Source organism: Solea solea, chromosome 13 (genome assembly GCF_958295425.1).
Source record: "Solea solea chromosome 13, fSolSol10.1, whole genome shotgun sequence".
Taxonomy (NCBI): Eukaryota; Metazoa; Chordata; class Actinopteri; order Pleuronectiformes; family Soleidae; genus Solea; species Solea solea.
Genome location: NC_081146.1, coordinates 14720788 through 14791707, shown reverse-complemented (window position 1 = coordinate 14791707; position 70920 = coordinate 14720788). Strand labels below are relative to the sequence as shown.

The window sequence follows — 70920 nt, the reverse complement described above, 5'->3', positions numbered from 1 at the left end:
CCTCTTGAAAATGAAACCTTGTGTCTCATTGGTATAACCTGTATAAATAAAGTTTAAAGTGTAATATAAAATGAAAAGAGAGCAACAAAGGCAGGAGTGACAGTTGAATAAGAGCAGAGAAGTAGAAAGAAGAAGAGTCAAAGTGAAATAGTGGTGGATTAGGGGGAAAAGAAGACACTGACACAGAGACAGAGAAAGACCAAACAAATGATAGCAGGGAAAATTGGAGCTAAAGCCTCGAGCTGAGACACAGGGAGACCGAATGTGGAACTGACCCCATTCCCGATGTGGCTTCATCGATGTGACAAGCATTAACACCGCAGCTCTCGTCTCTGGCCTCGCCATCCCATCCTCTTCGTTGCTGTCTCTTCAGTGCCATTCACAATCACAGCCTTCCACTAACACGCAGGACCAACACACCAGGCTGCTCACACTGCCATCCCCTTCTTGGGACCCACTGTCACAAAGATAAAGAAGAAAAAGAAGTCAGTAAGAATCACTCAGCCTTAGAGGATTTTTCTTTTTACAGTTTCCTCGCTCTGCGGTGAGGCTGTGGGTTTGTCTCAGGCGGCTGTCCAACTCATCGAGGTCAGGATGCGATATTTACAGGTCAGGACAAATACGGAGGAGGAAAAAAGTGACACACATCACACACGTGTGAGTTTAGTTTGCAGAAAGGTATAAACACTAGCACAGCAGTCCAACCCCAATTTTGAGGAAATTACTGGAGAATACACTGACAGAGTACATGTTGCATGCTGAAGAAATTATGATATTAAGAATTTTTTTTTGGTTCAGATAAGGTTCAGACAAACTCTAAATGCTTACTTTGATACACAGGAGTCACAACGTGTTTGAGATAAAACCCAATTGTGATGCTCACCCGTGCAACCAGCTCAAAAAAGAGTAAAGGTCCAATTTATTTCTCCACTTCACTGTAATTTCAACCATCACTCAGCAAGAGATATTTTCCCGCCTTTTTCTTTCCTACCACTTTGTTGCAGGAAAAATGGGACATACTCTGTTTGGTGACAGGAGTTTGTAATTTCTCTGCACCAAGTATCTGTCTTTGTGTGACAACCAAAAGAAAGTGCACCACGCGATCACAGTCAGAGAGGATTCAGATAAAGAAAGTGAATACTTTAAACAGACACACAGGGAGGCTGACAGATGGAGAATGAGAGAAAATGACTGGGAAAAAAATGACACAGTCATGCACAGATGCTGGAGAAAAAAACCCCCAACACTTTCCTTGCCTTGTGTTGTCGAAAGTTAGTGCCATTAACAGAGTGACCACACAGACTCCACCATGATATTTTGATTACAGTACGTTGAAAAGGAGATGTGTAATTACTTAATTATAATTAATTATCAGTGTCTAGAAAAGCCCAACTATCTGAAACTACTCTTCTGTGACGCTAACGTTTTGGGTGACATGATGCCGAAAAAACAACAGTCCAGTCGAAACAGTGCCACTATGGCATCCCTTTTCAGTCCTTCAGTTGTCACCACCGTTCAAACGCAGCACCGATATTCACTCTGGTCTTGACCGCTCTGCATCAGCCTTTTTCTTGGCAGTAGCTTTCCCAAAAAACGTCTTTCGTTTACAACCAACACCTGTTGTTGGCTACTTTTCTACCATAATGTTGCTGCAACTGTCTGGTGTCTCGTTGAATTTTAAGAACAGGGGTGGGGGGGCTGATGGCACTTTGAATGATGCATCAAGATCCAATTAATTTATTCAGGCCGTTCAACATGATTGGATGGTATTTTTACAGGCCTGTCTGTTCCACAGGAGACTGACATTTTTCCTTTTTGTGACAAAGCATAAGTGAATTGGTTACAATCGAGTTGTGAAGAGGATTTTAAGTCATACAGTAAAAAAATGCTCCAGATGATCCTCCACCCAACTTTAAGAGAAATCTAACACTGAGCGCATGTGTAGTTTTAGCTGCCTCTAACACAGTTGTAGTTGTTATATACCTCTGTGGTAATGAGTGCTCTGCGGTACTGTGATACACCATAATCTGCCCACTGTTGTGAAATCAAAACTGCGTCATCAAATAAAAATCTGCTCAAAGATTGTAGGTCAACCAGTTGGAATACTTAATGAATCATCCTACCACAACAACATGTTTGAGACTGGCTAAGAACACTGACTCTGACACTAACCATGACCTGAACCATGAATACAGGCTATTACCATCTGGCCGGAAGGTTCAGGGTTCCACAGTTTATTAACCTTAGACTGAAAAACGTACACCAGTCAATCTTGAAACTAAATATGGAACTTTAAGGAGCCTTAAACACCATCTTCTGCTCATCTCATAATGTGAGTAGTTGTACCGTATCGTATCATATCTAACACTGGCAGGTATTATGTGCACCAGATTTCATGTTAAGTTTGTGTAAAAGATTAGGAGGTTGCTTTAAGCTGCAGAGCACAAAGTTGTGAGTTAATTCCTCCACAACAGCACGAGCCCAACAAGCCGTCTTGATGCACTCTGAAACACAGTGTGCCCTTTTTACACAAATGCAGCACAGTCATTGTAGAGTTACAGCGAGTGCACGTGTGCAGGTGTGTACGTGTGCACTCACTGTTCATTATTTCAACAATGTGAAAAGGCTAAATATCATGATTAGTCACAAAACAGGTGCTAAAATACATGGATGAAAAGAAATTGTTCTCTACTGATAAAATATTAAAGGTGCTATTATGTCAGAAATGTTTTATATTAAGACATAAAATGAGCGTGTGTCGTCAGAGATGAAGGAAACATGTTAAATTGAAATACTGGTGGAGAGCCAGTATATTCACATTTTCTACATGCTAAGCCTCGTAAATGCTGAACAGTACATGAACCTAAAAAGCCTCACGACTACACCATAAACCACAGGAGAGGAAAAATAATTTTCGTTTGCAGCGGAGAGACATTATTGACAGCAGCGAAGAGGACGTGGAGGACAGACATGTCAGTGTGGATACTTTTCTCCTACAGGGAGGAAAAACAGGGAGCTTCAGCTAAGGTTTGCTCAATCTCTTTCTCTCCATCTCTCACATAATCTTTGTTGATGGATATTTAATTCTATATAATTATTTTACAGTACATTATAGTTGATTTGTCTTCTCCTCTCATCACGTGATAATTCTCTGCTGCTGCTCGAAAGCAGAGAAAACTTTCAACAAAAAATATTATTAGATGGGTAAAATACAAAAAAAACAGACATAAAGGCTAAATGTCACTGTTTTACATATACCACCTTTAAGTTATGCAGCGACAAATGAGCAAAAATAAACAATTTATTAATAAAAAACTAATTCATTCAGCTCACGTGTTGTAAACAGGCCACTATGATTAGTTTCAAAGAAACTATGGAATTATATTATAATGTCAGTGACCAATCACATGCTCAGCCCCTTCAGGCCCTTTCATCCTGACCCGGCAGCGACGTGCACATGTTTGAAGGGTAGCTACTGTCCAGTGCTGTTGCCTGGACAACTGATCGCCAGATTACTAGTTAGGAAAAGGGGGAAAATAGAGAAGGCAAGGGAGAAACAAAAGAAGGGATGGTATGAGAAAGTGATTAGATCATTGGCTTTCAGTCCCGGTGCTGCAGGTCTTTCATTTCGGTCAGCTGATGAAGGACTGTTTCGGAGAGGACGCAATGAGATGAATGCTATTCACTGGGCATTGGTAAAAAAAAACCTTATTGCTCTTATTTCACTGACCCACTGATTAGTAACACACATATCAAGTTACCTTGCCAGTAAAATAAACAAACAAATTCAATTTGGACTTTGAAAACACAGAGCCAGTCATTTGTATTTGGCTCCCTCTCTTTTAGCTTTATACATCTAGTAAAAATGATTGAGTACAGCCAGTTATTAAGAAGATACATTTGAGTACAGGTCCATGTTTGCTGTTCTACTGAAATACAGCACGGAAATGGACAATGGAAAATCCTCTGTTGTGAACTTTTTGTTTTTGGACACTGGGAGGCATCTGGAGAATGTGGAGAAACCAACGCACACATGGGGAGAGCATACAAACGCCATGCAGAAGGTGTAAATACTCTGTATGTTGGCCCTGTGATAAACTGGAGACCTGTTCAGGGTGTATCCTACCTCTAAACTATTATCAGCTGGTACTGGCGCCAGCTCACCGGGGCACCCTCAAAAATAAGTAGTGTAGATAATGGATGAAAATGATATAGACAGACTTGAACAGGCCTGTACAAGGGTACAGGACTGATGTAATACATCATTATAGCAAATATAGAGCCGCATTTTAAATGAAGACTGGTCTTCTTGAATAACCTTCCTCAAAAAGCATTAAGGAGCCTCTTCTCATCTCTGTTTGAATCTGTTTCCTTGTAGACCCGGCCATCAAACTACAGGCTCTGGAACACTTGAATGTAATGTGTCCAGGAGAAAGAATACTTTCTACTGCTGCTGCATATTAAAAAAATTCTAGCTATTTTCTGTGAGTGTGGCATGTCTTTACTCAACATCAGGGGCTCCACAGAGACACAAATGGCTTCAGGCTGGCAGGAGTGTGGTGAGAATGTGAGCCGCTATCTGACTGACTGATCGTTTTTAATAATCCTCAGCCCCAGTGCACCCATTTGTTCATATTTAACCAGGGAGAAGTTAAAAGTGGACCACGATTGCTGTGTTTTTCTATTAACTTTAAATAAAGACAATTGTAATAATTTGTGGAAACAAGGGGGAGGCGTCTCTCTCTGTGTCACTACCTGAAATGACCTCAACCTCTTGTGCTCTCCCGGTGCTACAATTCACAAAAAAATAACAAGTAGCTACATAAAGAATGTGGTCATTACAGTTGTTATGAGTAGCCAACATTTCTGCTGACTGGAGACTCCACACTGGAGATTTGTTAAGCTCCCTGAAAGGTCTGTATGTGACAAAAATATGCAATACGGTGTATTTGCTTTCAGAAGTGCGAGACGTTTGTCAATTTGGAAAACATGAAATCAATACATCCCATGTTTTCTATTACACTAACTTACTGATATAAGTCACTCTAAATATGGCTCCTATGTCTTGTTAATGACATAATTAACTACATTTAAAAATGTCTCCTGAGCCCTGAGGATACTTTGGTGACTTGTCGTTTTAAAAAAGAACTTTGTCCTATGGCTGCATATAATTATAGATTATTGACTGAGCTTCATTTTAACTGGCTCTGTAGCCGGTTATGTAAAGTTTGCAGGCGTCAGCTGAACAATTACGGATCTATTCCGACCTTGCACAAAGACTCAGTGGCAACTTTCACTGCAAAAGTTTGGTGACTCTTTTGACATTGACATTAGACTTTAATGTTGACTCTTACTCTGTGGTTGGTAAATATTCCCTGACATCTCTGTTTTAGATCCACATTATGTTTGCAATAAAATTGGGATTATGGTTTAGGTTATTTTTTATGTTTAAGGCTTTTTATATGCCCATTTTAACTTTCACAAAATAAACTCTCATTACAATACTGACCCTATGTGATTGTTCATCTCTAATAATTTGGAAACACAAGACCCCTTCTTTCAGCTAATGACATTTATGAATTCATCCACACCTTTGTGGCAGCCTGATGAGATTATTGAAATGTTATTTTCACTATTGTTACTATATCTGTCTTCAATAAATCACCTCCAAGCCTCTGCTGTCAGACTTTTTAACCTAACTGAGCCAAAACACGTTTGGTTAAAACAAACATTCTTTTTATATTTTAATGACCTGCGATAAACTGCATGTCAGAGTCCAAGAAAAGGATGCTAATCCTTTATAATCACTGTTTATTTTTCACTGTTTGTGGGCATCTCATCCACATCCCTAAGCTAGAGAAGATTTGTTCATGATGCTGAAAGCCTGGCAATATTTTTTTGCTATGTTACTTTGCTTGTTTGTTTTTTTTGTCCTTTTATCTTACTATTACCAATATTGGCATTTACAGCTGTGCACTTCAAAAAATCCCTGCAAGTTGCCAAGAGCTGAGTAAATGAATGCCAGTATAAACTTTGCATCACCATCCTTTATATAAAACAGGAAAAAGTCACTGATAGCGAGCTCATCCGAGGTCATCCTGCAAAATGACTTATAACATTAAAGACATTACATATAAAAAACAGTACAATTATATACACACAACGTCAACAAGAAACAGTCAACGGAATCACATACGTTCACATTCATACTGCTCCGGGGCAAATAAAAGCTGTTTGAATTGAGAAAAGGAGATCATCTTTGAGATGCATATTATTTAAAAGCAAGCTCTCCAATTTAATATGTGCTAATACGTTAGTTTTTAAGAGTCAGGTAATTTTGTGACTGGGTAATTAGACCAGACAGATGTCCTGGTAATTTGCCATTAAGTGCTTTGCAAATGAATTGTACACAGTTTTGTTTTCTTGTTTGCCAAAAACTGCTCTCCAATTTTATAGTAGAGTGTGCAATGTTGTGTCCTAAACCTGTCACCAGTTATGAATGTTATGGCAGTGATAAAAGTGGCTTTAGTGTGTTTTAATTCTATTTCGATCACTTGTATATTGTCTTTTCTTGTATAACTACTTTACAATAGTAATTGTAGCGTCTATGGAAAACCATCGCTGCCCATGAGACGTATTCTAACCTTTTGATTATTTAAATGATATCTAACTAGCACCAAAACCACGACTTGGTATCTGAAAGAAACCAGATTTGGTGGCAGTGGAAACGTACAAAGTGTGTAGGATCTTTAAGCACGTTGTTAACTTTGTAATAAACTGAAATAAAAGCCATCATTTTACAACATGAGGATGTTTGCACTCAGTAACCCATAGGTAAAGAATGGTGACATTACGTACATAAGCGCCTGAACAACTAATCTCAAATAATAAACCTCTTATCTGTGATGCTAAACAACACATTTCAACAATGTTTCTTCTGTTCAAAATGGACTTGAAAATCTTGTTCAGTTTTTTTTTGACTAACAGGAACTGACCAGAAATGTAAGCATGTTAGTTATGCAACAAAAAGCCTCTTCCCCACAGCAGGGCCAAGGTCACACAAAAGCTGTTATTTAATTTCACTTAATGTCACATTCACCTTCAAACTGAGGTAGATATAAAAACAGCCACACAGCATGTACTGCACTTGTATTGTAACCCTTTTCCATAGCCCCTCATACATTTGAATGTTAGGAGATAACAGAGAGTGCAAATGGAATGGGACACAACTGCAAAATGTAACTTTACTGATCTGGTTCACTGAGCCGACGATGTGAGATTACAGGGATTGTTACTCCTCTTGCTGTTTATTCTAACAAATGCCAACACTGCTGTTATCACGGTGCTTGGTTCTGAAGCCGAGCCAGTACATTAACTGTAACTATGTGCGGCCTTTCCGGGAAAGGAATACATGTGTCAAAAAAACAACACAAACAAAAAAGAATTGCCTTTGCTTCACTCACTGCAGGTGTTTGTTATTATCTGTGTTTGAGAGGATTAGTAACTGCGTCACACAAGCACCAGTCTTAACCAGGTTTCAAAGAACAACACCATCTTAAGACAAGGTTAGTATACAGACAAAATCACCAACATAATTATCAGCTAATATAATGCATTCCATAAAAGTTGGCAGCGTGTAGGGGTGGGATACAAGAGGAGTGTGTGAGAGGAATGAGGGAGTAGAGGGGAGGTGTAACAAGTTTCCATGAAGACACAGGGAGAAGAGGAGGGTGCCATGATGAGTGCACGGATGATTATATGGTGAACAATCCTGTCACTTGCGACCAGATTGTCTTGTTTGCTCCTTGTGTTCACCTTGTGATTTTTGGATCTCTGCAAGACTTTACCGTTGTGCCCTTTGTGTTTGGATTATTTTCACATTAAAGTCGTATTTTTACCTGCACTTACCCATGAGTGGTTATCCTGCACTTGGGTCCGACATTAGCAAGTGTTAAAATCCATACTGACTCCACATAAAACCCCTACAGGAATGTTATTTGATTCCAATTGTTGTCTGATTCGTGCTGTTTTATGTTGATATATGTTATTGCTCTGTGGTATCATGGACGACTGTGGCACCTTAAACAATTCAATTGCTCTGTTTGAAAACCTCATTTTCCCTCTATCATTCCCTTCATCCACCTCTCCCTCAATCAGTTACAATCAGTTACTATGTCTGTCACACAGAATAAAGAGGGGAAGACAGTTATAGAGGCCTTTAAAGACCGCAAAGTAATTTTGCCTCCAGAAAACCTGCCAGTGTTTGTTTTCTCCCTCCCCTCTCAACATTTTTCTTTCTTCCTGCAGTGCTTTGCTCTCTGTCTGTCTGTCTCTTCATTTCATCGCCTTTGTGTTTATGCTGTCTTTCATGGGCCTCTCTCTTTCTTTCTACATTTCTATCTCACTACCTTGCTCGCCTGTACTCCCTTTCCTTGCATGCCCTCTCTCTTCTCTACCTCAGGTATACACCCGGCTGGCTGCTGCCGAGGGCTGACTCTTTAAAAGACACTGGCTCCTGCCGCTAGCGGAATAACAATATGTGCTACACACACACACACACACACACACACAGGTTCGTGCAGCTACCATTTTAAGGATTCTACATTAACATCCCCCAACCCTAACCATAACAAGTGAATGCCTAACCCTAATCTAATTCTAATCTAAATCTCAGCTGTTTTCCTCCGACATTAGGGTCTAACTCATTAGGATCAGGTTTTGGGCTCCATGAGGACTACGGGTCCTGACAAAGTCAGTGTTTATGCCAGAAAAGGTTCTAAAGAGGTAAAAAAATACACACACACACACTGGTTTTTGTTACACACTAGCATTAATTTCCTAAAAACTAACCCTAACCCTAATCTTAACCATACAACATGTCTCCACCTTGAAAGGAAGTGTTCCAGGAAGACACGTCGCCATACTGTGACGGTGTAAACAGATTCAGGTCCCCACTACATTAGTAATACCTGAACCCAGACACACACACACACCTCCCACATATGAAGCAACATATAGCACATGTAAAGACACACTCATGTCCACTGACACCTCCTTTCTTCCACACAGCCCACACAGAGTAGCTGTTCAGACATAAAGGAAGCCTGTATTCTCCAGGTTGCTCAGCACCTATGACTGAATGACCACCATGTCGACAAGAGGAACCCTGGGAGAGCAAGAGAGGGCACAAGTGTGTAAACACAAAGCATCATTCCCCCGCCACCCCCACATTTGTGTTGCCACAAAGCACCATTATTCTTTACAAATAGCATGTCCTGTATGTGTTGGTTACATCAGAAGAATTTTAAGCAGCTAACTGTAAGCCCTTTAAGGCCCTCATCCCTGCCCGTGCATGTGTGTATGAACACACTCTCACTTACCTTCCCACCACAGATCGCCCCACACTACCCCACACTCTCTCTGTGTTCCTCGGTCTCTGAAGGCTTCTCCTCAAACCTCCCTCTCTACGCTGGACTCTTTGTCGATTCACAGATGGATGTCTCTCCATCAAAGCTAGATTACTGCTCTCAGTGTTGCCAGGCATGGATCTCTTTGCACCTGGGAGTAATGCCCCACGGCAGATTGACTCAAGAGATTATCACATGATTTTCACCGTCTGATTCAATTGTTTTGGCTATCTGTGTCTGAGTGAATTGTTTTTTTTGTTTTTTTTTTCAGATTTCACTGCAGTTATCTGGGTGACTTAATGGCTTTATTTGTAGAACAGTTCTGCTGGCCTGAAGAGAAATCTTATCACTTTATACTCTTGTTATGTTTCCTCCAGCCTTGACAGCCTGTTGCAAGTCACAGGGCACAAAGCAGGGTTTTTATCGTTCTGAAATTTGAATAACATTAGCCTGACACCTAGTGGATAGAATACTGCTGGTCTAAAATAAAACCTGAATTTCTTTTCTTCTTTTATTGATACAGCTGCTATACTCTCTTTGTTTTCAATCTGTGGGAGCAAAGCTTGTTTAGGCTTTATGACTCATTCAAGTGTAGAATCAGTGCAACCTCTGACAAGACAGTGTCCCTCATTCTGGAAAAAACAACAACTTATAAATGGGGGATAGAAAGAAGTATTACAAATAAACGTGTGTGGTTTTTGTTTTATAGCAGGATGAAATGCTCAGCACTACTGCCTGCTGGATACCGTGATGGTTGTCAAATCCAATTGCACAGAACAGATTAAAAAAAAAAGGATCTCATTCTCTATCAGTTTGATTTAATAAAGAAAGCCTTAATTAAGCAAAGGCAGGTGAGAGAGAACCACTATCTGGCTTGAATAAGAATTAGGGCTCACTGTGTGTGTGTGTGTGTGTGTGTGTGTATATATATATATATATATATATATGTGTTATAATGCTCAGATTCTAGGTTCACAGAATAGAAAATAGTAATTTTGATTTCACTGTTCATGTTTTCTTTATTTAACCATTTGACCAAGGAGAGCAGTCAGGTTTTTAGGACTTCAAAGGACATTGCATTGACTTACATGCATTTCCTGAAGACTTACTCGAACCTTAACCTAACTTTAAAACACATCTTCACCTTGTGCAGATTTAGGTCCCCACAACATAAGGAAAACCATGCACACACACACAAACACATGTTCGAGCAGCTCATATCGACTTCTACCAAAACAAAGCCTTATGTCTAACCCTAACTTTACCCTAACCATAATAAAAATCTTAGCCCTGAACTTAACCAGTTCCCCATAAACAAGAATTTGGCTAATTGGGGCCAGGTTTTGGTCTCCATGGGGACTCCTGGTATCAGTGTTTATGGCAGAACAGGCCCTAAAGAGGTAAAAAATACAAACAAACACACACACACACACACACCCACACACGTGCGCGCGCGCACACACACACACACACACACACACTAATAATCAGTTTGATCTAAATCCTCTGCAGGCTCTATTAGACCATGTGCTTGCAAGAAGATAATCATTTGGTGATATGAAGGCACAGCTGCATGAAAATGCTCTGGTGCAAACTGTGTGCCAGAACCGTAACTGCTTATATATGTTGCAGCCTCAAGGCAGACATAATATCATGAGTCACTTTTGTCAAGGTGAAGAATGACAAACAGATAAGACAATGTGCTGAACTTAAAAAGGATGCAATCAGAGTTTTCAATATTAACAGAGCAAAACACAAACAAGTTGAGCTTTTGCACATGTCTACACAGATTGTTGGGATTATTTTAATACACATGTCAATTTTGAACATAAACAAGACAGGGAACCCGTCTTTTTACAATTACTGTACTAGGTTGAGTTTGTACTGATTCAACCACTAGATGGTGCTGTTGAGTTACATGCTGCACAGCAGTTGTGGCGGCCTAGTATACAGTGACCATATTTTTTTTATGCCAACACTGTGTAATCAACAGTCCACAGAGTTAGACAGTAAACATGAGTAATTTATGGTCTCATCTTGTGACTTTGTTGTGTCATCCACACTGAGCTGTGTAGCTATTTCAATGTGATTTGCAGAAATTTATAAACAAGCCTCGTTACAGAAAAAGCCCAATAACCTTTAATGTTTTGATTCTTCGTCGAGCTTTGAAACAAACACAGTATATACTGTAGCCACTGTGTGTGGTGTGTTCAGTAAGCATGTTTTAGAGAGCATCAAACAAATGAGATTGGAAATAACTCAGACAGCAGACGCATGCATCTGTTACTGCAACTTAATCATGATAATTCCTAATACTTGTTACATTTAGGAGGGTTTATTGGCAAAAGGTGAATATGCTACCCATATGTATGTTTATTCAAGTGTATAACTTATTTAAAATGAGATAGAATAAGCCTTTTAAATAAACTTTAGTGAAGGGCCTTGCATTATGAAAATCACCGTCTTTCTACAGCAGAACAGACTTGTGTTTTCGCACTGGAAATTTACTATGCCAATGAAGATTTACTGACCTGCCCACATCAACCCGATGCATAAATCAACAAAGGAGTAGGATGAAATGGCAAAGAGGGAGTGGACAAGAGGAAAGAGTTGTGAGTATTTACATTCTGTCTGGTCATGCAAAGTACACCATCACTCCTTGCGCAGTGTGCCTGAGAAAGGAAGAGATGAGCAGAGGATCACTCTGTTTATTGCAAACTGCAGTCTCACCATTAGATGTGACTAATTCTCACACGTGGACCATTGAAAAATAAAGACATTTATTTTAAGAAAAAAAGGGAAAAAAGAAGAAGCCACAGTCATTTTTCTGTTTTAACTCAGGCTGAAACATATTTACTTGTGGTCACTATATTTAAAATGCAGTTCCTCTTTTGCAGGCATCTTCTCATGTGTGTTTATGTTGCTTCTGCAGCAACCTAATTGCATTTTTGTATGCTTGTGTCTCTGCAGTCAGGCGACAGAGTATGCAGCCAACAAAAAGCACCAAAGTATTGGTGCTGTTTTCACTGCTACAACGTGCCAGACAGAGACAGAGATGACGGAGTGAGCAAGAATGCAAATAAAGACACAAAATGGAGGTCGCATACAGGCAAAAAGAAACAAAGCAGGACTAGGATGCTGGAGAGCGAATAGGTAATAAGATAAGAGTGATGGGGTAAGACAGATACTGAGAAAGCGTCCCAACATGTCACATGTGAGCGCAGTGCCATTGCCAAACTGAGGCTCTATTTTTAGGGGAGGAATGTACACAGAGGCCTCGTGGAAAGGGACCATAACAACAAACAGAATGCAACACACTCCTGAAAACAGACTGCTCCCTTTGGACCACGCAGTCACGCCGCATCAACACAAGAGAAAAGAGGAAGAAAGGAACATGACAAGACATATTTCCGAGATCTGACTCTGAGTATTCAGTATTCGGACCAAAGAAAACATATACAAAGGCAGAGACGAGGAACAGGTAGGTAGGACACGTAGTCGAGCGTGGCTTCATGAGCCCCAAACTTTAGCTCTGTCTGATGTTGGCATGGCGTTGAAAACATTTTAAGAATAGATCAAGCATGAGCTTCACCTTGTTTCATAGTTACATGCTGAGGTGCTATATTAAACTTCTGATATCTGCTGAGACATTGAGCAAAATAATTAGGCTAGGCCCTGTTCACAAAATATCTGCACTGTTGAACATGGTCCATGTCCCAAAAGGTAAAGATCTAAGTACATATAAAAGGTTGAAATAATTGCTATTTGGTGTTTTATACTAGACTTTTGGACTGAGATTTCACTGAAATCTTTCAGTATTTAAATAAATATATGTAATATATGCATATAAATGTGTATCCATGATTATGTGTTTTAACCTTAGCCTCGAAAAAGTAAACCAGATCGTTTATTCTTATAAATATAAATACATATATATATATAAAAAAGCCTGAACAGCAGATGGTTCGACAATAACAGCTTGTTCTCCCCCCCCAGCATGGATCAACCAGCAGTCTTCCACTACAAAGACAAAGAGCAGTCCTCCAACCTGCTCTTGCAGCTCAATGGACTGAGACAGGAAAACATCCTGACAGATGTGTTACTGTGCTCAGAAAACGCAGAGATCCCATGCCATCGTAATGTCCTGGTCTCTAGCAGCCCTTACTTCAGAGCCATGTTCTGCCACAACTTCAGAGAAAGACAGCTGACCAAGGTTGACTTAAAGGACATCTCCTCAACCATTCTGAGAAATATCATTGACTATATTTACACTGGACTCATTAGCATTAGCATTGACATTGTGCTGCCTCTGATGCAGGCAGCATCCATGTTTCAATATGGCCGCCTCTTTGAGGCCTGTTCACATTTCCTTCAGGATCAGATGAGTCCAGATAATTGTTTGAGTATGATAAGACTCTCTGAGATCATGAATTGCAGCAGTTTGCAAAACAAGGCAAAGGAGATGGCTATGCAGAGCTTCTCAGATGTGTCAGTGTCTGAGGATCTGTGTGAGCTCTCCTTACCTGAGCTCATGGGATACCTGGAGGATGATGGACTCTGTGCGGAGGAGGAACAGGTCTTTGAGACACTCGTTGCCTGGATCCACTATGATCCTGTGTCAAGACGTGGCACCATTAGCGACCTTTTCAAGAAAGTTCGCCTTCGGCACATCCACCCAACGTACCTCTTCCAGTTCATAGCCAACGATCCTCTGATCCAGTCCTCCACCCTCTGCACAGAGCTCATCGACTCTGTGAGACGCCTCATGTTCTCCGTCAACACCAAAGGCATCGGCGACACAGCAGTAGACTTCAAACCACTGTGGGTGGCACCAAGGCGATACACCTACAGTGATATGCTGGTGCTGGTGGGAGGGAGAAAGAACAATCAGCAGACCTCACGGGAGGCCCTTGTCTTCGATGAGAACAGCCAGAAATGGCAGCGGCTTGCCAAGCTGCCCATTCGTCTATACCAGGCCTCTCATGTTGCCCTTCACAGTGTCCTGTACGTTATGGGAGGCCTGACGACAAACACAAAGCATAGTCAAGTCAGCACAGCGGTCTACACACTGTCCCTCAAGACCAACCAGTGGCGAACAGTAGAGCCCATGCTGGAGCCCCGCTTTGCCCACCAGAGTGTCTCCTACCTCCACTTCATCTTTGTCCTGGGCGGCCTTGGCCCTGACCGACATGTGACAGACAGTGTAGAGAGGTGAGATTATGTTGCTAATAATCTACATTTGCAGTATTAAACAAAGTAACTTGACAGATTACAACATATGGCAAAACATCTTTTAAGGTACAACAGTATGTTCAACCAGTGGGAGACTGTGGCAGCCATGCCAGAGGCTGTGCTGCACCCAGCAGTGGCTGCTACTAACCAGAGGATCTATATGTTTGGAGGAGAAGATGCCATGCAGAATCCTGTCAGAGCAATACAAGTAAGACATAAATACCTCCTTAATTACTGCTGGTGATTTTTTCATTTGATTGTGGCTTAATTCATTCATTCAATCTTCTTTCTGCAGGTATATCACATTGCTAGGAACATGTGGTGTAAGATGGAGAACAGAACCGTGAAGAATGTGTCTGCTCCAGCTGCTGTTATGGGTGACAAAATCTACATCATTGGAGGTACTTACAATCGGAAAGACAAGACAAACAAGTCTTGAGAAAATAATTTGCATTGTTTAGGTCAGCCACACGTGTTGCTCTTCTCATTTTAAAATCTGCCCTGTCATAGGATACACCAGGAGAGTGATCGCATATGACACCAAGGCCAATCGGTTCATCAAGTGTGCCAACCTGAAGGAGAGGAGAATGCACCATTCTGCAACTGTTCTCAATAACACACTCTATGTCACAGGCGGACGTCTCATCAACAGTCATGACATCATAGAGGACTCGGACAATTTCGAGTGCTACGACGCAAAGACAGACACTTGGACGTCTAAGGGAACTCTGCCCTATAAAGTGTTTGACCACGGTTTCCTGACTCTGACATGTGTCTCACAGACATGGGCCAAGGCATAGCTGAGGCAGATTTGACCGGACTTTATGTTGCAATTGATGTTTAGTCAGTGTTTCAAAGTTTCAGTTACGTAAATGAGTTTGAAAACTGTCAATTAAAATGTTTATGCATGCATTTATGCACAAAAGATATTCCAATTACCTTTATGTAGTTGTTCTGCACACTAATAGCAGTCATTTGTAATACTTTTATATACATTTCTAAATTTAGTTAACCCTTGGTGCTGTGGGAATGATACATAACTCCTTATATGGACATCCTGGGGGTGTGTGTGTTTATAGCTCACATATTCAGGCATTAAAAAAATGTGTATTGTTGTTGAGTCAAGTTATGATTAATGTTTTATTGCATTTTTGGTATTGATATGAAGTAGCAATAATTGTGCAGAAGTCACAAAATAGACTTTTCTTTTCATTCTTAAAAAAGAGTCAAGTGAACTTTGAACTGTGACGCATTTACAAATTTCACAAATTAAATCCAATTTTAAACATTTTGACTACTTTTTGCTCAGGTGTGTTATATAGTTGGTGAAAAAATTGTTTTTGCCTATATGTTGTGCTGAAAAAAAGGATATAAGACACTTTATCTTGCACATTCTTATAGCCTAGTAAATCCTACTGCACAGCCACTTTTAAATTCAGAAAGGCTGAAAGTGCAATTTTCAGCCAGCTTGAAATATGAATCATAAGATGTTTGGTGTCTAGTGGATCACCATCTGTCACAATGTAAAATGATAATTGTGTTATCGTATTGTATAACACTGCCAACCAAATAATTATGTAAACAAAATGCATGAGAATGTTGAAACTTCCACCATCATCTTTGTATGTTTACTCTATGTTGAAATAATAATTAACTCTGATTTTTAATCTGTGGCTCATTGAATGACCTCACTATAGTGTTAATTAATTTGTTGTTTTTTTTCTAGTAATACATTTTAAATATTTACACATGGCCTCTCTGTATCACTCTATCTGGAGAGTATGTCCTAACAGTGACTGTGAATGACATATGAGCAGCACGTGTCGTGTCCTGTACATCTCATCTCATGTCTCATCATGTGTCTCCTGTCCACACCGGCGCTTTGCATGTCCAGGCAGGTCTGGACAGGCAGCATTACACATTTAGAAGATAATGTAAATTAAGGTCAAGTCATCTCCATTGGATATATGAGTTTTAAGGTTCTATGGAAAGCACCGATGCACAGGAAAATGGCAAAGATTCAGCTGTCAAAGCAGAATCTCACAGGTTATTTATTTGATTTCAGAACACCTAGGTTAACTGAGAAGCAAAAGGGACTTGTGAGCTTCCTTTAAAAATGACAACATTCATAACAAGAGATACTAAAATATTACACAGCCTCTTGGGAGAAAATGATCCCTCAAAGTAAATAATGTGATTAGAAACCAATGTCAGCTGTTTCATGTGGAGTAAACATAATGTGACCGGAGAGTATTACACAGGAGACTTGATGTGTATTTCTATGAAACCAGAAATCACTGAGTCAGAGGTTTCAGTCACTCACTGTGGAGTCCAGGGGACAGTGGGCGGAGTGGGAGAGAAAGATGGGGGTGAACGGGTGACGGTGGTGGAAAAACGACTATGTATAGGTGATCTGATGTTATTTTGAGAAACAAACAAGGGTGCAAATGTTACACCGCGTGAGGCATGTTGTGGTCCCGTTGGTTGTTGTGAAAGTTGGCGGATGTGCCGGGGAGGGAGTGAGAAACTGATGAGGACGATTTCACAACAGAGAACCAGAGCGAGAGTGATGAAACTCATCCAGAATGAGCAGCAACAGGTGTGTATGTGTGTGGGACTGTCTGCAAATGCACGTGTGAGTGTGTATGTGGAGCGTTGAGCTGCACTGACCAGCTGTCACAGTTCGTCACAACATCACAACAAAAACAGGGATGACACACAGAGGAGAAACGTAGAGAGATTATTCACTCATGACATTTACCCTCGCTCTAATGTGATGCTTTACGTCTAAAAAAAACATTTACAAACATAGAAAAGAGATTTATATTTTTAAAATTCCTGTGTATATACAAATACTCCTTTATGTCAATTACAACAGAACAAGAGCACTGAGAGTGCTAAGGTCAAAACTAAGGTCAAACTAACATCCTCAATGACAGTCAGTGTTGTGCTAGTTACTGAAAAATAGTAACTAGTTACAGGTATTATTGACTTTGTAAAAAAGTAACTCAGTTACTTAAACCAAAAAGTAATGAGTTACTGAGAAAGTAACTTTTTAGTTACTGTAAAATGTTTTTCTAGTGCTCCCATTAAATAAAAGTTGATTGATTGAGTTCCCCTCTAGCCGTCATTTCAGTTCTGTACTGATGCTGAACAATACAAACTGTTGATTAAAACAATCGTTTCAATTCATTTGCATCCACATCACTGAATCTAATCATCCAAGCAATATGATCCGTTATGCACCAACACAAAGGCCATAAAGTCTTCCATAGGCTGTCCGTCACAGAACAAAACAAAAACGCATTGTTGGACACATTAGTGGGAGGTGTGCATGCTTTAGAGAACAGAGTCTCTTTAAGTGTTTGTTTATACAGGAGAGTAGCATGAAGGAGGAGTTTGGGAAGGTAAAAGCAGCCAAAACGTGTCCAAACACAGTTCACCATATTTCAGTTTCATTGTGTCTAAAAATCGATCCTTTCTTGCGTGTGTGATTGAAGTGGAGACACGAGGAGCGCCCAAGTGGCACAACAATGACGGTTGCCCTAGCAACACATATGTTTTGCTTGCATGCAAGTTCCATTTTATCATTATTATTATTAGTAGTAGTAGTAGTATTAGTATAATTATTATTATTACCTGTGCACGGCACCATGCTGATGATCTGTCTAAAAGCAGGGTCCTCCACTGTTGAGATGGGTAGCATGTTTTCCACTTTATATCTAAGGGGAAGAAACACATGTTTTTATGGACTCTTGGAATAATAGCCTGATATTGCTAAAAGAGATCCAAATAAACAATTAAACATACCGTGCTATTGTTTTATCAAGTTGTGCCTGGCTATGGGTCCGTCTTTCGAACTCCAAACGCTGCTGCTTGGGTGGAGTGGGTGTGTGCTCGCTGCTGTGACTCTCGGTCTCGGATGCTGCGTTAGCTACCTTAGCTGCTAACTTTGTCGAAGCATGCCGCTTATCCAGGTGCTTCAGCTGTTGCTGTTGTTCGCCGTAGAAAGTATTTTTGAACCGGGACACAGTCTACAAGTTATCGAAATGTTGTTTTCACTCTGCTCTCCAGTTGAAAATAATGTGAATACCTCCACAAGGAGAAACTTATCTCCCCCTGACCTGTTCAGTCCTCTTTGTAGCGCGTGTTTAATTACGTGTGGGACACTAGAGGGCGACAAGTGCTTTGTTTTTCAATTCAATTAAACTTTATTGATCGCTGTAAAACGTTGTAAAACCTCACTAAAAAAGATTGGAGTAACGCAGCGTTTGGTAACGGTAACGGAGTCACTGAATTTAAAAAAACAACGTGTTACATTATTAGTTACTGAATAAAGTAACGGCGTTACTAATAACACGTTACTACCCAACACTGGACAGTGCTACAGTAGGTACCATGCTGAAAGCATAAGGTTTGAGTTTTAGTTTTAAATCAGGGGTCTCAAACGCAAATGACCTTGGGCCACTGAACCTCTTATCAGACATTAAAAAATGTCTTTGGGGAAAAAAAGCAACTATTCAGTTGAGGTGATTTATATGATCTAATTCAATCATATTGATAGTATATTCCACCTTGATATCACAATAGATGTGACAATATTTCACAGAATTTTGAAATAAAAGTATTAATTTTGAAAAGGAATGATATATAGTTCACAATTCAAAATGTATTTATGATGTCAAATTAATCTGTAAATAAAAAAAAAAAGCATACAGAAATACTTAATATTGAGTGGAGGACCACATGAAAGGCTGATTATAAGATAGTGGGTTGCTCTAATCTATGGGATACATTATTCTGGAAACATGGCACGCAACTTTGTGGCTATCCATTGATACCGATTCAGTACTGATCAGATATTTCAGCATGAGCAGAAACATAAATTAAGCACTGATCGACCTGCTGGTAGAGCTGCATATAAAGTAAAATGAATACCAAAGTCAGAAGGACTTACCCTCATGAGAAAATTAATGACAATCCATCCAGCAGTTGAGATAACTGTGTGTCAGAGGCTGTCAGCTGTATCACCCACATCTGTATACTAGACTGACACACAGAGAACACTTCCAATTTATTATTCTTTTTTTGTGCATGTGACTCAAAGCTAGGTCATAGCTTCCTTCTGAGTCAGTCTGACCCAACTGAACAAACATTTACAGGGACTTTCCATGTTGTCTTGTAGTTTTGCCAACTCTAGAAATAGATTTACTTAGACATTGGGGACAATAGTGCACACACTGCTGTATATTCTACACACTGTGCAGTTATAAGCACACTGGTAACCGTCAAACAGTTTTTACGCATCATGATTCACGCCTCAAATCACAATACATCTGCTCAAGGTGTTGTAATAAAGTACCATGTGGCATGATGTTGACACATTTTAACATATAGTGTGGTGCTGAGCCCTTTGACCTTTTGTTTATAGTAGAGTTTTGGAAACAAAACTTCAGACATGAAGCAACGGATGCACCTTTACTTTAACAATGCTGGAGCTGTAATCACAAATGCATTCATTTTTAAATTAAAACTCTGAGTCTGAGTCTAATATTAAGTATTTTGGTGTGAGAACCAGTTCTTCATTTGCAAATACTCCGTTAATGTCACAAAAATGTAAACTACAGATGAAAAACAGAAGAGAAGTCACTTTTGTCAACTATCTGAAAAAGTTCTTCTTTCACATCAGCGACCCTGGTCCTGCTATTCTCACAGAATGTGTTTTATCACGGCTACGACTAGATGAGCGAAAACACTGGCCTGCTAGATTTGCACTCCCTGTACACCATGTGCTGCAGCTGTTGACATGTTTTGCAGTTTGTATGGTGTGTCATGAATTATGAGAACCCAGAAAATCTCCACTCACTCTTCTCTTTTACAGTCCTCTCAGCACGGTCACACATACACTCATTCACTCACATGGAAATAGACACACATGGTCACCCACTGCTGTGGCATTTCCCTGGGAACAAACACACACACACACACAGCATTTCTCACGCTGTAGGATTACAGCAGTTTACACATCAATGATCAACTTGTGGAGTACAATGATAAGATCACTTCCTCATTGATCCCTTTGTTATGTCTTGTACTGTAAGCTGATGGAACAGCGAATATACAACTCTGTCTGATCTTGCACAATAATCAACGTTTTTCAAAAAGCTTCCTGCCTATTAGTTGAACAAGTGAACCACTATGAGGAGGGCTATCGACATAAACAAGCAGATATAAAATGTGAAGTAGATTCCTAAAAGCCTCGCAGATGAGTGTGTAAATAGGTCATGTGTTTATTAAAGCTGATAAGGTGTGACCCGCTGACCTGGACAGTCTTAGTTACACATTATCTTTGATGGCATGGCCCAATATAAACAACATACTTTCAACCATCTATATTTCATAAATCAGTTTGTCCTGTTTTGAAATACAGTTGAACAACAAAGGACCCCCCAACCCCCCCATTCAGTCAAACACACACGCACTTTCCCACACAAAGGAATCTGCAGGACAACTTAATCTATTTATAAGGGGCTCCCATGAGTGGCTGAGAATCAGTGGACTATAAAGACATGTGATATAATGTTTTTCCCTCTTTATTCACAGCCAGTGCTCTTAAACAAAACACTTCCTGAAGACTAATACATTTTTTTTATCAACATTAATGTGTTAAAAAGTGCTGTGAGATACACTGGTTGTTGGGACCATGAATGAGGTTTGTCGGGGTTTACCAAATTATTTTACAATATAAGTTCATCTTTTCAATCATCTTCTACCGCTTTATCCTCTACATGAGGGCAAAGGGTGGGGTACACCCTGGACAGATCACTACATAGAGATAAACAACCATCCACTCTTACATTACCCGTTACTGCCATGACGCTATAAAGTCCCACTGGCCCGTAAAAACTTTTACAAAAAGTCCTTTATTCCCTCTGGAATATACACCCTGAACAAAATCGAACAGCCATCCCACCACACTTGATTTTGTCGTTGTTGTTCTTTTAACCGTGTTTCCTACTTTACTGTTTTTATTTTGTGAGTGTGAAAGTGCCCTGTGAGTGTTGAGTGTTATATTTTATGGTTTTGTTTTGAGAGTCTATCTATCTATGAATAAATGTTTTCCTATGAAATGCAGTGGATTTATAAATACTGGCTTCTCCACAGCTGGTTATATAACAGTGTCAGTCTTAAGGTTTAATACAAACACAGAATCGATTTCCTCAGTGTCCTCCCTCTCTCCCTCTCTCCCTCTCTCGGGGTCTGCTTCTTTTTCTTTTTTTCAGGAAACATGAAACAGATACATGTCTTACCCACGGTTGCGTCTCCTCTGCAGCAGATTTTGCAACACTTGAGTTGATAAACAAAGCCACGTGCTACGGGGAAGTTTCCACAGTGGGCGGTCCTTGTGCACTTCCGGGTTCTGCGTGACAAGATATAAGAGGAAGAGCTGCGTAGCAAAGCATCAGCACAACAACACAAACACGTCGAAGACAAAGAACACAGAAGAAGGGGATACACTTGAACTAAAGCTGCGGCTTATTTCTCCCGCTATTGTTTTTTAAATATATATATATATATTCTTACTGTGAGGATGCCGTTTCTTGGTCAGGACTGGAGGTCGCCGGGTCAGAGTTGGGTTAAAACCGAGGAGGGATGGAAAAAGACAACAACAGACGAGACAAACAACAACGTCTCCGTCGAGAGGTTCGTCATTAAAACACTTGAAGTTTATATTTAAAGCACATTTCATACCCACAGGTTGACTCGAGGTGCTGTACATGGAGACATTAAAAACAACAAAGAGAAAAGAAATCAATTCAAAGTCGAAAAATACAAACCATAACAAAGTGTGAAAAAGAACACAGAAGAAATTAAAAAAGAAGTTAAGATTAGTAGAAGAGAAGATTTTTTTAAACATATAAGTATATTTTTAGGTAAAAGATGTACTTGTGTATCAGAAAAGGGGAAGAAAGGAGACAATACTTCATCTTGTTTCCATTCTACTAACCTCAGTGTTTTGCTGGGCCATGTTCCTTCTCCAGGCTAATCGCTGAGCTATTAATAACCTCACAACAAGTGAGTGGATTAACTAACATCTGTGCTGCTTTTCCTTCCCAAGAATACATTTAATCACACCTTTAACTAAGGCAGTCAAAGCATGTCAAAAGAAAGTAAGACTGTATCTACTGACATGAAGTGATGAAAAAAAAATCATGTTTTTCCAGCTTCTGCAAAGTCAAACAGGAGGAATGTTTCAACAAGGAGAACTTGCTGCTTTCTTTCAACTATGACATGGGTGCCAAGAAGAGGAAAAAAGACCTGATGAACAACAACACTAAGGTTCCCTGTGAGTCACTTTTATATTCACACGTTTTCACATAAACATGCAAGAATTAAAACTAAGTGTGGACTTAACAAGTCATGTTATACTACCCCAAAGTCATGTTTTGGACAGGTGAGTCTCATGAGGATGTTATGTAAAAAAAATGAGGTGGTAATATTGCCTCATAACATTGCCTGTTATTACATTTCCATGTTGACACATTTTTCATAATGTTGTCACAATGCTTATGAGCTGCTTAATTAGCTACAGGCCACTCATGAAAACACTCTGCTCCCTCACAGATTTCTACAGGGAAAAGTGGATTTATGTTCATAAAGGAAGCACCAAGGAGGTAACAAACAATCTTACTTAGTCTCACACTGTAAACATTGTAATTTAAACATGCTGAGAAAACTCTATACTCCTGTGGAGGATCGCAATCTAATCCCCTTATAATTAAATTCCCCCAGCGCCACGGATATTGTACACTGGGTGAAGCCTTCAACCGTTTAGATTTCTGCAGTGCCATCAAGGATACGAGGAGATTTAATTACGTCGTCAGAGTGAGTCCACATGTCTTTGTTTTCTTCCACTTTCTTTTTGTCTCTTTTGCTAAGTCTTCCTCTTTGGTAAACCATAGACATTTTTGTTCACTGCATGGAGGGGTTGCAGGTTAAGAGGGTGTAAGCTTCTGCCTGGCTCTTATCATTGCACTGCAGACAAGGGTCTAAATGTGGTGATGATACTAACACTGTGAGTCATATGTGTGTGTTTCTGGTAGAATGGGACTGTGTTGTAGTCTGATATACATGTATGTGTGTGTGTGTGTGTGTGTGTATATGTGTATATATATATATATGATCTATATATATATGATATATATATATATATATATGATATATATATATATATATATATATATATATATATATATATATATATATATATATATATATATTCAGTTAAAGAATTTTATGTGTAAAACCAACACTCAGATGTCAACTTAAGGGTGATGTGTCCTAATCCTTATTCATAATAAATTACTGTATCAAATAATGCAGTGGAACGTTCTAAGAGAATTATTTAGTCTAAATTGAGGGCTTTCACACCAAATATACATTTTTCACTGCACTAAACTATACACAAGCTCTTCCACATGTTCTCCCCATGTGAGCTGCATGTGCTTATGTTCTCCTGTACTGGTGGGGTTGAGGTCGTGTCTGTGTGTGTGTGTGTGCATGTGAAAGGGGAAGGTGGGGGTGACAGCTGCGTGGTGAGGTGCGACCACCTGACAGGGGTTAATGGAAACAGAAACTGTGGTTGTTCAGGTGACTCGTGCACCAAAGCACACACGTAGACACTAAATTGTGATTCACACCATAATCACTGTTGTGAGATTAACCAATTCAGGCATGATCAGGGGAACACAAATTCATTTTCTATTTTGGCAGAACAATGAGCAGCCATCAACACCGATGTAGTATATCAGTTTAGCAGATTTCCTCATATACCAGCACACAAAACAACCTGATATTCCCTTGTAAAACAACAGTGTGATACTCTTAAACCACAGTAGTTGGCCATTTCTCCATTCAGGGTTTTGGCTGACCTTTTTGGTGCTGGTTCTAGCTAACAAGTGTAGAGTCCAGAGAACAATATGGCTGTGTAACACTAGCTTTTCGTCTGGACATAGTGTCCTAGGTCACTGCTCGTCCCTTGTTGTGTCTGATGGCATTGGTGGGTTTATTTAACTCTGTCTCGGTTACACAGATCAGATTCCCCCACAAAGAGACAACAAATGGTGTTCCCTCTGCTTGGAGCAGGCAAATGGAGGTTATGTCAAGGAGACTGAAAACTTATAATTAATTTGTTTTAGCAGTGCATTTTGTGGAAGAGTGTGAACCTTATACCAAGTTATCAAGTGCAGTTTAGCCAACAGCCGAGGATAAAAGTAGATTAAAAATGCTCATTGTTCCACCTGGCTGCTCTATAAAGAGGAACTTGACGAGCAGCTAAGCAAAGGATTAGGTTTTAGGCACGAACCTGGAAAGACTGAAAATACCAGGAATGAGGGAAGAAGCTTAAAATAGGGAAAAACAGACAGGGGAGAAGTAATTTAGTTAATGGAGTGCTATTATTAAGATCACCAGACTCATTCACTTTTATTTAGAATTTCTCTGAATGCTTACTTATAGTATGGTTCCATTTAAAACTTTTCATGCAACACTTTTATGAATTTAGATACATGCACTTAGGACAGTGCTGTCTTCCTTCTGGATAACTTATCATAACCTAGCCTAACCTATGTGGCTGCAGTTAACCAGAAAGTACCCCACAATATGTTGATGTTGGTATGATGACACAGGTCACATGCTTCGGTCAGAATTGAGTAAGTGTCAACTTGAATTTCTCCATGACATCACAGCATCTGTTGCATGCCTCCTTTTGTCCACTAGCTTGTGGTACACAAACAAGCATTGCAGAGGCACACAAGTCCAAACATACACACACACACACTTGTTGAATGATTCCGCTAATTCACATGACAAGGAGTCAAATGATTAAAAGTGTGTTTGTGGAGGCTGGTGTCCAACACTGTTCCAGGAGCTTCTTCCCCCCCAAAGAGGCTCTGATCAAGAACCATCAAATCCAAGAATGTTGATAAACACTCACTGGATCCAGGTTCATTTGAGGGGAATGAGCAGGTGGAGCAGCTCCAGATTACTTCTAGAATTGCATGTGCTGTTTTAAGAATGCGGCATAACAATATTAAAAAAAGAGGCGAAAGAACAGTGAGTGTCTGCTTAGGACAGCATGTAATTTATGTTGTTCTTTCTGTTTCTTGTCTCTCTCTCTCTCTCTCTCTCTCTCTCTCTCTCTCTCTCTCTCTCTCTCTCTCTCTCTCTCTCTCTCTCTCTCTCTCTCTCTCTCTCTCTCTCTCTGCTCCAGCTTCTGGAGCTTATAGCCAAGTCCCAGCTCCCCTCACTCAGTGGTGTGGCGCAGAAGAATTACATGAACATTCTGGAGAGAGTGGTACAGAAAGGTGAGCCCTGTCACTCTTTTATTTCTCTTTTAACACAATCAGAGTTTCATTCTTTTGTGTGTCTGAGGACTTTATTTTTCTGATGTGGTCTGTTTTTATCTCTTACACAAACCACTCGCACATATGAATAAATATACAAATGCAAAATTCCCTCCCTAATCAATTTATTTTCCTTGTTTTGTTGCTTCATTTACAGTAGACACTTATCTTTGTTTTTGGCAGTATACAACATGAGTAAATAGAGCAAACAGGAAGGCTTCATGCTTTGTTGTCTGCACAAATAGGTGAGGAAATGAGCCTTGACAACATCTGAAGAAGGTGGAGGAGTGAATGTAGTGCCTTAATGGGACAGTGAAAAACACCAGATCCCTCTGCAAGCCACAGTATAAACTAAATGTTCCCTCTGCTAAACAGAGATTCTGGATGTTTAGGTGGGGTTATGAAACCTTGTTGGCCAAATATTATGAATATCACAGGAGGATAACACATCCAAAACATGTATTGCTGTTGATTCTTAATACACACTTACCTATTTGTGAGCTTGCCTGGCTGCTGCTGAAAGTGAAAACCTCACTTTAAGCTCACAAATGAAGGAATAAACTGAGCTTGATGAACAGTATCTGATTTCCTTCCACATACAGTTCTTGATGACCAGCAGAACGTCCGTCCAATCAAAGAGCTGCTGCAGACGCTGTACATCTCACTGTGCAGTCTGGTTCAGGACATGGGCAAGTCGGTTCTGGTGGGCAACATCAACATCTGGGTTCATCGCATGGAGAACATCCTGCAGTGGCAGCAGCAGCTGGACAATATCCAGATCAACAGGGTAAGTCTGAACCCAGAACAAATCCACAAGCAGAACTTAAAAGTGCTCAAAATGTGAATTTCCTTTTTTATTCAAAACTTGTTCCCTGCAGCCTGCATCGTCTGGTATGAGTCTGACTGACCTTCCTGCCAGCCTGCAGCTCAACATCATGCAGTGCCTGTCAGATGGCAGAGACCTGGTCAGTGTGGGCCAAGTGTGTAGCGAGCTTGGGGCCCTCGCTGAGGACCGGCTGCTGTGGAAGAAACTCTGCCAGTACCACTTCACAGACAGACAGGTTTGTAGAAATGATTTTGGTGACCTATAAGCACACACACATACACTTGGCTACACCGTGGGTTTGTTTTCTACCTCATTTTTCTAAAAATGTCACTGCACCAGCTGAACTACTTGGTACAGGAAACCAGAAGAGCCATCTTCTTAATGTACATGTCATTACCATCACTCTGCAAGGAGGTCAAGCATCTGTGATAAGCTTCACTTGCTACTGGAAAATGGGAGGCTGCAGTGTGTGCATACCAACACTACAGTAACCATGCACTTGATAAGCGAGTGAATCCGTATATAAGCTAAATTAGGTTACAGAAAGAGCTACTTAAATTCTCATCTTTTGAACACATAACTTACAGATATTTTGAGGTGGTTTTTTTTTAGGTCAAAAGTCTGTTTTCTTTTCCTTTAGATCCGGAAGAGACTGATGGTGTCTGACAAAGGTCAGCTGGAGTGGAAGAAGATGTACTTTAAGCTGTGCCGCTGCTATCCACACAGAGAGCAATACAGCGACACCTTGCACTTCTGCACACACTGTCACATCCTCTTTTGGAAGGTAGTTCATTTTTTTTTCTATTTTGCACTTTGCACTTGATAGTGGTTACAAAAATAAAATGTGACGGTTTGTGAAATTGAAAAAGAAAAAGACATGAGCATTTAATGTTAATAGTTGTACTTCTTCTATTTTCAGGACACAAACCATCCCTGCACTGCCAACAACCCAGACAGTTGCACCGTGTCGCTTTCTCCTCAAGACTTTATTAACCTCTTCAAATTCTGATTTCCCCCAAATCCAGATGAACTGGTTGCACATACTGTACATAGAAATGTGAAATATAATTTTTGTTTAAAAGCCTATTGAATTCCTGGATGTATATTTAGTTGAGGTATGACTGAAGATGGTTGTGTGGGACAATTAAGTATTCAAGTTTTTTTTTGGGAATGGTACACAGGCCACTGCTGAAAGTGGGTGAATCATGTGATTGTGAAGGAAAAACGTAGGTGCAGTCGTCTTGTCGGTGAAGGAAGAGGAATGCAGAGGAAAAAGGGAAGTACCGCTGTCGGAGTTCTAGTTTAACACGTTTTTTTTTTTTTTTTTTTATTAAAAGAATGAAAGCACACATTTTGACCTTAGCTATGTGCACTCGTTTTCCCCACGTTGAAGAATTTGATTTGACTTTTTGTTTTTTAAAACCTCACTCTTTGTTTCTAACATGTGAAGTAGAAACATTATTTGAGTTGTTTAAAGTTGAGGCTTGTTTAGTACGACATTACAAAGACTGTTCATCCGTCGTATAGATTGTGTTTGATGTTGAGGTGCAATAATGGAATGGAGTAAGTCTTGAATTGCTGCAGTACCCAAGAGATGATGAATGTAAACAAGGAAGTTGATGATTATTTGACTCAATTGTGATCGTTAGTGATTTGATATGTTAACGCACCATGTTACCTTTTCTATTTTTTGTTCTTTTTCACTTTTATATGATTTTTATAGTGTGTTTTTCTGACATGCAGCATTACCAAAGGTTGTTATCAAAGTCTTTATTACAGTGGTGTGTGCCTTATCATGGAACTTGAACCAGTACAGCTCAGTCCTTGTTTGCATTGTTTTCAGATACTGATGCTGTTGTATTGTCATTATCAAATATCACATGTGCAGAGGAGTGATATTTAAGGCCCTGACACCAAAGATGGTGTCAAAGTTTTCTGTGACTTGCATGATTTTCTAAGTCACCCAACTGAAACTGTGTTTACGTTTTTATTTATTCAGATTCTGGCAACTTGCACAATTGGGTTTGATGGAGACAATTTTCGTCTGTCAGTGCTCACAGTGAGAATTGATGTACATGCTATGCCATGCATTTTGTTTATGCTCTGTTGAATAAGCAAAATAAAAATGACCTTAAACCTAGCCTTGAATGAAATTACACTGAGGCACTCTGGGCTTCCTGTCAGAGAACAGGAGCTGTGCTGTGGTTTTCCTGTTAACAAACACCAAGCGTGTGTGCGCTCTCTACTGGACAAATAATGAACCACAAGTAATAAAGAAGACCTTGGGTGCAACTGGTATTTGAGAATATCACTTCTGCTTACAACTCACTATAAAAGTTAATGTCCATATCTGAAAGTTGCATACTGCCAGCTACATTAAGATGATATTTTGATAGTGTGCAGAGAGTTAATAATACAGAGGTGTGTTACAATTAACCAGTGTCTTTTAAACTAAAAAAAAACAGGGGCTGTTAGACAGTAAACACGGCTCAAGTGAAACGTTCTCAAACAGCTGTTTTAATTGTTGCAGCAAAAGGTTAAAACAGCTGACGTTAAAACAAAATTTAAAAAAGCAAATGAAACTTTTTTTTTACAAGACACAGACAATGTAAACAATGTTATGGTTCACCGCTTGTCACGCAGTGTTTTTCAATAAATAAATATTCACTCAAAATATGGAAATATTATTCTGTTTAACAGGAGATGATTCGGTACACAAGTCATGTTGTGTGTCTCCCGCTGCACCATTCCACAGAGTACTGTCCTGCACCTCGGGGTCAGACGGGTAGTGTGTATGAGGTTCATATGGAGGCATGATGTGTAGAAGTAATAATGTCACGACACTGCTGCCCGGGCAAAAATACACAGGCATCAATGTGAAGCCATATAAACAGGTAGTTCTGCCTTTTTACGACAGTGATCAAAAAAGTATATCCGGTCATCTTCCCTCTCATTAAGTTAAAAATCTGCTGGTTTAAAGCAACACTACCTATGACATTCACATCAAACAGGTTCCAGTGTATTGGTGCCTCAATAGCAGAAAAACAAGGCGATACTTAATGGTACATTCCCATTTTTATGATCTGAACTAAATAACATCGACATTGCTAAGTGTCCAACTAGCTACACTACTCATTTTCTATAATAAACGCTGTCCCTTTTTTGTTACGATCATGCAAACTATCTACAGTTTGTGCAAAAGTGTAACACAATAAGCACCAGAAAAAAGTATCTGATTTTAGCATCTAGTACAGGAGTTTCCTGTGTTTGACTTTACAAAAAAATAATATCATGTAAAAAACAATATTATGAAGCTTGTTGCATATTATATTGTACTGTACCTTGTTTTCAAGGTAACTGTGTGCGTGTTTCTCCCTTACATTAAAAAGGTCCCTAAACTGAAGTCAGGACATAAGATCAAAGTAAACATTGGGCAATCATAAAATATTCTAACCAGCAAAGTTGGTCATGAAGTTGACGCACTTCATGATGGAGCAGATCACATGACTTTTAAACCATGTGATCCGCATGACCATCTATGAGTTAATGAGAACTCAGTCACATTGGACACAACCATTCAATCCTACTCTAACATGCTTTGTCATAATTATTCAGCTTTGGCAGCATTTGACTCTGTCCCAACTTCCAGTGCATGTACTCGTGTTGGATATGTGTGCGTGTGTGTGTATACTTTGATACCTCTTTAGGACTGACCTTGTCAGTACCAGTAGTGGAGACCAAAACCTCAATTTCTGAGGAACTGGTTAAGGTTAGGTCTAAGAACTGTGGTTAAGTAAAGTTTAGATTTAGGCATTAACCAATTATTGGTTAAGGTTAGGGATAAGGCTTTGGTTAGACTATTGAAAAGGCCCATATGAATGGGAGTCAAATGTCAAAATGTGAGTCCTTAAAAGGACAGCTGTGTGTATATACAGTAAATGAGTTCCAGGATGCTGAGGATCCCCTGTGGTTTAAAGGGAGTAGACAGGGAGAGAAGTCATCACTGTAGAGCTGCAGCCCTGTGTATGAAAACAAATGAGCATTATGTGACACAGGTGCTTGTATTAGATGGTTCTGATAAAGAGAAAGGTAGCATGCTCATTTTGAATTGGCAAGACTAGTAGACAAAGTTGCAAAGGAAGGCAAAGAGTTACCAGAGTTAGTAAACATCACAGAGAGGTACGTTCTCTTTCAGAGTTCTGAATAATCCACTCAATAGCATCCCAACCCTACAGATTGACACAGAGAAACAGATTATAGAAGAGGCAGCAGGCTAGTATCACTGGAAACAGCCACTTTTGACTGTATGTCCAGTGAAACTGGCCCTGGAACAGCAGAAAGACAGTGGGGTCCCAGTTAGACAACATGCAAAGGAACCATCAGTGATGTTTTCATTGCAGGCATTCAGAAAACATGCACAGTGTGGCAAAACTGTATTGATAGAAATGTGTTTTGTTACCTTTCTGGCATTGGCTGACATTCTCCTGGCCATCATTCCTTCCAGGTAACTGCTCAGGCTAACTCCCTTGACAGTAATGATGGCTTCCTGGGTCAGAATGGTACTGAGGGGCAAAAGGGAGGTGTTAAAAACAAAAGAGAGTGAGAGAGTGAGAAAAAGAGAAAGCACTCTTCATAAAATGTCATCAAATTCCAATCTATACTTTTTTGGGTTATGCTACTCACAAACAGACAAAAACAAAAGCTAAAACTGTTAGAAAATTACACACGGCAGCATTAATGTGTAGCTGTATATTATTATTATATATTACACTTCCTCCCTGTAATCCCTCACAAATTGTTAGTGTCTCAGAAAAATGAAATGGTAATAGGTACTTACACCTCAGGGTTTTCTGGGTGTGGTCTGTAAAGAAGCCTCTCATCCACTGATATGAAGTTGGTGAGAGTGATCTGAAACAAAACATTGATTCACATTTTATCATCTGTTATTAACAGGATGCACTATTGCCTAATGGTTTGGTACCTAAACACAATACATTCATCACTGTACATTAGATAATGTGCTTTTTTGATCTTTTTGATCTTCCTATCCTGCCCTGCCACTGCTTCTGGCAGCTTCAGTTGCTCTCCTGATTATTTGATCCATTAACTCCTTAAACATGTGTAATCTCTGCTGAGTGTGTTCTGTACCTTGGGTCCAATAAGTCAAAGTGCCTTAATTACATTGTTGAATCAACGCTGTGTCCCCAATGTGGATGAAAGCTGTGGCAGGATGCTAGACTTAATACAAACATACATTTGTGGAGCACAACTCCATCTTTTTCTCCTCTGGGTCGACTATGGAGTGTTCCTTCACGTAGGTTTGTGTGTGATTGGTGCCCAGGATCTGCAAACACAACACACAGCATTTAATTGTGAAACCAGCATCAAGAACATGAGACAACTTTCAGAGGAACCACTTTAAACCACTGGTTTCTACACTGCTGATAGTTGTGGTTGCTGGTCTTTGAAACAGGGGAAGCCCATTTCATGCCCAGTTATTTATACATACATTCTGCAAACAAACAACTAGAACAAGGAAATGCGATAATGATGCAAAAGCTATCATAGTGTTTTTATTTACAGTGCATATATGCAAATGAAATGGTCTATAATCGCCGAGCAAATAACACAACGACCAGCTATTTGTCTTGAGACTTCCCTCGCAAAATCCACATAAGACGGAGACATAAAAGGCTCTGCTGTTGTGTATGTTTCTGCAACGCTGTCAAAAACTGCCTTTCAGACAGTTCCTCATGCAGAAGCCCAGTGTCCACACCCGCCCAATTCTCTTGCTGCGAGGCACTCCACAGTTCATTTGGTTTTATTTAGAAACCCATATCTTAATCCTGACCTCTGCGTGCATGAATGTCAGTTTCTAGGCATCTGAGTGTCTGTGGGCTGATAACTGACCGCTCGTACGATGCCTGGTAGGCCCCACTCTGTGCTGAGCAGTCTGTGGCTGTGTAGACGTCCCTCGGTGTCCAGACCGCGTTCCAGCACGTCCACCCCTACGACATTAGGGTTCATGGGGTTAGGGTACTTTCTCATCGCAGCCTTGATCACTGTCTCCCATGGGTAACTGTACACAAACAAGGGCAAAATAATAATAATAATGATGAGCATATAAACATATTGAAAAGACCACTTGAACTGCAATACATGAAGAATGTCCCTTGTGTTTTCTGTGACAGTTTCTTAGTCATCCAGGTCATAGTTTTCAGGAGTTATCTGTAGACAACAGGACTTGATTGAGTTAAGTTGACCCTCCGTCTTGTTTGGCCAAGAAGAATGAGAGAACAATTCAAACTGTAGTTTTGACTAAAGTTCAGTAGTCCTATGTTGCTTTAACACACTTGTATTTCCAACTAACATACACTTTTGTGGAAATTATACGGCTATAACATTAATGATACACCCTGTAGATTATTTCAATATCAAAGCTGTAAAACTCATGCATTGAACATTGTTTAGAGTATGTACAGTACATAGGCTTTATTGAGCTTTATGAGTGTCTTAGCAGAGAAGACAGTGATTTACATCATATGAGACAAGAAATTCACTCCAGCAGATCGATGGTGATCATTTATGTTTGTGCAATGTCTAAACATGTGTCTCATTCACAAACTATTAAAAATATTAGCATGATAAACAGCATGAACATTTAAATGACTTGTACCTGATGTCACAATACATTCACAGCTAATGATAGCAACGGATGCTAGCGACAGTTAGCACCAGCTGATTTAGGGTTTCCTTGTTTATTATAATTTCTACATTTCTCTATTTATTCATTTACTTAGCTCTTTGTGGCATGTTTCATCCTCCATATGTGGCCACTTCATTTCACTGATATATTATAGATTAGGAGTGTAAAAACACGAGTTTCAGATCGAGTTTGAAGATCCCATCGTTCATTATAGTTCATTAAGTCAATGTTCGTTCATTGATGACTTAAACTCTAATGAGGAGTGTGACTTACCCGAAAATATGCTCCGTGCTCCAAATCTTCATTTTCTTTTTCAAAAACAAACTCGCTGACACCTTTGCGCTACAAAACAAGAATCCCTTGTCCTTTGAAAGTGTCTCTCATCGGATCATCTTCATGTGAGGAAGTGTCTCCACTGATCATAGACTGCTGGGGCCTGTGATGATGGAAGATCAGTCCAAAGAGCGAAGCTCTGTTTTTCTCCCCATTTCAACCTCAATAACGACTGCACAGAATGCTCTACGTCACTCCTGCTGCTGTATGGATCCTGGAATAAGAGACAAACAAACATATAATCTATAGATAACTACACTCGTAGCCCACACATAGAGAGGAAAGACCAGAGAAAAGCCGGTGCATTAAGGGAGCTGCCATTCGTCCAGTTAGACACAGTGAGATCTTAGATACAGTCATGAATATCAAAATAAAGCTATGTTTTCATCATCTCTTTCGCAGCTTTCCTTACAAGTGCCGATGCACTGTTTGATTACATTATTATATAACCGTTACTTTTGCAATTGGACAATTAGTCATTTTTTAAAAGTGTGAGTGAAAAATTGTAAACATAGTATTTTAAATTAGTTTTACTTTGAAGGCAGAGTCGCTACCTTTCCTTGTCTCCTCTGCTTGCATGTTGTTGACTTGACTCTCATGGTCCCTCTGCTGCCGCATCCGCCTCCATTTGTGCGCTTGCGCATAGAATCTTTCCATCATCTGGCGGCATCACAGTAGAACAGCTGCGTCAAGCCACACAGACACAGTCACAATCGGACAGGATATGCAGTGAAACTGCTTTCAAATTAGCGTATCATAGACTCATTTAAGCCCCAGTGTAGGTTTTGTTTGTTGATCTGCACAATATGTGCAAAAAGACAATATAAAATTAAAATGTACAATTTAGATGAGAAGCCAAAGAAGGCTTATGTAGATACCATTAATCATATTCAATGCAATCAAATTAAACAGCAGAGTAAAACAGAATAAATATTGTGAACTAGTGTCACAAATGTTGTGGTTAGAGACAAGTTAATATGTTTTAAGAACGTGTGTCCAATGTGAGCATTTGATGGATAATAATCATGACATGCACATAAATTAGCAATAGGTATCACCAATATGGTGGACCTGCTTCTTCTAAAAAACATAAAGAAGTGTGCCAAGGGAATCCAGGTGGGTGAGGGATGATCCTCCTACACTTACATGTAGACATCTAGGGCCACATCCAGACGTGAGTGGATAATCTCTATGGACAAATTCCAGACATGAGGACACTGAGTATCAATCATAACTGTTCATGTCATGTCATGTTACCAAATATTCTTTTTTTTTTTTTTTTTTGCTCAACATAGCATATACACACATATAAATATGTAAATATGTGTGTGTGCGTGTAAAACATTTTCTTTTTACACATGCATTGACTTGGGGTGTGTAAAATACTCTGCTTTTATTGTGAAAGTTCAACCGGAAGTGTAGGGTTCACTCTGTCTGCACTTTCGCTGGTGCTGTGGTGGCGATCAGATGAGAAATTCATTGAAGCAGACGCGCAGTGGAGGCTTGTGTTGTCCGTTAACGGCCCGTGTATTCCTTTATTTATTTATTTTCTTCACCCTGGATACGGACCAATGAACCAGTTGGTATAAAACGCGATCGGTCGATTATAAGGCGGAATAACGCACAGTTACCGCAGTGAATGCCATAAAAGGGATTTCTCTTTTTTTTTTTTAATAAGGTAAGGTTATAATCCATCTTCAGTCATACGGTAGAAGGCGAGACCGTGTAGATATTATACTCGACCATATGTTTGATGTGCGCAACCTTGGTGATCTATACAGTCATCATAGTGTTTCTACAGATGAAAAAGATGAAATGTTTTTTGGGTTTTTAAAAAAAATACAAAATTAAATCATAGGACTGCATGTAGCTCGTGTCTGAAGGCCAGACTAAATGCCGCAGCGTGTACATTTAAATGGTTAAAATCTCTGTGTGTAAACACACAGTGGTCAGAATCTATGATAAATATGGAATATGATGTTTAAAGTGTATTTTTGTGTGTTATTAATGGAGTTATTATGTGGGCAGGTTGCAGACTAGACGATGGTAGATGCTGCAGCATCAGCTTCAGGCCACAGAGAGAGAGCGAGAGAGGGGGGGGAGAGCGAGAGAGAGATAGAGAGTCACACATCCTATTCATCAACATGTCAATATGACACTCTATAAAATGACCGATTTCCATGTAAAAATGTGTGGATGGATTCAGTTATTAAGGTGGTGCTCGCGCAGAAGCCAAAAATGTGCTGACACATGCGCTCTGCTCTGCTCTACCGCCTGGAGCTCCAGCCTTTGTGCGCAATCAAACCCTCAGCCCGTCTCTCATTAGGCCACAGACCACAGACTGTAGGTTTGTAACCAGGCTTCAGCTCAGCCTAGTCTGCTTTGTTTACTTCAGTTCAGGGATTCATACTGTTCACAGATGAATGATGTTATGATGGAAACATCTGGATTATTATCATTATATTCTATGAGAGAGAGCATGTTATGGTGTCATGAATACTGAGCACATAATGTTTAAGGACTCTGTCTTTCTCGTTTCAGGTATACTGGATCACGACCACAACCATGGAGATTGTCACACATTTAATCAATGACACAATAGAATTCTACAAATGGACATTAACTATTGCAGGTGATAATCTTGAACTTTTTCCACACAAATGTTGTTTTAACCTATATGCAAATGTCATATGCTGTATTAACATATTCTGTTTCCGTATAGTAATGGGATATATGTGTGTCAAATATATGAATATGTTTCTGATATATATTGAATTTTTTTAAATATTTTTTTACCCTGGGTATTGCATATATATATCATTTATTATATATTTTATATATAGCCTATGTTATTTCTCTTATATGTCAGTAGTGCATCAGTGATGGTGCATCGGTAGGATTTTGTGACAGGATGAGTCAAAGTTGCACTAAATTGGTGAACAAGTTAAAGTTTTTGTGTGGGAGTGTGTATCGATATTGACAGTGAATATTTGTTTGCTAAACGGCTAACTCTGAGGACTTAGTTGTTGATACTATGATACTATACTATACTACACTGTTCTATACTTCTTCATAATAGTATTATTAAGTACTGCTCACATATGAAAAGGTCACCCGGGGACAGAATCCTCATCTGCTTTACTTACACCCCTCAGACCAGCTCTCACACAAACTGGCATTAAACCCACGCTGTGCCTAAGCAGTGCAAACATTATGGAACAGTTAAAAAGCTCAACATGATCTTGTGTTTCACAGACAAGCGAGTGGAGAAATGGCCTCTGATGGACAACCCCCTGCCCACACTGGCCATCAGCACCTCCTACCTGCTCTTCCTCTGGCTCGGGCCCAAATACATGAAGAACAGAGAGCCTTTCCAGCTCCGCAAAACCCTCATAGTGTACAACTTCAGCATGGTCTTCCTCAACTTCTTCATCTTTAAAGAGGTTGGTTGTTGTTATATAATGAGCTCAATGGTCTTTTGTTTTTCACCTGCATGTCTAAAAATAAACCTGTAGTGAGTGTTCATTCTCCTTGTCCTTTTGTCTCCTCCAGTTATTTTTTCCTTCTGTTTTTCAAGTTCCTATTTTGCTTATTTTTATTGATGTCATGCTATTCTCTGACTGGATTCATTTATTGCATAGCAGAGATTTAACAGAGACACAATTCTTGTTCTTTAGCTGTTTATGGCGGCACGGTCCGCAAACTACAGCTACATCTGTCAACGGGTGGACTATTCAGACGACCCCAATGAAGTCAGGGTGAGTGTTCAGAGCTGTAGATACACACACAAAGACAAATGCATTGTGTGCAAACACCCACTGTTACTAAATGAAAAATCAGCATCCACTGCACTGGTATACTCACATGAAAATGTATAGTCAGTGTGTCAGGGAAGCTTCATGTTCAGTGGTTTTAGAAATATGATCAGCTTCCACTAGTTTGGATCCAGGGCCCGGGATTACAAAAAAGTGTGAGCTTGAAGAAGGATCGCGGCAGGTGTTCAGTTTCACCTTCCCCTTGCTGTTGCTCCATGACGTTGTTACACATCTAACACAGAAAGCAGAGATGTTTGGTCTCAGGTGACGATGAAGTCAAGGTGTTGCAGATAATAGATCAGATGTGTTGAATGTGTTGCAGTTGACATGAACTATCCCTCTCCTGTAACTGTCCGCCGTTTCCCTCCTCTGTATTTCTCGTGTCATGTCTGAGACAGGTGGCAGGAGCTCTGTGGTGGTATTTCGTCTCAAAAGGCATCGAGTACCTGGATACAGTGTTTTTCATCCTGAGGAAAAAATTCAACCAGGTTACCTTCCTGCATGTGTACCACCACTGTTCCATGTTCACGCTGTGGTGGATCGGCATCAAATGGGTGGCAGGAGGACAGTGTGAGTAGATCGTGCCGCAGTAAATGTCAAGATTAGGATTTCCCACCTATAATTTTTCATTTCTTTAAATCTCACAATCATACATTTCCTGCCCAAATAATTGCTATGCTATATCTACTTAATGAACATCATGTGCTATCAAAGACTGAAATTAGAGATATAGACTTTTGACTTCTCAGGAAAATGTTTACTGATGTTATAAATTAACTCCGTTCTTTTTTACAACCAGTGGCATCGCCATCTTGTGGCTAATCAATAAATTGCATTAGTCTCACCCTGCATAACAGTCTAAAAACATGTTATAATGCTAAGCTTTATACCTAAAAGGTGATACTGATACAAGTGTCATTGATACACAAGGTATTTGATCACTAATAAACAATTCGGAAAGCTCATAGTTTGATCTGATGATGAATACAGAATAAAAGTTGGCACCATATCTATTATTTTTCTATGGAGACGTGGGTCTGATTATGAGGTTTAATTTTCATGTAGTCCATTCAACAGATTGTCAAAGTGATTTGAGACTTGTGTGTTTTTGTCTGTTTGCAGCATTCTTTGGTGCACACATGAACGCAATGATCCATGTTTTGATGTATCTCTATTATGGCCTGGCCTCCTGTGGACCTAAGATCCAAAAGTACCTGTGGTGGAAGAAGTATTTGACCATAGTCCAGATGGTAAGATGTTTTTAATGTGCGTGTAAAGTGATGAAAAATATCTATTCTGACTTTGCAACCCAAGAGGAGTGTTACTCACCACTTTGCCAAATTTATGAGATTAAAAAAAGTCACTACGTGTTGTATATTTGGTTTTAAATCAAATGATTATCTGCACCACCAACATCCACATCCACATACTTTAAATACAGTGGCAGAGATTTTCTGTGTGTTTTTGCATCCAGGTAAAATGCATGTATCCGATAAAGACATCTTGAAACCAAAGGCACTAGTGTTGCACACTGAGCTTTTTTATATTGTTACAGTAATTAGGGAGGAGTTATGCCAACTACATGTATGACTCCGGTGTGTCATCAAGCCATATTTTTAGACACGCCTTAAAAATCCTGAGCAGAAGACTTGAAATTGTCTTGACTGCATAAATCCTTACTCTACGATTTAAATGTGTTTCACGTGTCCTTAGCAGCTCTATATTTGCTTTACATGCACTTCAACATGCTTTGGAAGTTTAACAATTCATTGTCAAATCTGGGTAGAGATTGAAAACCTTCCTTCAGTGCAAAAAAAACTTGATTTTCTTTCTCTATCTGTGTCCAGGTCCAGTTCCATGTCACCATCGGACACACCGCCTTGTCCCTCTACGTCAACTGCGACTTCCCTCACTGGATGCACTACTCCCTCATCTGCTACGCCATCACCTTCATCATCCTCTTTGGCAACTTCTACTACCAGACCTACCGTCGTCAGCAGCCCAGACGTGACGCCTCCTCCTCCTCCAAAGCAAGCAAGGCCCTCTCCAATGGGGCCCTCAATGGGCTCAGCAAGGCCGCCAACGGAGCCTTGGTGATGGGAAGCAAAGAGGAGAAACCCCAGGAGAACTCTGGGAGGAGAAAGAGGAAAGGAAGAGCTAAAAGAGATTAAAGGAAAAGGAGTGAGAGGGGTTGAGGTGAGGTAGGGCCTTGTTTTGGGTTCTCGGTTGATAGTGCTAAAACAGGAAAGGCTTAATTTGAGGGAGATTTAAAGGAATGGATTTAAGTGTGATGTGTTTATTTTAAGCCATCTGAGTGTTGTAGATACAATCCTGAGATGGGCCTGTGTTGGGAGAGGATCATTGTGTTAGTAAGAGGTGTCAAAGGTCATGCCTAAGGTGGCTGTTTTCACAAATAACTCAAAAATACAGTAGTGTCTGGTATGGGATAGAGCCTGGTATTCCTTCTCTTTATTGTGGTGTAGGTTGTGGCTCTGCAGGAGTGACTTTCAGCTACAAACTGAGCCTGACATGGAGACACCAAACCCAAAGTTCCCCAATGCCCCATCTGGCAAGCTGCAAACACCACATGAGCCGCTTGAAAAAGATAATGTACCATCATTACAAGGTGATCACTGCTGTACTGAGACAGGAATACACATAATATACACACAACCAGGTCAGCTTATATTTGAGCTTATTATTATTATTTTTTATTTTTTTGCTGTTCTCCTTTACTGATGTAAAACTGACAATGATGTATATGTCCTCATCTCATTCAACCTATTACTGATGTGACACGTGGGAAACCTAAGTTTACAGTACATGACCTCCCACACATCTACAGTCATACACTATACAGTTTTTGTTATTCATTTCACATTTAGCTTTCTTCCACATCTACATTTTAAAGAAGGAAAATAAAGTCAATATCCAGAGGAAATGTGTGCATAGAAAAAGAAAAAATGGATTTCTAACCATTTGAGCCTAGGATGAGACATTTCATTGCTGACGAAATAATCATCAACTTGGCTCAAAGTGGGTTTTGGATTTAGATTTTCTATTTCTATACACAACCGTATCCAATTTTATATATATCTACATGTATTTAATGTGATGAAATAACGAATAATAACCTGACGATTATCTCAGTGTTTCCCACTTTTGAAACGGAGGGCCAGTGGAGTTTTATCTTTGCAGACATTTACCTGTGTTTTTATATCCTTTCTGACTTTGTTCGTCTTACACGCTGGTAAAAATGTTGTGTGCCGAACAAAGCGGCGGGAGAGATCTGGGTTCCTTGTGTGTTTGCAGAGAACAAACTGATGGCCATTTATGATCCTACATTAATCTGGCCTTTCCCTGCAGTAGTCAGTCAAATATCTTTTTATGTCTACTGTTTTCAGGCTCAATTGATAACCTGAGCTGGCTTGAATGTAAAATTATCAGGGGGTAAATTAAAAGATTAAGGCTATGATTTATTTACAGAAAAGATTCAGCTTACATCTATCGTGACTGTGTATGCTCTGCCTGTAGTATATAGAGTATAAATCAGTGGTCGGCTCTATATCTGCAAATCCAGCTTTATGTCATCTAACAACCAGTGTGTTTCGATGTTATTTATCAGTTTGTTCTATTTATTTTTTTGTAAATACCAACCGTCCCATCGAGTTGAGAGTGCTTGTCTGTGTATTTGTGTTCTTTTTGTGTTGTACATATTACATGGTGATATTTTGTACACTGTGCATTTGGGATCTTCCCAGCTTATTAACTTGGACATGTCTATGACCACATTGCTTCTGTGTGTTTTTTTTTTTATTTATATCATAATAATGAACTCTCTTCAAATTAAATTAAACTGAATGCCTGTTCAAATGTTGGCTCCTCCTTTAACTGCCTTCTTCACACTGAAGTAAATGCTATAGATTCTGAATTAGGAAGTGATTACAAACGTTATTTTCTATCATTTATATTGTTTATTTGGATCCATATTAACTTCCACAATGGCGGTTGCTAATCAGTCTGAGGCAACTCAGAATACAACAACATAACAGCATAACAAACAACATCAACTTGCCTTTTTGAACCATATTAAGCTGACTGATAACATTCCTGGCAAGTATGAGGACTATGTTGCTACATTTGTTATAAATGAACCATTCAAAAGCAGCAGTCTAGCTGCTCCATTTTTATTTATGTCTCTGTGTGCTGCACAGGACGTGACAGAACATTGGTTTTTACATGAAGGCATTTGTAGATAGGATGCTACGTTTCTGACACTAGAGGGCAGCAGATTCTTGTTTGCAAATAAGCATTTCCACAGGGCAGTGACACAATTATGATACATTACATGCACACAATATGCTCACTGTGCTCCAAACGTTACGTTAACAAAGTTGCAACACGAGGAGAATATTTGGACATCAGCGAATTATACAAATTAACTCCTGGTTTTGACCAATGAAGTGCTGCACACACACACATACACACACACAGTGGTTTCCATGACTTCAGGGGATATTGCATTGACTTACTTTCATTTCCTGGAGATTTACTCTAATCAATATACTGGCCTAATCATAGCCTTAACTTAACCTCAACCTATCTTTAAAACATGTTTTCACCTTAGTAATTTACGTTATGGGGACTTGATTTTTGTCCCCATAAGAAAGACAAGTCTCTGTAATGTGACTGTGTAAACAGATTCAGGTCCCCACAACATAAGGAATACCAGGTACACACACACACACACACTGGCTTTCAATGCAACACCAATTAAATCTGTCAAAATCTGTCATTGAGGAGTATGAGGGTGGTTCCAGAGCAGGGTGGGGTCATTTTGAGTCATGTGTCGCTTTTCTGATAAACAGGGAAATAAATTAAAAATACACACCAAAATGCAAATCTTTGACAGCTTTTTGGTTTAACAAACACAAACCCCTCGCTGAAACTGAATTTTGAGCCAGACTTGTCCCTCTCCATTTTGACAAGGTCAGACAAAGGTTTCCATGACAACTGTACACAGCAGCTGTCTGACCCCCTCACCCATCTTACACCCCAAACCCCGCCCAACAGCCACCTAATCGCCCTCCTCCTGCTCCTCACTGCGCTTGAATCAGCTGAGGTCCATGTGGGGAAGCAGCAGAAGCTTCATAAAGTATTAAACAGGGATTGTGTGTGTGTGTGTGTTTGTGTGAGGGGGTTTGATTTACATGTGTGGGAGTTCTTGTGTAATAGATTGAGAAACACATATGAATGTGTGTGTGTGTGTGTGTGTGTGTGTGTGTATCCAATGCCCCTGCAGAGTTTGAGTGGGAGGCCTCCACTAGCTGAAGGTTATTACATGGATGATATTTGTGTTATTCCTCAACCTGGGGCAGTCATTTCACAACTCAGCCACATGAAACCAACAACAACAGCACGCAGCAAACTTTTCCTTTGGAAGTCACCGCTCCATGTTCTTACAACCGTGTCGCCCGTTTCCTCTCAGCATGTCAGAGTAGACAAACACATCTTCAGAGCATTAACAGTCTGAGAAGGAAGTCTCTGCAGGACAAATGATTTACAGCTGCTGATGAAGCACAAGCTGGGAAATTCGATCAAATGCAAGCAGCAGAATACAGTTGAGGTTTAAAGAAGAGCTGCAAAAGCGTATTTAACATTAATTCAGGCAAGTATTATATTATATTATAATACAAAAGCTTATTATTCTCAACTGTAGTATAGGGATACCACTCCATGTGTTACGTGTTGTCACACCACTTCATGTAATCTCATTAATGTGTACATGAAAATGTAGATTAATGTCAGGCGGTCTTAATGCTTTCATTCAAATGTCTGTTTTGATTAGAAACAGAATGACTTCACCCTCTCTATAGAATAAAGACCAAACACAAAACCTCATATTTAGTAAAGGTTTGTGTAACTCCACAACTGACCGACTGTACTTCATTCTATGTTTGTTTGAATCTGCGTTTCTTTAGTTTAAGTGTCTCCTTCAGTAAAATCCCCCTGGGATTCACGACAAAGAAACAATTCTCCTCCCACTCACAGGCTCAGCTGATATCAGGAGCACAAATGAAACTGGAGACAAGCAACTGCTGTTGTTGTTGTTGTTTTTTTAAAAATGCCTCATGGGAGAAACATATTGCAGCAGTGAGGCACTATAATTATATGTTACCTGTTTCATTCAAACATTTTCTGAATATGACTCTTCTTATGCACCGGTATTCCTTTGCAGATACTTGCATGACACCGCAGATAGTCTCTGATAATTTTCCATGTAGTGTCAGACATGGCCTGGAATCCCTGTCTGCACGTTATCTTACTGTGGTGATAATGAGTAACAGTGTAAGGGAGAAAGTGAGAATGACAGAGAGACTTGGGTGTGTGAAATGAACGAGGGTTTTTATTTTTAGGGTGAATATTCACCAAGGCTTCCCTCTCCCTCCCTCTCTCCCTCTCCCTCCCTCTCTCCCTCTCTCCCTCTCTCTCACACACATACACACAAAAACCATGACAACATGGGAGGAGTCCTAGAGTGTGTTGTGTCAGTGTACATAAATACTGAGCTTGTTCTTTTGGACGTGTGATGTAAATGTCACGTTCACAAGTTATTTATGCTCTAATGCGGGATGAGATATATATCGAGTCAACTTTCATTCACAAAAATGTTAGGATGGGGTGATTCAGTACAGTAACAATGACAGTCTATCATCCAAGGTGATCCACAATACTTCACAAATGACATATTAATAATAAGACACTTTTATAACCTAACATCACCATCACTTTAAATAGAGAACAATCAGTAGTTATTAGTAGAAGCCGCTATAATGGAGACATCTGTCACTTAAATGTAAGCAAATCACTGAATAGCCCTGGGTCAAAAGAAAGACAGGTGGGGGTGTGATGAATGTGTGTGCGCATGTGTGTGTGTGTGAGTGAAAAGGAGTGCAAGACCCCAAACATCTGTTATCCCTTTCAGACAGAATGGATCATCATTCTTGGCCAAAGCGAGGGCCTGATTGGCCCTGCAACGTCTTGTCTGGCAATTAAACTGCAATTAATAATAGAGAACAGTCTTTTTTTTTTTTTTGAATGGATCGAGATACTGCGGAGTAAAATCCTGCTGTGACAGAATCAAATAAATCACATCAAGAGGTGAGAGCCCAAAGAGCTGTTGTTGTTGAAGAAGCCTTGGCAAAAGCCAAAAGCTCTGCCATAAAATTCTCGGAGCAGTGCAATTCCAAGTCAATTCCCAGCACTTTCTGTTGAACGTATTACTTTACTAACACAGAATTGGTGGATACAACATCACTCCACCTTCTCTGCAGTCGACAGATGAATACTTGTATAACAGAGCAACTGGAGAAAGGCCAAGGATTGAAAACTTTTAATGACTGGTCTTTAAAAGTTGTTTCACTCTAATTACACTTTCTATTCCCTGACAACTCTCACAGACATTATGGGGAAAACGGTTGGCAGGCAGCACTTGAAATGAAAAGTATTTGTCCCTTGACAGCATTTTGCCTTATTTACCCCTCTGCAAATGAACACCAAATTGTTTCACGAATGTTTTCTGGGCATTTTTGGAACAACGTATGCTCCGGTTTTAATTTGAAAGGCTTTTGTGAGAACGCTCGAACGAGATGGCAGATAGAGGCCAACTAACAACCACTTTGGAAGTACAGACCTTTTTGAAATCCCTGAACCACAGCCACATGGCGTGAAAATGAAGAACTCCATGACTAAAGTGCATATTTCACTAAAATCCAATCCAGAGACGGATGAGTCATTTGTCATCACTGAATCAAAGTCAACGTATTGTCTGAACATGAGCAAAGTACAGGATGTGTTTCAACCTTTAAATTAAAATCTAATCAATGGCTGTATACATGGTGAATAATGGTATTTGTAATAGTAGTTTAGTTAAGGTTACACATAAAATGTTTATTGTTAGGAATAAGATTTTAGTTGGGTGCTAACTAACCTAACCAAGGGTGTTCAAATGAATAAAGGTTAATGCAGTGTCCTAAATAGTAGCTGTAAAGCTGCAACTAACGATTATTTTCATAATCGATTCATCGATTAATTGTTTCAGCTCTAAGTAGCTGCTCAAACCTGTGCATATGTGTGTGTATTTATGTTTATAGCCTGAGGACCTTTTCTGATATACAATTTGACATTGTCAGGATTAGTTGTCCTCGTGTGGACCAAAGGTTTGTCCATATGAGGCAGAATCTTATTACTGAGGCTCTGGCTAGGATTAGCAGTAAAATGTGAATTGTGCTTGAACTGGCTATTGGTCAAGGAATGGCAGTCAGTGTAGTGTCCTAACAAGAATAGCTACCCAAACGTGCACACGGTGTGTGTGTGTACTTGCATTTCTTTTACTTTACTTAAGGACCTTTTCTGGCACTAACACTAATCTTGTCAGGAGCACAGTGGAGACCGAACCTGGTCCTAATGAGGCAGAACCTAATTTTTGAAGGAACGTTTATAGGGCTAATATGAATTATGTTTAAGTCAAGGTCCCTAATGCTCTGGTTAAGCTATGTGTGTGGATAAACCCATCTTTGTGAGGACATTATAACATTGTGAGGTAATTTTGGCTGGTTTTAGGGTTAAGGTTAGAATTAGGCTTAGGTTCGAATTATGGTAAAGGGTCTAGGAAATGCATTATGTCTGAGTGTCCTCACAAAGATTGAAAAACCAGCATGTGTGTGTGTGTGTGTGTGTGTGTGTGTGTGAGAGAGAGAGAGACATTGTCTTCCAATGAGAGCAGTCTGCTGCTTCGCCTCGGCTCAGCTCTCCTCCCTGTCGATGATGTAATGTCATGAATATTGAAACAGGTTGCTCGGAGCTCGGGGGGCGCTAGAGTCAGCAGCATCCCTTCTGCCTCCTCATCACCACTACCCTTCAGCATCCGACGAAACACCAAGTAAAGGTAAGAAATTTATCTGGAGCTTCCCGTGTTTGACCCACCCTTGTCTATGAGCACGAGGCGTGTTCTTTTTTTCTTTTTTCTTTACATGAACGTGTCTCGTGTAAACCTGTATGAAGGGCAAAGCAGTGACTGTGGTCCACACACCGTGTTCTGTGCAGTCAGGCCTCTGTGTTGTGTGCTGATTTACTGTTGCTGCTCCTACTTGTTTTTATATATAGAAAACTCTCTAGAGCTGCACTCACCCGTATTTAGTCCAATTTAAGTTGTCTTCATTTGATCAGCGCTCAGTGGGAGACTGCGTGGGAGAGCCTCTGTGACTCGCCAGTCGATGTTTTTGCTTTTCAAACCAAAGAGACAAAGAGAAAAGGGATTTAAACTGTCACCTGTGCGGAAGCTTTTTTTTTTAAAAAAAGATGCTCTGCTCAGTGCTGGAGCTCAACGTCCATATATGGCTAATATGAGTCATCGATGTTGTTGGGAAAGAGGAGTTTAATGATGGCTGACAGGAAGTGGCTGTCTCAGCAGCGTGGATCTCTCCTCCACTGTCTTGTCAAGTGTCTGGATCATCCTTTGTCTCCAGGTCTTTTTTATCAGATCAAAGGCCACAGAATCTGCCGTCTGTCAACAGAACAAGTAGCTTTGCTTTAATTGGCTGCTGCTGCTGCTTAGGTTGTAACAGCCAGTGTGACATTGTCTTCTCTTTGCTCTGTCTCTACATGACATAAGTATGGATTGCTTCATTGCCCGAGCTGCAGCTGATCTCCCACACGCCTCATCAAAGTAGGGCTGGATGGCCGACTGCATAATCACTAGTTATTGCCTGTTTCGGTGCGCTTTGCACTGACAGTCGCCTAATTAAGCTCAGGCTAATGGAGCTCCATCTAAATCTGATCTTTTAAAATAAAGAACTTGTTTATTCAGTGCAAAGTTGAAAAATCCATTCCACGTTCATTTATTGCTATTATTGTTTTATTTTTGGTTTTCTTTTCTTACCCAAACACGAGCATTGAGCAGCCCACTGTGGCAATACAAATACCAATTCATTTTAGGACTGAAAGGGCAATTACTGATTACAGATACCGGTGAAGGGAATGGATGCTGCTGAGGATGAGCTGAGCCTCTGACACCATGATGAACACGTCCTCCTCTGCCGATAGCGCGCGGCAGCCAGACAATAGCAGCCGCAAGCAGCAGCAGCACCGCTCCTCATCACCGGGCGGACCCAAAGAGAGTGGATCCAAAGCTGGTCAGAAGGCCAGCAACTCGTCAAAACTCGTCACGTCAAAGCAGGGAGGAGGTGGTGGAGGTGGAGGAGGGAGAAGCAGCCGAGGTCATTCTCCTGTTTCCGCCGGCAGGGAGCGGCAGGCCGGAGGCGTTCCTGCCACAAGAGGCGCGGCTGCTGTCCAGGCTGCTGGTGCTGAAAGCCCGACAACGAGCAGAAGCGTCATCCAAACACCAGACGACCCCTCCCGCTCTGCCGCCGCCGACGCCTCCTCGCCCTCCAGCCGCGTCGTCTCCGACCAGCCCTGTGCATCCAAGTCTCCCAAACTGAGGAACAAAAACCCGAAAGGAGGGGAGGCCTCCTCCTCCGCGGCGGCGACGAGTGGCAACAAGAAGAGCTCCAAAGCCACCGTAGGCTGCGGACCTGGCTTCTGGAAGGAGGGATGCTTGCAATCCGAGCTAATACAGTTTCATTTGAATAAGAGCCTGGGCAAGAAAGGAACAAAGATGCAGACCAAATCAGCATCACCACCGGCCTCAGAGCCGGAGCTGTCCCCCGAGCGCGACAGCCCTCAGCGGGCTCCACAGCCTGACCAGGGACTGGAAGATGAGCTGGAGAGGCTGGAGGATGAAAACGAGGATCTAAAGGTAATGTGGTCATCTATTTCAATTCTGACAGTGCCTTGTAGCTATAGCTGGTCGTTTTTAACGAGTGCAATAGTCGCACCTGTTGTTAGCATATGCAGACTGCTTCAATTAACCCTGTAACAGCTTCAGGCTTTGTCCTGAAAAACATGTTTTCAGTCACTTAGAGGCATTTCATTTGTCCTCTCTGTTTCTTGTCAGAATGAAATCGAGGAGATGCGGGCAGAGATGGATGAGATGCGCGACACGTTCTATGAGGAGGACGCCTGTCAGCTGCAGGACATGCGCAGAGAGCTGGAGAGAGCCAACAAAAACTGTAGGATCCTCCAGTACCGACTTAAGAAGGCTGAGAGGAAGAGGCTCAGGATCACAGAAAGTGGCCAGGTGGACGAAGAGCTGCTCAGGAGTCTGGAGCAAGACCTGAAGGTGAGTCTCTGGCGTTATTCTGCTGTGTGTTCTGTATTCACAATCAATCGATAACGATTTCCATGTCCTCTCCTTTGTCTCCTGTCCCTTTTTCCAGGTGGCGAAGGATGTGTCTGTGCGCCTGCACCATGAGCTGGAGAACGTGGAGGAGAAGAGGACAAAGACAGAGGAGGAGAATGAGAAGCTGAGGCAGCAGCTAATAGAGGTGGAGATCACCAAGCAGGCCCTGCAGAACGAGCTGGAGAAAGCTAAAGACGTAAGTGCTCCTTTGATTGTTCCACCTTTCAGTGAGCGTGTGCTGGAGAAAAGACAATATATATATATATATATATATATATAGTCACTTCTAAGAGAAAGTTGGATAATGGCTGAGGTCACTTTATGCAGTGCATAATATATGACTCTAGCGTGCATTGTAAATGCATTTTGTGAAGTGTGTTTGTATGAGGTATTGACACATTATCAACAGCACATTGCTGAACATGCTGCCATTTCAGGGAACCAGCCTGAGACCTGGGCTGCCAACAGGGACAGAGGGCAAAACAGATTTTAGCCACTGAACGAAAAAATTCACCCAATATGTCTGCTTCAGTCAATGATATCTTAAGAATATGTAAACTGAAGTTTTTAAAGCGCTCTCTCTCTCTCTCTGCGCCAACGTCCACAGAGAAAGAAATCAGTTTTACATAATTACACACAGGAGTTGTTGATCCACTGCGTAAATGTTTTGTTTTGTGACTTCAGCATTTTAAATCCTTTGCTCATATTTACCAACATTTTTTTAGACTATATTATATGACTATTATTAAGGAGTATTCTGCAGACCAGGATAAGTCATGGCAGAACTGGATCTTGTATATAAATATGAATTTATGAGCCTTTTGTTAAGTGGTTAAATCTGGCAGCCATGTTATCAGTGAACTTGAGTCTCCAGGTCGCAGGCGTGTTCATGGAAACGTTGGTGTGTTCGGATGCACATGTGGCGAAATAAATGTTGATAATGTATCAACCACAACCACACTTGAGCTGTCAACTTGAAAGAAGCTCCCCTAATTAATTCCCGAAAGCTAAAAATGAGTGCTAAGTATTGAGTACAGTTCACTGTCTGTGCTGCAGCTCACACTGGCCGGCAGCACAGTGACATAACAGATTTGTGTCAGATTAATGACATAAAAAAAAGTGCATTTAGAAATGCACGTTCTGCGGGTGTTTTTCATTTAATAGCTATAGAATTTGCACTGGCACTCAGATCAGCATGAGCTGAATTTACCATCAGTGTTCTGGAGAGTGAGTTAGAGTGGACCCTTTTTTTTTTTTCCATTACCGAGAGTTCACTATGTTCCATACATCTGGATGATATCAGTCACTCCAGTAAGAAAACACTGAGCTGCTGCTGCTGCTGCTGCTGATGTAACCACTGCTGATGTTTCCCCGCAGCTCTCACTCAAAAGGAAAGGAAACAAGGATGGACCGAAGGCAGAGAGAAGGATCCCACAGACACCGGTCGAAGTGAGTCAACATTTAAATTAGTTAACATTAACACTTAAGCCTCCGCTAAGTCTTTGCATTAACATTTTACATTTTGAGCCACTGGATCCAGAAGACATTCTGGATCTGTAAAGAACCTAACTTCCTTATAGCTTTTACCATCTTACATAAATACTTTGTTTTTACTTCCATGTAGATTTTTTGCAAAAATACATTTACTGCCCATGAGACTGTAACCAAAAGGTAAATACACAATCTCCATCCCTCTTCATAGGAAGAAAATGAGGATCTGAAATGCCAGCTAGCCTTCATCAAGGAAGAAGCCATCTTGATGAGGAAGAAGATGGCAAAAATCGACAAAGAAAAGGACAGACTGGAGCAGGAGCTGCAGAAGTACCGCTCTTTCTACGGGGACGTGGATAGTCCTCTGCCTAAAGGCGAAGCTGGAGGTCCTCCCACCACCCGTGAATCAGAGCTGAAGCTCCGCTTGCGCCTGGTGGAGGAGGAGGCGAATATCCTCGGGAGGAAGATTGTGGAGTTGGAGGTGGAGAACAGGGGGCTGAAGGCTGAGCTGGACGACATGAGGGAGGACAGGTACTTTGCGATCAATGATTGAAACCATTTCTGGTCCAAAAGTAGTGATAGTTGTAAACAATTACATTACAATATCATGGAGAATTGATGAGGGTAATGAATATAAAAGTAGAAGAAAAGAGTGAGACGTAAATAAACCTGCACATAAATCAATGCTTTCACTTCTCCTCACCTAGTATGGCGGCAGCAGGCTTGGACGGCTCTGGCAGTGACGGTCAACAATGCAGAGAGCAGGGCGAGGCTCTGTCCGAGCTGAGGCAGCAGCTTCAGCTGGTCGAAGACGAGGCAGAACTTCTTCGCAGGAATCTAGCAGATGTAGAAGAGGAGAACAAAAAGGTATTATTTTGATTGCACCCGTTTCCTGACCTGTGTAACTCATTGTTGCTTTAATATCCGGATTGTAATGTTAGTAACTTTTACACACAAAGGCGCGTTACTTACTGCCTAGCCCTGTCTTTTGTTAGCCCTAACCCATCACTAACACTTGGGTCGTATTCAGGGGTTGGCCAAAACAACCCATAGTTACACACATACACATACACTTATTTAATTTCTTCTAATAAAGCCTCCTAATTGTGACATACTGGACGTTCAAGTGCATCTTATAAAAAACAGCTGTTATGTAAGTCTCAGTGATAATTATTATTATTATTTATTTTTCATCTTTAGGTGACAAGTGAACTCAATAAACTGAAATACAAGGCCGGATCGCATGAAGTCGGATCGAGACATGGAGGAGGTTTGTGTTTCTTTCTTTTTTCACTGTCATTGTTGATGGAGATGAGTCAACAGCAGAACAAAGACTCTCTCTTCCTCTTCTTCTGTTTCAGCTGCATGTATCAGATAGAGAATGTGTTTCACAAAGCCTCCAGGAGCTGTACAGCACAGTCTCATTTACAGAAGTGTTCCACTTTTCATTGCCTCCTTGTTTCATCCCCAGGAGGAGCTGACGCGGCCAAAATGGAGGCCCTCCAGGAAGAGCTGAAAGCTGCACGTCTGCAGATCAATGAACTGAGCGGCAAAGTTATGCAGCTCCAGTACGAGAACCGTGTGCTGCTCTCCAACATGCAGCGCTATGACCTGGCTTCCCACCTGGGCATCCGTGGCAGTCCACGGGACAGTGACGCAGAGAGCGATGGAGGACGGGACGACGACACCCCCTCTGCCTCAGCCTCTTCCCCTCGTCTCCTCCCACCCCACCGCAAGCGTGAGGGCCCTATTGGAGGGGAGAGTGACTCTGATGAGGTGAGGAACATCCGGTGCCTCACCCCCACACGCTCCCTTTACTCACCTGTGGAGAGCCGTTTTTTATCCAGAAGCCTGAAGGACCGCCAGCAGATGATAGACATCCGCATAGAGGCAGAGAGGCTGGTTCGGACCATTGACAGGCTCATCGCTGACACCACCACTATCATTGCTGAGGCCCGAGTGTACGTCACTAACGGAGAGCTGTTTGCAAGGATGGATGAGGATGAAGAAGGCGGCAGGTAAAAATGGCACAAAACAACTCCTTTTTATTTGTGGAAATTGTATTTCAAGTTGTTTAATTGCTAATTGAGTCCTCTCTCTTTCATTCTCCTCCTCTACAGGATCAGAGAGCATGAGCTACTGTACCGTATCAATGCTCAGATGAAAGCCTTCCGGAAGGAACTGCAGAGCTTCATAGACCGGCTGGACGTCCCCAAACAGGAGGACAAACAGGCAGAGGAGCCGCTGTCTGTAAGCTAAAGCATAAACACTGCACGACTTTAATTTTGTGTCGACTAATATGCACTTATCTAACTGGTCATTCTGCCTCTCTCCCCTCTTCCTCCTTCCCCTCCTTCTATAACATCATTCATCAAGATGTTTCAGCCCATTATTTTGCTAATCCTCATCCTTGTTCTGTTTTCCTCACTCTCCTATGCCACTATTTTTAAATTGGTATTCCTTTTCACCCTGTTCTTTGTTCTGTAAAGCACACACTCGGTTACTGTATTTTTCTACATTTTCACAATTGCTTTTTCATTTATTTATTTATTCATTCATTCATTCATTTATTAATTTTTATTTATTTTATTATTCATTCATTTCAGTGCTGTTATGTTGAACACGTCACATGTCATAAGGTCACTCAAGGTACAGGAAACTATAATTTCCCACATACGACCCCAGCCTCTCGCGCACACTGATGCTTTCAACATTTATCGGCGAGTGAACACCGCGGAGCGACAGTGAAACTTTAAGGTGAGTGTCAGTGAACTTATCTGAATATGGGTAATGGGACATTAGCAGACAATCTAAGACCTGGTTTTAACATCTGTCATGACTGATTGATCACATGTTGACAGCATCCTTAGATGTGATGTCAAAAAACACATTTGAAGGTGGTTTGAGGAACCACATGGCCACATTCCTGAACATGCATGAAAGCAGTCGGTCCTCAGGACAGATTAGAGTCCACCTCCTCAGCAGACGTCCCACTTCTCATCTCAGTGCCCATATGTTGATTTAATTGAAGCCACTGTTGCATTTTGCAAGATTATGTTTTACATGTTATTTCATGTTACAGCAACATGAGTGGTGCTTTAATCAACAGCTCCTCTTAACTCTTTTTGATCGCTTTCTGTACAGTCAGAGTTGTTAGAAAATATAAATGTGTGTTTGGAAATCGCGCAGGAACGTGGCGGCACATCACTAAAGGTCACACTAGGAGATGCATCCACAACGCATGTTATTGCAGAGTGTGAACAGTTGTACTTGTGATTGGATTTCTCAGGATAAATATTAATACCAGGTCCAGTTTTATGTGCCACATTCACTCACATGTGTTTTCCCTTACTGTAAGTATAGATGCTGACTGACTGTGGCTGGGCTTTTCTTTTCACCAGAGTAAACAAAGACTGGTGACAATGTGTAATATTATTGCCCAATTTGCTCACAACAGTGTCAATTTAATGAGCCACATTAATTGAAAACGCATGTGTGGATGGGCAGGCCCTTTTATTGGAATCTAAACATGTTGTGGAGAGACTGAGAGAAGTGCTGAGAATCTATCCTGTTGATAACAGTTTAAAAATGTACTGCTCGTTTGTTGCTCATGCTTCGTAGATTATTGTTGTTTCATTTTTAATTTAATTTATCCAGGGAAGCCAAAAAAAAGGTTTAGCCACCCAACCACAAGGTTTTCCTCTGTTGGGTCTGTGAGCAGTACAGTGCTGGTGTTATGAGTGCCCTGCCCTGACCTGGCAGGCACACGCGCACACACACACTCTCTATAATATCACTGGCACTTATACACTGACACACTGTCTGATTCTGAAACAAACACTGACTCACACAGGGACTCTGGCAGGTTTCTCTGAGGCAGATGCAGATGTGTGACTCATCATGTGCTATTTGGAATGTGGTTATTTGACAGTCAGAAGAAGTGTGTATGAGCTGTTGCTCCGGTGCAGCTCTGAATAATGAACCAAGGAAAGATGAATGATGAGAGGCCAGTTTCACCAAGGACCTGACCACCAGGATGGAGGTGGGAACTGGTGGGATATCTGACGTCACTGATTAAGTCCAGCTGTGGAGAGAGAGGGAGCGAGAGAGAGAGAGACGTGAAGAGTTAATGAAAGCATCGTTTTGACTGTAGGCTCTCTCTCTCTCTTTCTCTCTCTCGGTCTCTCGCTCACCAGTTGGTTCTAACTAAGCCACTGCATTCCAGTTCAGACTTCAGCTACAGCTCCTCGACATGTGGACTCTCGTGGTTTAATCTCTAATGGTTGACAATTCATCACAGCTTTCGGGAGCATATTAAAAGAAGAGGGAGAGGTAAGGGTTCGTCATTCTGTCAAACGACACGTGCGTCGTGGCTTGTTTTTGCGCTCGAGAGGAGCAGAGCTCTATATGTAAGCATCAAAGTCGTGCGATACTATTATTGTGTAGCGAAGTAACAAAGTAACTGCTGCTGTTTTCAGGCCTGGTGTTATGCTACATTATTTCAAACCTGAGGTTATAAAAAAATGCCCTGCCCTCGTCCTTTCCTCGTGATAGCCAGCTCCTGTTTCACTAAGACTGTGGATGATCAATGCCGGAAGGCAGGGAGGACTCAAGGGTTGAGGAAACAGGAAAGGTAGTTAAGGAGCCAACGCATTTGTAACGACACCTTTTGCAACAGTGCAGAAGATGTTTCCTTCAGATCTTCCAAAACCGTTTGTGGACCATCCTATTAACTATTAACTCCTAATATTAGTATTAATCACAAGTTAATGTTATCCATATCATTCAATGTTTATTTAATAAATAAACGACTGGAAAAGTATTTCGCGTCCAATAATATATCACCCACCTGTGCGTGTAGCCTCTATCACACTTGTTTGTCCTCAGCCTGTGACGTTTTGTCGCGAGAGTTAATTTATTGCCATGGATACAGCGTTAAGTGGCGCATCCTGTGAGATGTAATTAGAGAATCGCGGTGTTGATGGATTGATGGACGGACGTGGCTCGTGCTGCCTCCTGCAGACGCCGCTGCGCTCTGACTCCTCCGGCTTTGGGAAAAGTAACTCATGGTTACAGGAGGTAAAAATACCCGCTGCTCTTGCAGTTCGAGGCTGTGATATTTTTGGGAACTTCTCCCATTCGCGTCTGAGTGGTTAGCCTGCACGTCTACTCCTGCAGCTCTGGGTTTCTGGACTCCTGGCTCTGTGCAGAAGAGAGAGAGAGAGAGAGAGAGAGAGAGGGACGCACAAGCACACACGGCGCTGCGCGTCTTGGTTTCAGCGCAAACATGTGAAAAAGCCAAACGCGCATTGACGATCGCAGCAGTGAGGAGGACACCGCGGGGCCCAGGACTGTGGCCCAGGAATGGTCTGACATTATCTCCGTGAAGACATGGAAGAGACCGAAGCGTCCAGTGCCGCCGCGTGTGTGTGCACTGTGGTGACTGGTGTCCTCGGTGCTGATGTGCAGCCCACGGCGGATTCAGCCGGGTTTGGATAATGTGCGCTTTGACGCAGAGTAAACGCAGAAATGGATACTCACAGATCAGATTGTCCATCAGCTTCAAATACTTTAACCACTTACGTTGTGTTTTAATGATTTATGTTGATGCGCTCGAGAAATGTGGAGTGCGTTAATGAACGGCTCTGGGCTGCACGGAGGGGGCGGTGCTGGCGGGGGATACGTCCCTTCTCAGGGATGGGAGTTTGTGCCGAGCTCCAGGATGGACAGGACAGACAGAGGCAGGGGGAAAGCCCGCAATCCGCTCAGAAGGATCTCCTCTCCGCCCACCGTCTTCAGTCAGGTCTACGAGTCCCAGTTCGGTACTTCAACCGGAGGAGGAGGAGAAGAAGGTGTACTTGGAACACAGCTCGAGATGCTCGGGGGACAAATGTGGTCTAGACCTGAATCACCTCAGCAGCAGCAGCAGCAGCAGCAAACACAACACATGCGACTTAAAAAGAAATTTGACGAATTGAAAAAGCGACATGTTCAGGACAAGGATGGGTGGACGCGTGAGAAGGAATCGTTGTTGAGAGAAGTGGCTGACTTACAAGTAATTGGAACTAATTACCACTTGAGTGAAAAGTCAGCACTGTGTTTATATCTGTGTGGGCCTTTGGTGTGTCTGTGGTACTCCAAAAATACTTAGGCCACTGTCTTTTTCCTGTTCTAATTATGTTGGTATGTGGGAAAATACAATTATGTATTATTGGAGTATTGGAGAATAACAATTTTAGAATATTCGTTCAGGCTAAACACTTGATAGTTGCACACACCAGTGTGCACAACAATTTGGTTTGTAGTGGAATGCTTTAACTTCTGTTTGGCGGAAGACAGACACTGCTTGTCTGGCATGTTGGGCTGACAAGACTGCTTCCAAATGTGTTTCCATGCAGGGAGGGGAGAACAGGAGGATTCTGCTGGACCTGAAGACGGTTTTGGAGGAAGTGCAGGCAGAGGTGAAGAGAGAGGAAGAGAAGAGGAGCGAACTCCAGCTGCAGTACACCAGAGACAGATGTGCCTGGGAGCTGGAGAAGGCAGAGCTCAAATGCAGGATTGCGCAGGTGAAGGACGATGATGATGAGGATGATGGTGTTGGTGATGATGATGACGTGTGGGTGGAGTTTTGGGGGCTGTATTCAAAGGGACCTGTTGCGTCAGTGGCAGTTTAATATGTGTGGTTGTGTGTGAGCGCAAACTGTTTATCTAGGAAAAGGTGCGACTCAGAGCTTATTTATCCAAAAGCAAAATAAGGGAAATATGGGGCAACCTCCCTGATACAAAATAAAGGATGCATTTTTTGACTTTAGATTCTGAACACGAGCATAGATTTGTTTACCTTCTAATGTCGATGCATGTGTGGCCTTTAGTTTTGTATAAGCTGGGCTTGCCACGTTTGCCACCCACATGACATGGTGATAAGTCACCCTGGCATCCCTCCAACTCAAGCCTCAGCTTAGACAAAAGATTTTCACTGGGGAGACAAACTCAGTGATCCCCGCTCAGCCAGACATAAACAGCAGGCTCAGCTTTTAACAACTTTCTCTCAGCAGACGAAATGTTAACCTGTGGTTACCACGGGCAGCAACCGTTAAGTGGTTCTCAAAATGGGGAGAAAATACACCGTGGTGTTTGCATACCAGTGCCATTCTGTATCAGGCATTACACACAACACTTAAAAGACCACTGCATATTCTTCAAAGCAAGGTGGCTTTTAAGGGTTGAGCATATCAGATAATGGAATTGTTTGCTCGGATGTGAAATTGATTTAGACTTTGATTTCTCTGTGTACTTACTTCTCTTTGTGACACTGTCCGTGCTTCTATGCTGACTGAATCCATATGGATCATATCACAGGCTTCAAACTGATTTGTCATGCGTTCACCTTTTAAATACAGCTCCCCCCTTTTGTTTTTGTCCGTTTGGAGCGAGTACAATAATCAAATAAGTCTCAGAAATTCTGTAATGTGGTGAAAGTAATAAGATCACAGAGGACCCAGGAATGCAACACAGTAACATGGCTTTTTCCAAGTAATGAACGACACATACTGTACTGTATATGGTTTAACTGCTGTGCGATCGCTCTCTCTTGTGAGTGGATGGCAGTGTTCTCGTTCAGCTCTTTTCTTTGTCCTGCTGGCTCTGTGCCTTCTCACAGTGTGGTTGACAGAGAACCTTACAAAAACAGACATTTACGGTTCTGTTTTGTGTTTGAAAAGCCCAGTGAGGCAGCGGGAGCGGAGGCTTGATCTACTGCAGGAGGTTATACAGTCATGCCAGTATGCCCCATACATGCACAGATGTTTTTCTTTTTTTTTACCAATATGCTGATGGACATATGAGGTACTTGAGTTATCTATCTCCTCTGAGAGAGGTCTGCCACTCTGAAGGCTAGAGGAGATCAAGGTGATTCATTTGGGATGTTCTTCTTTTTCATTTGCAATAATGTTTAGTCTTTGTTTTCTCATGTATGTGGACCCATACACGTACCTACGGTAACAGTTTTCAATATTAATTGCACAAACAGACCAAAGGAAATGACTTGGAGTGAAGCCTTGCTGGGCGGGGTAAGCTCCATTGTTAGCAGTTGTTTTGTCCTGATGCTACATCCTGCTACAGGTTATATTTAATGATATTTGTTTACCAAACGCTTATCAAAGGCTACTCATGAAGCTCAAAATACAGTGTTATGTGCAGTTTAACGTGAACTCCACGTCAATGAACGTATAGACTGACGGACGACAACATTTTTTTTCCCCCACTTCATCTCATTTGATAATGAGAATAAATTAGATGTAAGGCAATTCAGAGTTCTTGCAACCAGATTAAAGAATACACAGGAATGCATGTGGATCAGTGTAAAGTGGGTGAAACTTTACTTCACATCAAAGTGAAACGTGTGAGCAATTTCAACATGGGTGAGAAACTCCTCTGTCTTTTTACACATGTAAGCGAAGAAGTGTTTTTAGCTCAAACAGAGGGTTAAGGAGATAGAGGGTAATTGTGAGGGTGAAAGTTTGGATGATTAACTAATGAGTCAGCGCATGAGCATTTATGTGCGAGAAGAACCCTGTCAAAAAGCTACAGTGAAGACAGTTTGCTATCATAAAGGTATGAGTATTCTGCTCCAATCACACTTTGAAGAGAGAATGCAGCAGCACACGCTCCCAGTGAAGAAACACTTGGAGCATTATTCTAAAGCATACAGACATGAAGTGGAATTTACATTTATTGGGGGATACTGTATTTAAGGTAGTGGCACTGTAAGTGAAATGGCGTTTGCTTATTTTCCTGCTGAAGTTGTCATTATCTATTATTAACCAGGAGAGTCCTCATATGTCCACACACTCATGTTTCATGTATACGATTTTCCTGTCTTACATATTTTGTGGTTGGTTTACATCCTCTCACAGATCATCTGACTCTTCAGACATACTGAAGCAGTGCAGCCACAACAGTAATTTACTGAATTGGCCTCAGTTGATAGTGTGTATCACACTACTGTACCAGAAATTATTCTGAGTGAGATTTTAATGAAAGCACTGTGAGTGAATTGGATTTTGACTTCCTGTTGTTTTTGGATTTCTGGATATTTACACGCATATTTCTCTGCATGCCGCTGATTTATGAAAACTACTGGCACCTATAGGAGATATCTCACTCTGCCTGAGCAGTGAAGTCCCCCCTTCACTATGTCTCTCCACCTCCCACAGGAATGTGACATTGTAGGCCACTATTTATAGTGGGTCACCGTGGTGACACAGTTACCTTTATATACCCTGTGCCAACCGATGACAGGGTGGTCAGGACTAGCCGGATATGGCACACCGGGACTGTGCCATATTGAATTTGTATCTGTGTGCTTGAGTGTGTTTTTCAGGATCCAGCTGTTTGCATGTTTGCTTGCTCCACAACTTCCTCTGCCTCTGCTGTCCTAATCACTGACAAATGTACTACAGTCCATTTATTTTGATTCCAACCATCTTGTTTTTGCACTTTCGGTGCTTGTTTACATATGGGCGTTTAAATAGACCGAGGACAGCACCCATCATCACCCATCTGTAATTGTGGAGAACTTTAAGAAGAGTCACAGGCACACAGAAAGGGTTGACTTGTTTTCCTACACCATAATTTCTTGACCCTAGGCCATAGGCAGAAATAGCACCATGACCGAGGCTGGGACAATGTCTGTGAGGGAACACACTCAGGCACACTTGTATGCATTATCTCTCCTTTTTCTAAACACACACACACAGACTTGCACAGCTATTCTTCTTAGGACACTGCATTCAGTTTGGCAGCCGAAACAAAGTGTTATCCTTAACCTTAACCATAAACAGTTAATGCCTAACCCTAACCAAACAGCCTACCTAACAGCCAACTAGAGACATGTATAGTTACACACGCACACATGTACACATACACACACTAAGGCATATGCACATGCATAAAAACCAAGAATGTTCCCCTGCTTTTATTAGCATCAGACAGAAATGTACATATGTACCACAGAACGTACAGACCCATGTACTGAAACACACCCTCATTCTTTAGTATTTCAAAAGCAGACATTCTCGAGATCAGAGAATATATGTGGTACGCACACACAAACATCAGTCTTACTCAGTGGTCTTGCTGAGGTGCCAGAAAAACCAAAAAAAACCATCATACTTCAAAGTCTGTACAATGTAAATTTGTTTTGTAAAATATCTTTTCATTATAATTGAAGCGATAACATTCTTTTGGTTTGTGGTTTTGGCTGTAACACACTCAGTGAAATTCCCCGGGGAAATGCCCATGGTATTTCTGTGAATTGGGCATTTCATAACGACACTTAGAAACACTGTCAGTGAACCAAAAATGTCCAGTTGAACCTAATGAAATTGGCATTTTTGTATGGTCACTGTTGAAATCAATTAGAGTTAATTATTTATTGAAGTCTTATGACCAATATCTATGTCAATGTCCCCTCTTCTGAGTGTTTTTCTCTAAAAGGTGATACACCGCGTGTTGTTTGCCTGAGGCCATATGCATCCTCTGCAGACAGATTTTGCTGATCCGCCGTATCCTGCAGTGTATCCTGTGTTAGTGACGTACCATAGACAAGAGACGTGACCTTTGAACCAATATGTGTGATTTTTTAAAGAATATTGTCAGCTTTATTCTCTTCTCTTCCTTTCACTGAACCCACTCACACTCATCCCCATGGTGTGTTATTCCCCCACTTCCTCCACCTTCTCTTCCTGCCACTCCTTCATTCCCTTAATTCCACTCTAAACTCTGTTTCTCACTCCTGCCTTGCTTTTCGTCTGGATCTCATCCTCTTTTCTCCACCTAAAATCTATCTCTCATTAACATTGACTGCGTGTGTGTCTCTCATACTCTTTCCTTCCTCTCCTCTCTTTGTACTTCTCATCTGTGCTCTCTGTTCATGTTATCTTTCTTGTCCTTCAGTTGGAGGTTAGAGAAGGTACCGGATTGGCAAGTAGAGGGGTCCAGTCAGCAGCAGGTCTTGGTTCTGTGGCGCCGCGGGGCACTCAAGCGCAGTGCGGTGAGACCCCAACTCTCCACCGAGAGAGGGAGGAGCAGCGGAGGCTCCTGGCAGACACGCGCTCAACCGCCATGGACCTGCGCTATCGTCTGGAGCACAATGAGAGGGACTGGTTACGAGAAAAAGCTGAGCTTTTGGAGAGGTTTGACATAGAGAGGAAGGAATGGGAGACCCAGCTGAAAGATATGCAGAAGAAAATAGAGAAGGTATGATGGAGTGACTGCGTGGTTGAATGGAAATGCTGCGTTTGTCAAGATTCAGTGATTTATATATATTTTTTTTTCTTCCTTAAGTGTGTTACATCTCCCTCCTACACATCCTGTTAAACACCAACGCTGTCAAAACAATATCCCACATCATTGCAGCTGCAGAATGTGAGAAAAGGAAGGAGTGGAAGGGGAGGGTGTGGGCTCTGTTGTAGCTCTGACCTCTGGGCACTGAGACAAATACAGTGATGAAGACAGTCTGGGACCTGAGGTGTTATAGAAAGGGGAAGATGGCATGCAACAGAGGCAGAGTCAAAGTAACAAGACAGAAAAGTTAATCATGTGTTGTGATGAAGCTCAAGGCCAACAGCAGATTACAATCTGACATGGTTAAATCAGCAGATTTACAGTTTTTAATGAAAGAGGCTATACAGAGTGCAAAGGCACGGAAAAAGGCCTGCTATGAAAAGAACATGTGGCTCTCATTTGCCCCTGAGACCAGAAAATGAGAGGGGAAAACTGCAGAGGAATAAAGCAGACTAAAGTCCCATCGAGACATTGCATGATGGGAAACGAGCCCAGTCAACATGAAATAGTTACTATTTTGAGATTTCATGGTACGAGGCTAGAGGTCATCCATTTATGTGAAAGAATTTGTGGAATGTCTTTTTCCTTTTTTTTTTTTTTTTAGATGTGGTCTAAATATGTTCATAAGATTTGCTGCTTAGTTGCCTTTCCTCATTCATTATCTTCCTATATTAGAGTAGTTGGAGTTGGTGTATATTGGTGTAGTAGTAGTAGTATTTAATCATTTTGCCATTTACATTCATCATACTTTTATACTTGACTGATTTTCCCTCCCATTATGAGCGCCAAGGTGGAGTCATTTCAGAAATAACACAGTTTATAATTCTGCTTTGAGCACATTACTGGATAAACAGGTGTATTTGACTGTGTGATTTATTATTTATGATTTATTAGTAATTTAATCCAAGATCTAGTTTTCAATTTTGAAAACTAGATACATTTGAAAAATATGATGACATTTGTTTCTCTTTCCTGTTTGTAGCTGTACTGTGAAGTGAGATTCAAGCGAGAGGGGACCAGACTGGACAGTGATGATGTCGTGCACAGACTGAGCATACCTTCCACCAGCACAGGCTCCAGTTTGCTCAGCGACAACTCGTGCTCTGAGCCGCACAGCAGCAGCAGTCAATCGGAGCAAAGCAGACAAGCGTCGTTTCCTGGCTTTGGTCTCAGCAGAAACATCATTGACAGAGAGAGTCGTCAACATAGCCGTTTCCAAGTAGACAGCCTCTGTGACTTCAATATCGGTGGTCCGTTTTCTCAGAATGAACTGCCACAGCCTTCGCTGGTGGACGACTTGAGATCCAGGGGCACTTGGCAGCAAGACTTTGTTGATAATAAAAGAGTTTCTGTTGATACGACAGAGATGGCTGCTATTTTTAATGGAGCTCCTGAATGTCAAACGCCACAGAAAAATGCTTCGTATGGGAATGAAAACAATGTCCCTGTCAGTCCACAAGAAAGTCCTGTTTGGGCAGACCTGTATGGCAGTGACAAGAAGAGGAACACCACTACTCTTAATGCTGTAAGTGTTTCAAACCATTTCCTGTTTATGAAAGACATATGGGTCACATTAGACACATTAGTCTTTACCTCTCTGTGCTGTCAAATGCTTGTCTGATCACCAGTAATCCTGTAGTTTAATTTTTCTCCTTCATCATTCCTTGGTTTCTTCAGATTTCCAGTCCTCTTAATCTACCATTTGTGTACATTTCTCAAGCATCACTTAATATCCAGCTTGTCTCTTTGTATATCTTTGTCTCAGGCGCTGAAGGAGATAGCACGTGTAAGCGAGGAGCTCTGCAGCTACCAGGATGAGATCAGAAACAAGAGTGGCGATAAGAGGTAAATAAAATCCATTTTAACTTTCCGGTATCAACATGAAACTATGCTGCTCGCTTGTATTTATGTGCTTGTACAGATCAGAATCTCAGTGTCATGTCTGTTGTGAGTAGCTAGACATAGTTTAGCATGGCGAAATTAATTTAGAAATATGACATGGTTTGAAATGGACTCATTTAAATAAACTAAATGCCTTCTTCTGTTTAATTTCCTCCAGGAATCAGTCTGAATTCCTGGGTGTAAATGAGGAGGATGAACCTCCCTGCGACCTCAGTCAAATCTACGATGATTTCCGGGCCTTGGAGAGGGAAAACTGGATCACTTTGTCACCAGATAACACCTGGCGGGCCAACACTGTGAGTGACTCCTGGAGAACAAGTGCTGCTGATCCCAACAGCTGCAGAGACACACAGACGATACTCTCTGAAATAGACACAGCAGCTCCACCCATCCCACCACGCTCCTCCTCCTGGAACCTGAGCCCCTCTGCCCTAACAGACACAGAACTCCACATCCCAGAATCCCCCACAACTACAGCGAAAAGGTGCCACAGCCCCAGTGTTCTCGTGGACAGAAAGTGCAGTAGCCCCTCCATCGTCAGGAAGTTCGAGGCGATGCTACAAGAAAATGAAGGAAAGGTTTTCATTGATGGTGCAGTATCATCCTGCTCTGCTCCTGCTCACTCTAACTGCAATACGGCCTGCTGCCACAACCGCTGGTCCTGTGATGCTAGCAAGTTCAGCAGCAGCAAGTTATCTCCCTGTGAGACAGTACAGAAGAGTTTCTCTGAGGTGAGCACACTGAGTACTGCGAAAGACTTGCGCTCAGATTACAACCCTGGTGTCGGTAACCTCAAATATCCTGATCCGCAAACGCCTCCAGGGGTCACAGAATTACCTGTAGATGTATTGTTGTCCAGTCTGGAAAAAACACCTGTCAGCCCTGACCTCCAGGGCTCCAGAAGAAACATAATGCTGGAACAAAAAACAGCTGAGTTCAACCGAACTTTGTTTCAGGCTGAGATGGGCCGTGGTGTAAAGCAACAAGACAGTTTTACTATTACAGATGCCTCCTCTCTGGGTTGCCAAGCAGCAACAGACGTTTTACTGCCCAGGGAGACAGGATTTCAGCCACACTGTACTGATTTCAGCACCTGTGTTTTGGGTGTGAATCCTGAGGTCATATCAGATTCCACATTTCAGAATACTGAGGTCCTACCAAAGGGACTGAGATGTGGTCTTGAAAGCCAGGGGGTCAGAATAAAGCAAGACACCCCATCTGATCTTTTATTTGAACAGCCACAGGTTGGACTCAGGGACACCACCACAATAATCTCCCAGAGTCCTGCTCACCAGCCTGAGGTCAAGCACAAAGTTCAAACACCAAGCAGTCCTTCCAGGAAAACACAGCGAAGAGCAGCCACTGGGGCTGTCTTCTGTGAGCCTGTCTCGTCTGCAAATAACCAGCCAGGACAGAACATGGAGGATTCCAACTTGATGAATGAGATTCCACATGGAGCAAAGCTTCAGCCTGCAGCCAGAGTGGTTGCCCCAATCCAGCAGTTGCCTGTGGAGAACAAACAAAGACCGGTGACTCAGCCAGAGCACCAGGCGCAGCCAAGGCATGTGTCTTCACCTCCTTCCCAGTCTGACTCCACCAGGCATGGACCTCGAATGATGATCGACCATCCCTGGAAGACCCTCACTCTGGCGGCGTACCCACGGCCTGAGGGATCCAGGTCCAACTATGGAGCGGTGGAAAGAATTCTGAAGAATTACGAGACTGCAGCTAGGGCCCAACAAAGCCAGAGCCGACTGAACGAGATGACGTCACATCCTAACCTCAGTGTTGGGAAGCAGGAGACTGAACTAGACATGCTGGACATGGACCCTCCCACTCTAAGACACGTACAGACTTCAACCACCGCACAGACACACACTACACATGCACAGCTCAGCAGCCACACTGCCATGGGTGTGAAAGAGATTCAGCTTATAGTGCAGGTGGGTACAGACTGAGATGCATTCACACCTAAACATGCAAGCACAACATATTGTAGAAGCACCCGTCTTGCCATAAATCAGGTGACACATTGAGTGGGATTCTCCTCACATAAAATGTTAGTTTGCATATTGTTTAGACTGAAATGTTATTATGTCAAACTGCACTTTATAATGAGTAAGTTAATTATCAGTAGCCCGGAATGAACTTAGCAATTCAGTCCATCTCATGTTCCAATCTGAATTCTCTAGCAATTGCTGCTAACAGAGGACAGCTCCAGAGGGAATGTTGTTTATTTCTGGTATGTTCTAAGAGACAGAAGCAGGCCAAGACACCATTATATTCTGGGCATGTAGGTTATGCCTTTTAGTCTACTAACAAATGGAAGTGTTGATGTGGCATACAAAACTTGGCAAGAGGTCTGTCATCCTTAACAACTTGTCTTTTATTTTTCATTATTTTCTCCCATGTGATTTTGTGCTGTAATTACAGAGGTATCTGCAAGAAGCCAGCTGACTAAATGCCCATGGCAAACCACGTAAATAAGAAGGCTAAAGTTATTACTCTGCTTCAAAGTCCAGCACATGTCAAAGAAATTGTTTGGCGCAATTATCAGGCCAATTTAATTTGAACTCGTGCAAAGATTGTGATTCGTGGCACCACTTCAGTTCAGCCTTGACCAGGGAGCAGTGTTCAAAATGAACTGTGTGCAGTGAAGTGGCAGCAGAAAAGGAAGGGGCGTGCCTACCTTTTCCGTGAGATGTCATGTGGATTCATCAGTGGTCCTGTTTGAAATATACCTGTTGTTTTCCCTAGGGTCAAGAAGACTACAGATGGAACATGTGACAAAATGTAAAGTATCTCTCTGTGTGAGTTTGATTGGCAACAGGATGGTGTGATAATCCTAAATGTTAATTCATTTGTCTCTCCACAGGTAAATGAAGAGTCTTCTGTCTCCTCGTCCTCCGTCCCAAAGTGTTTCTCAAGGCCGACTCGTCCTGCCAACCGACGCCTCCCCTCACGATGGGCCAGCCGCTCCCCCGCTTCTTCCTCCTCCACCACCGCCCCCATCTTACCTCCATCCTGTCGTCTTCAGAAACCCACTTCCTCCTTTACCTACGCACACGCCTTTCACATAGAGACTCCAGCTCACTGTGTGTACGAACCAGAGGCCAGAAGCTTTCAATGACAGCGTTCTGTTGTACATGCCAAACACATACTGCTTCTCCAAATAACTAAAGACTCAGCTAAGTGCTCCAGCTGTGAGTTCATTAACTCATCGGTCGAATGTATATGGCATCCTGTGGACGCCACAGTAACTGACCAAGGACGGCAAGTGCAGGATCTCAAGAGCAGCTTGAGTTCAGCACAGCCTCAGCAGACAGTCAAAGGTCAATGCATCACCTTCCAAAGGATCAGTCACATCCGATGCCTCAGTCATTCATGCCAACTGTCTCTGGATATCCTATGCTCAGGTCAGAATTATAGCCTTGACTAGTGTAGCCTTCAAGATTTTACAACAACAGTCAAATACTCCTGTTCTATATAAAGTATTTATGCCTTTAAAAGTGATGCTAGCTCATATTCAGATGACCTACAATGACTTCCAGCCAAATGAAATTCAGACAGATGTATTTAAATTGTAAAGTATTTTGTATTTCATGCGCAACGTGTGCTTTTTGCACAAAATGGGATTTTCAGAGATGAAGGCAGTCGAGGCGATTTCCCCTGACATCACACTCTCAGTGTGCTTAACGGAGCAGAGTTGTTTCTTCTGCCTTCCTGAATATTACCCACAGTACATGTATGGACTGTACCTTGCCTGTGACGAAAATATTTCTTTATGCTCATTCTTTATGCTCTTTTTTTTTTTTTTTTCATGCTTACTCAAAAACATTCACTTGATATCAACAGATGTGAGTTCCTTCTTTTTATATATGTGTATATATATATATATACATATATATATATATATATATATATGTATAACTCTGTACCAAAGGCTGGTTTCTTTTTATTAATTTTCCTGTTTTGAAAGTGAAATTCAGTGTTTGTAATGGCATTATGTCTCCTGTCAATCCATTTCCACTTAAAATGTATGTTCAAGGCCCTTCACGAGAGCTTGCTTTTGTGTATAAGTAATGACGCGTATAAAACAAACTGAAAAGCCTTTTTTTTCTACTTTTACTAATTCTGAATGGTCACATATCAGGACACTCAGCCGAGTAGTATAGATCTTTGGTTAAGGTGGTGAATCATATCATGATGAAGGTGATGCCTTTGCTGTTCTTTTTGTGTAATAAACTTAAGAACCTAAACTTTTCTCATTTTCTTTGTACAACCAATATCAACTTACTTACTTCCACTTTTTGAAGTTGTTTCTTATCTTATCTTAGACTTATTTTATAATGGGTATAACATAATGGGAATATTATTCTAGTATTTCAAAAGTTAGGGGACACATTTTGTGTTATTAAAAAAAAATCAATTCTGAATATCATAAATCATATTAATATATAAATATTTCTGTGACTGCTCGGACAGGAGTCCTTGGCAAACACCCAGCTCACTGACATGAAATGCCAGACGCGAACGACTGCCTGGCTCCTTGAGTTTTGTTGGCTCACGTCCTGAGTGACACTGAGTGGTGACTGCAGAGTGACAGCAGCCGTGGAACCATCCGTCTCATCAGCCGTGTCCGTGTGAGTGGGTCTTTGTGCTTTGTTATACTTGTAAACGGCATCAACATATGCAGTACAGTACAGTTGACTCACAGTAAATGAATGGCTACCTGTTGCATGACTTTCACATCAAATTAACGTGTGTGCATTGGCGATAAATGAATATGTCCTCCATACTGTACTTTCACAGTATATTAATGTGATGTAAATATGCTCCTGCACAGTATACATATTGTCTACAGTTGACTGTAATAGTCGCACCAATATTATATATACAACATAACACAAAATATGGTATGATATTGTAAAGAATCAGAGTGGAAACCTGCGAAGGGGTAATTTATTGTGACAATTATCCTGAAATAATAAATCCGTTTTTCTAATATCTTATGTACAAAACATCTGTTTTCCTGTCAACAATATAAAATATATAAGTCTTTTTTGTATCTCTGCTTATACATAAATATACCATATGCCCATTCACTACAAAATAAATGTACAAAAGAAATACACACACACACAAAGCCATACACACCGTTGGGCCTGAGGGCCACAGCCACCTAACCTCTCCTAACCTCTCACCCTGAAACCTGGCACCGTACGCTGACTGAAATAACAGGTGCGACAATGTTATGGTGCCAGAAATCCTACCCCAGAGCTGATATAAATATAAATATTGTCATCCTCTCCTAGTGCCCAGCCTATTGCCGTATTGGCTGCCTCACTCTGTTTTTTTTTCTGTGTTAAGGTTGGACAAGAGTGTAGATTCCTCGATACTGGCCGGTGCTCAGGTCTGGAGGTTTCCAGATGCTGAAGCCGTTATGTAACCATCACTAACTGATTTAATTCCAGCGCTGCTTAAAACGCACTGGAAAGAATTTGCGGAACAATCTGTATTTTATCCTTCAAGCACATAGTTGCTGCAGTGACATAACAAAAGATTGTCATCAAGTGTAAACACTGAAGCTATTCAAAGTGCTTTTTGACTCATGCCAATACTTACTGGCAGACTAATCAAGTCACTAGGCCTCTCTTTACTTGTGATGGTGATAGTGATTGTTGGGGTGAAAGAAATTACATTTTTCTATTTCTGATCATTTAATATCACCTGTCTTACTTTGTACACAATAAATCATTAGTTAATATAAGTACAACAGTTTTATTGCCCCTTTATAAATACAAATATGAATAGTTTCTGATTTGTAGAATACTTTTCTGTTTTAACTGCAAATTGTTGATATTAGTTGTGTTGTTATGTGAATGTGATAATGGTTCAGATGCGGTTTCAGACAAACTATACACACTAAAGTTTAATGATGGTATTTTAGTGGTCTACAGTAACATCCTTGATGCTGTTGTTGTGAGGAAAGTGTTCATTGACCCTCAATAATTGCATTTCCTGGCTTTGTGTCCTCCAGCTCCACTGTCTTCATAACACTCCTCAAAGGAAACTTCCAGCTCCAAGAGTTTCTGGCACCTGCCATTCTTCCTCCCCTGAAATAGACCTTTACTGGCCCTGATCTGATCTTTGTGCGTGTGTGTGTGCGTGTGTTTAGAACTTCAAAGGGCTTTTTAAGGAGTTGAGACTAAGGTTCTTAGACTAGATTTATGTTTAGGTATTTAGTTAAGATGGGGAAACATTGGACAAGGGACTAGGGAATGTTTAATTAATATGTCGCCTCGAAAGTGTGTGTGTGTGTGTGTGTGTGTGTGTGTGTGATTTCTTATTTCTGTGAATTGCTACAGAGCCATGCTGACTGCAGTGAATTTCCTGACTTCCTGTGGCACACCACACAGCTGCATATCGATCCGTACAATGATGCATCGCTTTATCCCCCCCCCCCACACACAGAGGTTTCCATGACTTCAGAGGACATTGCATTGACTTACATTAATTTCCTGGAGACTTACTTTAACCTTAACCATAATTACTACTGGCCTAATCCTAACCCTGACCCCTGACCTTAACCCAATCCTAACCTCATTTTAACTTTAAAACATGGCTTCACCTTAAAATGTGGTAATTTACATTATGGGGACTTGATTTAAGTCCCCATAATGTATCTCCACAACATAAGGAATACCACGTACACACGCACACACACACACAGTGACAATTTTGCATGCACTCAATGTGTTCATACCTCTCTATGTCTTTCTGTCTCTCTCTCTCTACCTTTATCCAGAGTGTTAGTTCAGCCTCTCTTCCATTATCAGCCAGAGTCTGCAGCTGCATCATTGATATCTGGATGTATCATAAAGCAGCATGCCTGACTTCAAAAAATCACTTAAAGGCCGGAGCAGAGTCTGAATGAATGAATGAATGAATGAATGAATGAATGAATGGACAAAGACAGGAACAGTTAAAATTCTTGAAAACCAAAGTTCCTGAAGGAGGAGAAACATTTTTGATGACTGCCAATCCATCACATATTGAAGACAGTGTGATCATCACTTGCACATGCACAAAAATAACTCTGCGACTACTACACAAGTAAATTCCTCTGAACCATCACGTCCTCCAGGTGCTTCACTT

At 41.2% G+C, this 70920-nt stretch overlaps 5 protein-coding genes across 12 annotated transcripts; 4 read left to right on the top strand and 1 right to left on the bottom strand.

The window, feature by feature from the left end:
* Positions 1-12797: 12797 nt before the first annotated feature.
* On the top strand, positions 12798-15755 carry LOC131470812 (kelch-like protein 38). Its single transcript, XM_058646812.1, has 5 exons — positions 12798-12888; positions 13404-14618; positions 14706-14847; positions 14935-15040; positions 15150-15755. The coding sequence occupies exons 2-5, from the start codon at positions 13405-13407 to the stop codon at positions 15437-15439; spliced, it is 1752 nt and encodes a 583-aa protein (XP_058502795.1). The 5' UTR covers positions 12798-12888; position 13404; the 3' UTR covers positions 15440-15755.
* A 6343-nt stretch (positions 15756-22098) lies between these two features.
* fbxo32 (F-box protein 32) lies at positions 22099-29010 on the top strand. The gene is made up of 9 exons (XM_058647847.1): positions 22099-22343; positions 22865-22986; positions 23265-23314; positions 23433-23525; positions 25912-26005; positions 26647-26831; positions 26923-27105; positions 27511-27654; positions 27790-29010. Exons 1-9 carry the CDS (start codon positions 22231-22233, stop codon positions 27877-27879), a joined length of 1074 nt encoding a protein of 357 aa, XP_058503830.1. The 5' UTR covers positions 22099-22230; the 3' UTR covers positions 27880-29010.
* Positions 29011-29364: 354 nt separating this feature from the next.
* On the bottom strand, positions 29365-34511 carry prelid3a (PRELI domain containing 3A). 4 transcript variants are annotated; one of them, XM_058647850.1, is made up of 8 exons: positions 34464-34511; positions 33850-34123; positions 32781-32949; positions 32125-32214; positions 31708-31778; positions 31330-31432; positions 31025-31099; positions 29365-30889 (listed from the first exon to the last, which is right to left on the bottom strand). In XM_058647850.1, the coding sequence occupies exons 2-7, from the start codon at positions 33879-33881 to the stop codon at positions 31040-31042; spliced, it is 525 nt and encodes a 174-aa protein (XP_058503833.1). In that variant the 5' UTR covers positions 33882-34123; positions 34464-34511; the 3' UTR covers positions 29365-30889; positions 31025-31039. The 4 variants fall into 4 exon arrangements, with proteins under 4 accessions (XP_058503833.1, XP_058503832.1, XP_058503831.1 ...); XM_058647849.1 differs by lacking the exon at positions 34464-34511 and adding an exon at positions 34444-34461; XM_058647848.1 differs by lacking the exon at positions 34464-34511 and having other exon boundaries at positions 33850-34221.
* An 868-nt stretch (positions 34512-35379) lies between these two features.
* Positions 35380-41597, top strand: elovl4a (ELOVL fatty acid elongase 4a). The gene is made up of 7 exons (XM_058648619.1): positions 35380-35587; positions 36451-36541; positions 37165-37352; positions 37587-37667; positions 38123-38294; positions 38847-38974; positions 39572-41597. Exons 2-7 carry the CDS (start codon positions 36475-36477, stop codon positions 39893-39895), a joined length of 960 nt encoding a protein of 319 aa, XP_058504602.1. The 5' UTR covers positions 35380-35587; positions 36451-36474; the 3' UTR covers positions 39896-41597.
* Positions 41598-46482: 4885 nt separating this feature from the next.
* Positions 46483-68021, top strand: LOC131471106 (protein SOGA3-like). 5 transcript variants are annotated; one of them, XM_058647409.1, is made up of 13 exons: positions 46483-46671; positions 47748-48540; positions 48739-48963; positions 49061-49219; positions 50401-50472; positions 50726-51045; positions 51222-51381; positions 51715-51784; positions 51986-52532; positions 52635-52764; positions 52891-53271; positions 54711-54846; positions 56913-57023. In XM_058647409.1, exons 2-11 carry the CDS (start codon positions 47800-47802, stop codon positions 52999-53001), a joined length of 2535 nt encoding a protein of 844 aa, XP_058503392.1. In that variant the 5' UTR covers positions 46483-46671; positions 47748-47799; the 3' UTR covers positions 53002-53271; positions 54711-54846; positions 56913-57023. The 5 variants fall into 5 exon arrangements, with proteins under 5 accessions (XP_058503392.1, XP_058503391.1, XP_058503390.1 ...); XM_058647408.1 differs by lacking the exon at positions 54711-54846 and having other exon boundaries at positions 56913-57001; XM_058647405.1 differs by lacking the exons at positions 46483-46671; positions 47748-48540; positions 48739-48963; ... (7 more) ...; positions 52891-53271; positions 54711-54846 and adding exons at positions 54901-56569; positions 61471-61773; positions 62843-63385; ... (2 more) ...; positions 66520-66555; positions 66638-66727 and having other exon boundaries at positions 56913-57080.
* Positions 68022-70920: the final 2899 nt, after the last annotated feature.

Coding starts and splice junctions, on each gene's coding strand:
- LOC131470812 (XM_058646812.1), top strand. CDS start 13,405: ATGGATCAACCAGCAGTCTTCCACTACAAAGACAAAGAGCAGTCCTCC. Junction 14,619..14,705: donor GTGACAGACAGTGTAGAGAG/GTGAGATTATGT, acceptor ACATCTTTTAAG/GTACAACAGTATGTTCAACC. Junction 14,848..14,934: donor ATCCTGTCAGAGCAATACAA/GTAAGACATAAA, acceptor TTCTTTCTGCAG/GTATATCACATTGCTAGGAA.
- fbxo32 (XM_058647847.1), top strand. CDS start 22,231: ATGCCGTTTCTTGGTCAGGACTGGAGGTCGCCGGGTCAGAGTTGGGTT. Junction 22,344..22,864: donor AACAACGTCTCCGTCGAGAG/GTTCGTCATTAA, acceptor ATGTTTTTCCAG/CTTCTGCAAAGTCAAACAGG. Junction 26,006..26,646: donor GGAGAGAGTGGTACAGAAAG/GTGAGCCCTGTC, acceptor TTCCACATACAG/TTCTTGATGACCAGCAGAAC.
- prelid3a (XM_058647850.1), bottom strand. CDS start 33,881: ATGAAGATTTGGAGCACGGAGCATATTTTCGG. Junction 31,433..31,707: donor CACCCAGAAAACCCTGAGGT/GTAAGTACCTAT, acceptor TTTGCCCCTCAG/TACCATTCTGACCCAGGAAG. Junction 31,100..31,329: donor TGTCAGCCAATGCCAGAAAG/GTAACAAAACAC, acceptor GTCAATCTGTAG/GGTTGGGATGCTATTGAGTG.
- elovl4a (XM_058648619.1), top strand. CDS start 36,475: ATGGAGATTGTCACACATTTAATCAATGACACAATAGAATTCTACAAA. Junction 37,353..37,586: donor ACTTCTTCATCTTTAAAGAG/GTTGGTTGTTGT, acceptor CTTGTTCTTTAG/CTGTTTATGGCGGCACGGTC. Junction 37,668..38,122: donor ACGACCCCAATGAAGTCAGG/GTGAGTGTTCAG, acceptor TGTCTGAGACAG/GTGGCAGGAGCTCTGTGGTG.
- LOC131471106 (XM_058647404.1), top strand. CDS start 56,135: ATGTGGAGTGCGTTAATGAACGGCTCTGGGCTGCACGGAGGGGGCGGT. Junction 57,081..61,470: donor TCAAATGCAGGATTGCGCAG/GTGAAGGACGAT, acceptor CTTGTCCTTCAG/TTGGAGGTTAGAGAAGGTAC. Junction 65,706..66,637: donor AGATTCAGCTTATAGTGCAG/GTGGGTACAGAC, acceptor GTCTCTCCACAG/GTAAATGAAGAGTCTTCTGT.